A 70,170-nucleotide genomic window follows, 5' to 3' on the forward strand; every position below is an offset into this window, starting at 1 on the left:
CGATGTGGGGCTCGATCCCAGGACGCCGGGATCATGACCTGAGCCAAAGGCAGACACTTAACTGAGCCACCCAAGCATCCCTGAACCACCAATTCTTCAATAGAAAGCATCACATGATGATAGTTCTATACTTTTCAAGACTCTTAGAACCCCTGGCCTCAAAATCCTTGCTTGGCTGTGTCCACCAATCCTAAACTGTTATATCATGACTCTTACCCTATCCTAATCAACTTTTGCCTTTACCCTCACATTGAAAGATCCACCCCCTTCCCCAAACTAAACTTCAAAGTCTCAATAAATACCACTATTTTGTCCTTCTGCCTCTGAGCTACTGTTACAACTTTGCCAAGACACTGTTCTTCCTCACTAAGGTAAGAATAATCCCAGTTTTTTTTGAGGGGGGAGGGGCAGAGGGAGAGAGAGAATCCTGAAGCGGACTCCCCGCTGAGCGTGGAGCCGAACACGGGGCTGGATCCCAAGACTCTCAGATCATGACCTGAGCCGAAATCAAGAGGCAGCTGCTCAACCAACTGAGCCACCCCGGCATCCCTCAGTTTTGTCTTATCAGCAGGTTGTTTTGTTGATATTTTGGGAAGCTAAATTTGACAGCATAGAATAAAAAAAATTAATTAGTCTGATTTATTTCCAATAGGAGTGTCAAGGGAAGGCTACAGGGACAACCATTTGTAACTGGATATTGAAGGAATGCGAATTGATATTCAGACCTACAGAGAAAATCCTCCAATTTATCTTCAAGTGTTGGGAACTGTGAAAAAGACTGGGGCTGGGAGTAGTTATTCTGTGCCTGACACAGTAGGTTTTCTCATTGACTCCTTACAAGGGAAGCACTTTTATTATCCCCATTTCACAGATAAGACAATTGAGGCTTAGAAATACAAAGTTACTTGTGAAAGCTCACCGGGCTAATGTCATCAGAAGGCTTTGAACCAAGCATTCTGACTCAAGCGACTATGCTCTTAATCATGACACTCACTCGACTCTTTACGAGAGTCCAGTAATCCATAAGGGAAGACCAGTGCATAAATGAATATGGTACCACATGATAGTGGCTTTATAAGAGGAATTTACACAGTGATAAGGTAGCATGGAATTAATTTTTAGGTTTCAAAAAAAGGCAATAGAGAAAAAAATTATTCTGAAGCCTATTAAAACAGTAAGGAAAACTTTATTTGGGCCTATTGCAATAGGAATATTACAAAAGGGAAGAGAGATTGTGCTCAGTTCCAGAAACAATGGGAACAAGTGGGGATTTATAGCCGTCAAGGAGGATGAGGGAGTCAGTGGGTGGAAAATTACTAAGAGGAGACGTCAAGAATGGGGGATTCTTGCTAAGCTGATTTAATAGGATTCTTCCTGAGGCAGACTAGGGATTGATCAGATATCAAGAATAAGGATTCTCTCTAAGCTGATTTAGGATTTTTGCTGAAATTGGACTTAAAAGAGGACTTCAACTACCTCCATTTTGACCTCAGTCTGTCCTTTCTAATTAAGTTCTTTCCCACCTATCTCTTAACTCAAGGCAAAAGACCCTGCAGGTAAAGCATCCTGTGATGGGAACAGAAACTACCCCCCTCCCTAAGCAACAAGGACTGCCCGGAGCCAGCAGGACTCTGCATGACTAACCCCAAGACAATGATCAACCTGACCTTTACTGCCCACCTGTTTGTACCCACCAACCTTTGTCTCACATTTTCCCTATATAAGCCTGCACGTATTTTCAGGACCTTGGAGACGGTCTTTGAAACTGTCCACTGTCTTCCTCGTGTTGGCCTCCCCAAAATAAATTCCTTTCTTGTTTCTCTGTGACTCGTGTCTCTGCCTTTGGATTTTGTCAGTGGTGAGTGGCAGAACCTGGTCTGTTTGGGGGCCCCAGAACCAAGTGCCTTTGCACCCGTGAGCCCCAGCTACAGATTTGGCAAGGACATAGAAGCCCAAGGTTGAAGCCTAGTCAAGAAAAGGGCTCAGAGGAACCTAGCTGACTAAAGTTGGTCAAAGAGAGAGTCTTTGTCAAAGGAGACATCTGGTTTATTTGAATACCAAGCTTGGCCTGCAGAAAAAGGGATGGGAGAGAAATTTGACGTGGAGGGAGGGGGTAGTCATCTACTGTTGTGCTGTCCAGGAGAATTCTCTGTGGCGATGGAAATGCTCAGTATCTGCACTGTCTGATCTGGTAACCACTAACCACATATGGCTATAGAGCGCTTGCGCTGTGGCTATTGCAACTGGGAACTGGGTTTTTAATGGAGTTTAAGTTTATTTTACAGGAGAAAATCAGATTTAAGAGCATATGTATGTATGTATGGGGAACCCACACAGACATGAAACTCCCTATCGAACTGAAATTTATTTATTTATTTTTATTTATTTTATTTTATTTTTTAAAAAGGTTTTATTTGTCAGAGAGAGAGCGCGAGCACAAGCAGTGGGAGAGGCAGGCAGAGCAGGCAGAGGGAGAAGCAGGCCCCCTGCTGAGCAAGGAGCCCGACTGGGGACTCGATTCCAGGACCCTGGGATCATAACCTGAGCGGAAGGCAGCCGCTTAACTGACTGAGCCACCCAGGTGCCCCTATTTTTTTAAAAAAGATTTTTATTTATTTCTTTATTTGAGAGAGAGAGTGCATGAGCAGGGGGAGGGACAGAAGAAGAGGGAGGGAGGGAGTCCCAAGCAGATTCCTCCCTGAGCGTGAGCCCCACTCGGAGCTCGATCTCACAACACTGAGATCATGAACTGAGCCGAAATCAAGAGTTGGACGCTTAACCGCTTAACCAACCGAGCCACCCAGGAGCTCCTCAGACTGCAATTTAAATAGACATATGTGATCACTGTCCTCGCTGGTGCATATCTACAGCATCTGGGTGACAGGGGTGTGGACTATGGGAAGGAGAAGAGGGAGGTAGCCTACAAGGTGTCCAAGCAGCTCTGCTGCTTAGTTTCCCCTCTGCTGTCAGCTCCAGCCCTGCCCAGCTCTACCCAGTGGCAATGACTCTGGCCTTTGGACTCTCAAGTCCATTTAAAAAAGAGGGTGGAAGGAAAGTTATCCTTGAAGTTTGCTGTCTCTGTAACCGCCTGGAACTCTGCAACTGGATGCCTTACAAAGTAGAGAGAGTTTCTATGCCCAGGTTTGAGAAAGAGAAGGATTGAATAATCATTGGCAAGAAGGAGACTACTAACTAAGTTGGGATGCTGTTACGCTTTCACCATATGCAGCTCAAGTATGGTGTTTTATAAACTTGTGGAGAAATAGGAGCTAGGTATGCCTCACATTAACCCCATGTTTCTAGAATGTGTGGGCAAACCAAGTCACCTGTTAAACACTTTTAATATTTAAAAGTGGTCCCTGTAAGAATTTGGGAGGGCTATCTTTGTTTTAAAAAATTGCATTAAGTAGGGGGCACCTGGGTGGCTCAGTTGGTTAAGCGACTGCCTTTGGCTCAGGTCATGATCCTGGAGTCCCAGGATCGAGTCCCACATCGGGCTCCCTGCTCGGCAGAGAGTCTGCTTCTCCTTCTCACCCTCCTCCCTCTCATGCTCTCTGTCTCTCATTCTCTCTCTCAAATAAATAAATAAAATCTTTTTTAAAAATTGCATTAAGTAAAACAAAAAGAGAGAGACATTTCATAATCCCACCCATATTTTCAAAACTGTTGTCTGTAGAGAAAGATCTCTCTGTTGGACACCCTTCCTTGATTAGCTGATATGAATTGATTCTATGAGAATTATTTTACAACTCTGTAAATTGTAGGTAACTGATAGGCAAGGAATTCCTGTCTGGTCTGATAGAGGTTTGACTATTTTCCCTCCTTTCCTTGTGGAAAAAAAAAAAGCAGTTTTGCATCCATTTACAATTTCTTTCAGCTTTCCTTTCGTCAAATTGTGCTGCTTTTTTTGAACCAGCTGAACCATCTGACTATCTGACTGGTTCCTTCACTGAGTTACATAAAATCTTTAACATGTGTACATTTTTTAAATTAAAGATTTTATTTATTTGAGAAAGAGAGAGAAAGAGAAAGAGAGACAAGATAAAGTCAGAAGCCTGGGAGCTCCATTGCTCATGGGCAAGCAGCCCATTCCCAGGGGCTCTGTTGGCCCCGTCAGCTATATGTCAAAACGGGAGTGCTGGGCAGCAGTTTCTGTTTCTATTTCACCAGTTAACAGTAATAAGCGTGTGTGAAGGAGGGAGTAGTGGGCTCTATGAGCCTGCTGCAAGGCCTTGGTCAAGCCACTACATTTTTCTGAGCCTTGATTTCCTCTTCCAAATGCAAGGGAAATACTCGGTTATAAGAGCTTATCTGATTTAACAGGAACTCTGATTCTGTGATTGTATACAAACACTTCCACAACATTCCCTCATACCTTGTAGACTTAAAGCAAAAAAATAAAAATAAAATAAAATCTGGGGGTATGGGGAAAAAAATCTTCTAAGAATCTTTGTCTCATTTCCACTCCCTACCCCGTCATCAGTACGTATACCAAGACTTTCTTTGGCACAGACAAAAGTGAGACTCTTTTTTTCCCCCCATTAACGACTTAGAGGAAGGGTCCCAAACTGAGAAAAAGAGTCTTGTGTGTCAACTGTAGAGCAAACAACATTCTGAGAATGTTGTTATTGTCTTATTATTCAGTCAGGTAAGTGCTTTAGGAACAAAAAGACAGTGAAAACAAGTTTCATACCTACGTCCTGCAGTCCCGCTTGCACACTCTTGCCTCTTGAGCTCGGGGGAGGGGGGACACAGTCCCAATTTTCTGACCACTGGAAGGGAGACTCTAACACACTCCTTCAAACTTTCACACCCAGGCCCAGAAAAACCCTTGGTGTTTGCCTTGGGGATTTGTCTTCTTTTTCCTTTTTAAGATTTATTTATTTATTTATTTATTTATGGGGGTGGGGGTGGGGATGGGGAGAGGCAGAGGGAGAGGGAGAGGGAGAGAGAATCTCAGGCAGACTCCCTGCTGAGCACTGAGCCCCACGCTGGGGGCTCAGGACCCTGAGATCATGACCTGAGCTGAAATCAAGAGTCGGACGCTTAACCGACTGAGCCCCCCAGGTGCCCCTGGCCTCAGGGATTTTTCTGTTTCGGGTTTGCCTGGCACAAATCACTGATGCTTTCTCATTTCCTGGCTGTCGCTCTGGCCCTGGAGGGGATGCCTGATAGGGTTGGAGCCTGCTTTGCTCTCCAGTGGGGGCAGCTCTATGGTTCACCCCGGGTTTGTTCTTGTCATCACCCCTGAAAGGACAGGGGTGCCCGCCTCTGGCCTATTAACTCCCGCTGCAGCCAACCCTCTCATAAATAACCAGTTGTCGGGGATTTTAATGGAAATCCTCTGGAAGCTGTAAATCTTTGCTGCTCCCTCCCGCATCCTTTCCCTCATTTCCATCACAATATCACTCCAGAGGGACCCGAGACCAAAGCAGGAGCTTGGCAGAGCAGATTGGTAGGACACTGGGGAAAGAAAGAGGCGGGGTAGGGGGAGGGGAAGAGGCTGGGACAGTTGGTCCTAGGGAAGCATCTGCCGTGGCCAGTTGATGATGGTCACCTGGCCTCCTGGGCCCTGGAGAGGGGGCGGGGCAAGATAGCCCAGGGCCACGTGTTGGGAAGGGGAAGAGGGAAGAGGAAGAGGCTAGGATGGCAGAGAGGTTTCTGGAAGAACAGCAGACGGGACCGCTGGTTCTACCTAGGCCCTGCAGGGGGTATTTAAGCATCTTGAACTAGACTTTCATTGTCCGCTTGGGGCTAAGCCATGCCTTTGCCTCTAGGCTCCTGCCTGGGTGATCAGCAGGTTAAAAGGGCAGCGTCCTGTGCTGGCAGGAAAACTTCCTCCAACTTGGGTCCAAAAGGTAACAGTTTATTTCTATGCGTATGAGAGCACTCAGTAGTGAGTAACTGTCCAAATAGCTAGGCATAAAGGTTTATTATATATCAGTTTTATAAAGGGTGGGAGTTAGGGCTTCAAAACGGGCCTCTGATGAGACTTGTTTACACAATTTTTGGAGTGTCCCATGTGTCCAAGGACAGAGCCTGCCTGACTGGAGATCTCACCCTCCCCCCCCCCGAGTTTGGGGGGGCGGGTATAAGGGAGAGGGCCAGCTAACTGTTTTAATTGTACATTACAGTAGCATCAATTCAAGCGTCTGGAAATCTCCAGAAGGAGAGGAATGGATATGGGCAACAAGTGTCTTTGACTCAATCCGTTTCCTAAAAACACTGTGGTTCAGAAATTTTAAATCGATCCTTCGTGTTTTCACCAATCCCAAACTAATCCAGGCAGAAACAGCTCTACCGGCTGCCAATCCTTTGCAGGCAGTCTGGCACGCATTAGTCTGGGCTTAGACAGGTGGAAACGGAAGGAAAACACAATTATCTGATTCCAGTCACTATTCTGATTCCCTACCTGCCGACGACAGTCAAAATGTCGCTGTGAGAAGCCAAGACCCCAGAGCCCTGGGCGGCCCTCTCTCTCGGCCAGATCCCCCACTCTGAGATATCATGGTTTAAGAAGCCAGAGCGAGGGGCGCCTGGGTGGCTCAGTTGGTTAAGCGACTGCCTTCGGCTCAGGTCATGATCCTGGAGTCCCGGGATCGAGTCCCACATCGGGCTCCCTGCTCAGCAGGGAGTCTGCTTCTCCCTCTGACCCTCTTCCCTCTCATGCTCTCTATCTCTCATTCTCTCTCTCTCAAATAAATAAATAAAATCTTTAAAAAAAAAAAAAAAAGAAGCCAGAGCGATTCATTGTAGGTTTTCGATTAGCTACTTTACTGTTACAGAAGCTAAGCCCGGAGAGGTGATATCAACTGCCCACGATGACACGTGCCTGAGGTCTTGACTTGAGGTCTTGACTGGGGTCTCAATCCGGTGCTCTCTGCAGGGCTCCCCCGGTCCTGGTTTCAGCCCCTGGTCCTTGTTTCGGCTATTCCCCCCTCCCACCCCGCCGCGCCCCGGCCCTGAGTACAGGGCGGCCCGGCTCAGCGCTACCCACCCGCCTTCCCCTCCCGAGCAGCCGCAGCTCACGAGGCCGACGGTTTGAGTCCGCTCGGCCCCGAGGCTCCGGCTGCGCCTGCGCCTGCGCAAGACGCCCCGACGCCCACACGGCTTGGGCCGGGGAGGGCGGGGACCCGCGCTGGGCTAGCGGTAGTGGGGCCTCCGAGCGCCGGGAGCGCGGCCCAAGCGTCCTCCGCGTCTCCCGGGACAACCTCGGGCGCTGCCCTCTCAGAGAGCAGGGGCGGTTAATTGGATTCGGGAGGGAGGGAGGGGAGGGGGCACGGCAGCCTACCGCTGGGGCCAATCGAAGACCTAGAAAGCCCTATATGCAAATATATGAGGGCTGGGCGTACCCCAAGTTAGGAGGGGCGAGGGTTGGGCTTGCGGGTTGTCGGGCAGCCAATGGGAGCGTGTCTCCTTAATCTTTTTGAGGAGGGGGCCCGCAGGTGTGGTTGCGAGCGGTACCGGCAGCAGAGCAGGGGCAAGACGGGGGAGTAGGAATCGCGGGTAAGAGCCCCCCAAACCCGGTGCTGGCCTTAGATCGTGGCCACCTAGTGTCTCCCCGCTGGAAACCCGGTCCGTCATACCCCCAAAGTCCCCCTCGATGCCCAGTTCCCCAGGGCTACCCCCTCCGCCCTCCCCAATGGCGCTCTACCGCCAAAGCCACTCCCCCCCCCCCCCCCGTCCCTGCTCTTCCTTGGCGCAGTAGCTCGTCTCTTCCCAGTCCCGTACTCGCGTTCAGCTCTCCAATACCCTCGCTCCCTTTCTCGTCCTCAAAACTCCGATGCCAAGACCTTGCCCACACGCCAACTCTTCGTTTCCTAGCTCCATTTCCCCTCCTGTCCCCACTTTCGTTCACTTCCTGCCCTCCCTCGATTTTCCGAACCCGGTGCGCCCAGGGAGCTGTTCCTTAGATACCAGAGATCCCTGGGAATCGCAAAACTCTCGCTGCCTCCTTCCCCATCACTGGGTCCTTCTCCTGATCACCTTTCTTCCTTTGTCTGGAGAAATCTTCCAGAGAGACACTTCTGTTTTGGATAGCCAGCACAGCCCTCTGCAAATAGCCCTACCCTCCTCTCCAGCCCTCCTCCCCCTTCCAGTTATTATTTCTCACCTCCTGAAGGAGAATTCTTCTAGGCTTGAGGAATGTTCTCCTTTGGGATTTGAATGCTAGGAAAAATTACATTTGGGGATGAGGTGGGAAGGGAGCTAGCCTTTATTAAGCACCAGCGTGTGCCAGGCACTTCAAAAAGTTATTTAATAGGTACACGAACCCTACTGTCATATTTTCATTTTACAGTAGAGCTTTTATTTCGAACCAAGCACTGCTTTAAGAGCATTATAAATATGAACTCATTTAATCTTTAAAATAACCCCACAAGATAGATATTATTATCCTCATTTTAGTTATGAGAAGACTGAGGTACAGAGAGGCTCAGTTTCTCACCCACAGTCACCTGCTAGTAAGTAGAGCTGGGATTTGGATCCAGATCCATCAGTCTTTGCTGGTGATACACTGAGTATTGTGCGGAAAATGGCTGGACATGAGTCTGCCCCGTAAATTGCACCTTCCTCTCAGCTTTTAGCAGAATAAAAAATGTCATCGGAGTCAGCAAGATTCTTAGTGTTTCCAGAGAATGGGGCCAGTCATTCTCAGCACTTTTTACTGGCACAGCCCTTGAGCAATTGAGCGCCCACATCCCTCCCTTGTTAGTCCATGTCTTGCTAAGAACCCATTCAGTCCCTGTACTGAAATTTCAAGGGTGGCTAGAATGGAAAGCCAAAAGGCCATAAAAAGCATCTTAATTTATCCTGCCTGCATCAAAGCTCAAAGCACTTTTCTAGATGTGAAGTTTTTCTCTTCCTAGTGGTCTTTTAATCACAGAAAAGACAGGGAATGAGGGCACACCTGAAACTAATGTAACGTGCATCAACTATACTAAAAAAAAAAAAAGACAGGAAATAAGGGAGGAGATATTACTTGGCTTCTCATGACATACAAAGTCAAAGAAGCAAAGGTGGAAGCAAGATCCAGAGGTCTTAACCTCCACATCTTCTCCCCCCATCTACTTTGACCTTTTCCAAGAGCTGGATCCTGGAAGCCTTCAGAGAGATTCTTCTGGTAGGGGAATGAGGACCAAAAGATGAAAAGGCGAGGAGATGCAGGAAAACCTATTATTTGGGAGAGGAGAAGGAAGTCCACAGCAGACACAATAGGATAGCTCTTCAGTGCCATATATAGTACTACAGACTGAAAGAAAAGTTCAGGCTCTGAAGGTCAGGATGAAAAAAACTCGGTTAAAACTTTAGACATGTTCCACTTTGGTTAAAACTTTAAACATGTTCCACTCTCTGTTCTTAATCAATCACCAAATGATTCTTTCCTCCAGTTTCTTGACACCTGTATTTGAATTCAGCTTTGCAAAAGAAAGCCCTAAATATTTTCCATGCTCTGCAGCACCTCCAGGGGTAAGAAGAGTAGTTTACCTGTAGAGCCCTTCAGAAGTGGAAATGAAATATGGTCCCTTCTTTGAGATTTTCCAAGTAACCTGCAATGTGTTTGCACAAAGCCATCCCAGGGCTCATTCCCTCCCCCTGGTGGCCAATGAAGTGCATTTTCATGCTGTCTAACCAGGGTTTGGTTGGCTTTGGCTGGATGGGAAGATCCAAGATCAAACCCCACACTAAAATGACAGGAAACTTCAGCTGCCTCTTAGCAAGTGATTTCTTAGCAAGTCACATCTCTGGGGGTGCCTGGGTGGCCCATCCGGTTAAGCATCTGATTCTCTCTCTCTCTCTCTTTTTTTTTAAGTAGGCTCTACGCCCAGTGTGGGGCCCAATGCAGAGCTTTAACTCATGACCCTGAGGTCAAGACCTGAGCTGAGATCAAAGAATCAGATGCTTCGCCTGGGTGGCTCAGTCAGTTGGGCATCCGACTCTTGATCTCAGCTCAGGTCTTGATTGCAGGGCCGTGAGTTCAGGCCTTACGCTGGGCTCCACACTGGGCATGGAACCTACTTAAAAAATAAATAAACAAACAAACAAACAAATAAATAAATAAAAGTCATTTCTCTGACTGCAGAGGCCCTTACACCAGGGTGTATGTATGGCTCAGGATGCTGGCAGCACTCTTCACTCTTTTGTATTCTCCTTAGGCTTTGTCCTTAGAATTTAATGCCTCTCCTCCTTTGATTCCTCAAGGCTGCAAGATTACTTTTGACAATGAAATTGTTGGGCAGGAGAGTAGGTGGGGACCCCCAGGTTAGCAGGGAGTGGCTGCTGAGACTCGTAAAGAGAAGGCTGATAGTGTTTAATAAGACTTGAGAGGTCCTGGGGGGAAGGAGCTTTTTTTTTTTTTTTTAAGATTTTATTTATTTATTCATGGGAGAAAGAGAGAGAGAGAGAGAAGCAGAGGGAGGAGCAGGCTCCCAAGGAGCAGGGAGCCCGATGCGGGACTTGATCCCAGGACCCTGGGATCATGACCTGAGCCGAAGGCAGACGCTTAAACATCTGAGCCACCCAGGCGCCCCCGGAAGCAGCTTTTGTTCTAACTCATTGCTGCTTGGGGGCCAGGGATGTGCTAAAGGAGGATGGCTCAATCCAGATGTCCATGAGACTGGGCCTCTGGCCTGAAGGAGACAAATGACCTGGTCATACAAAAATGTTCCCTCTCTCTTAATGCTACTGTAAGGAAAATAATAGCACCAGGGCACCTGTGGCTTGGCTCCTGTATCAGGGACACTGTGAAGACGGGACTGGGGCCGACTGAAAAATACCTAAGAGGGAGCCACGACTTGGCTCTATTGGATAGCTGGCGTGAAGTAATGGGGCCCGACTTTCCCAAAAGAAATGGAAATTCTGGATTTTTATGAGAAATCTACATTGTCTGGTTATTGGCAACTACTTCTATTTAAAACTATCCCAAGGACACACGGTGGTGGGCCAGGTAACATGTCAGCGGGCTAGGTTCGGCATGCAACACATGCACCCCCCACCCCAGCAAACTCGGAGCAAGATACTCTCTGTCAGGAGCCTTTGAGAGAATTCAGCAGGGATTTAGTGTTGAGGATGAAACAGGAAGGAGAGGACTGGGGGAAGAGAAAGCTGGGGGGGCCAAAGGCAAAGCCAAAGTAGACGCCATGTGGCATTGACTGCTCTCCACCATCTTGCCCCTGACTCGGGTACCATTCAAGTGGCTCTCACGTCATAGGTAGCCTAGAATCCAGGGGAAGGCAGCTAAGTACGCTATGGGGACCAGTTCCTTTAGAAGTACGTGGGCTCAGCTCCTTGGTCTATGTGCCTGGGGCCCTCTCGTAGTGCAAGAGTCCACAGCATTTGATCTTTTTGCCGTTGTTGTTTTTCTCTTTGACGCAGACAAGTAGCAACAGCCATGACTTGTTCTTACCACTTGGGCAAAGACTCAAAAAAGAGCAAAGACAACTCGCAACTCCAGAGGCCAAATTCAGGGTCAGTTTTCTCTCCTCAAGTTAACATTAACCTTTAGGTAAACGGAGGCTACTCCTCCAGGGCCTGGTAAACAGAAGCTGGTTGTGGAGGGCTAGGCGAGTGGAAGTGGCTGTTTACCTGGAACCAAGGGAGCAACTCAAGGTCAAGAGTTCATGCACCTTAGTCCTTTTGAACAAGAATGTGCCTGTTCACTGGGAAAAGGGACTCACAAGGCCCAGGTGTCATTGGTTCATTGTGCCATGTACAACGCTTTCTCCCCCTGCTCAGGTGTCGCCATAAAGGGGCTTGGCTATAAGTGGCAGTCCTCTTGAGCAAGAGAGAAACCCAAGGTGATCCCCGGCTGACTTAATACTGCTGCCCTTCCTCTTGGCGATGGTTGTGAGCATTCAGTGCGATGGTGTATGGGATAACTCTTTGAAAAACATAAAGAAGTACATTCATATAAGGGCTTATTATTAAGTTATTCCTAGGTAGCCTCCAAGTTAGAGCCCTCCACTCCCCAATTTTGGTTTGAGAAAGGGGCAGAGAGACATGGAAGGGTGCGGTTATGGTAAAAGCTATATAATTTTTATGTTAACCTAGTAATCCTGGTTCTGGATATATATCTTAAGAAAAATAATCCTCAAGAAGTAAAAGGCCTTCTATACACGAAAGAGCGCACTTCAGAGCTATTAATATAACAGCAAAATTGGAAGCATCTTACATAGCCAGCGATAGGGTAATGGTCAGTTAAATTCAGGCACATTCCTTCAGTGGGGTTTTATTACACAGCCATTAAACACTGGAAACAAGTAAACTTTGTCATCACCAAAAGGAAGTTTCTGATATGATATTAAGTGTGTGTGGGAGGGGGAAGCAGATAGAAAATGGTTTCTATAGTATGGTTACAATTATAGAAGAATAATTGTGCTTAGAAATTAAGAATCAAAGAGAATATACAAAGGGGGCAAAGTTGCTCTTCCAGGGTAGGAAAGCCACATGTGATTTCTCACCCTATCCTTGTCTAAACTCCCTTTAATGTTTTATTATTTCATTGTAATAAATTATCATAAAGATATTACTATCTTTTTTTAAAAGCCAAAGAGTTGATGAGGGAAGAACAGGTAGTAAGTAGCAAAGGCATCAAAGGACAGGGGTTGCCGTGGTGAGGAGGTCGGCAGGATTTGGGCGGTAAAGAGGAGGAGGAGCCCCAGAAAGTTGGCTTTATGGTCATAGAAGCCTTGGATGTGAAGGAGATGGATCCATTGATTGGATCTGGGCTCTTCTGGGTTACCCAAAGGCACATTCCTAAGGATTATTGAAACAGGGGCATTAAAAACCATTAAAGATTTTGATATTTGAAATTTCAAGCAAACAACAAAGAAGTCATCATGGGAATGGTTGGGAGGGGGGGACAAGAACTTTGCTAGACTTCCCTATTGGTATTTTTACCATTTGGTCTTGTTTTTGTGTTGAATTGAATCAGGGAGATGCTGTACCTTTTCTGTGGGTGGGGTCTCTGAAGGTCTCCGTCTGGCCCTGGGCTTGAATTGTGTTCAGTCAGCTACGTATTGACCCTGTGCTCCAAAGCTACCTTTGCATTCAGCATCAGCGGCAGGTTGGGCGTGGGGGGTTCCTTGTAGTGTTGAAACAGTTAACAGACCTCCTCAGAGCACCTCATCTGCACCCACTGGGACTAACTCCCTCAGTTGGGAAGGCTTAGGGCTTGGTTCTTGAGGGCGCCTCCAGACACTCACTCACTTTAATAAGATTGTTTACCAGGTGGTGCCATGCATAGCCTCTCAGCCTGCTCCTGAAAATCCCAGGAGGGCAAAAACCAAAGCCAGGGTTGGCTGAGTGAGTCCCCAAGGTCAGAGTCCCCGAGGGCAAAAGGTGGAATCAGCTCTCTCCCCGAGCTTGTACCAACCATGGAGGTGGGGTGGCATTTTCTAAGAGGCACTCAGCACCTGGTCTCAGAGTGGGCCTACCACCCACATGAGCAAGGGAGGGGGTCCCCCTGCAGGCAGATCCAAGTAACTGCTGCTCCCTCTGCTCTCTCCCCAGGGTGCGCAGGGATTTCCCCAGAGCCTCCTCCCAGGCTGGGGAGATGCTCCAGTGCCTGCCTTTGGACGGCGAGGAAGGGGCAGACTTGGAAGAGCGGGAGGACAGTTCCCAAGAAGATCCGAAAGAAATCATCACCCTGGCTTTTGTGAGCGAGAACACTGGGGCGCAAGAGGGGCTTCAGAATGCCCAGCAGCAAGGCAAGAAGAGGAAGAAAAAGAGGTTAGGACTGAAAGACGGGGAATGGGGATCCATGTTGTTGGGAGCAGAAGGGACCTGGAGGGGAGGGGGCCTTGGCCACTAACGAGAGGTTAAAGAGATGTTGTGTGCTGGGACCTTCAAAATCACACCTCCTTCAGTTCATTATGAGAAGAATCCACCTGATGATCTGTTTGATTGATTGATTGAAGATTTTATTTATTTATTTGACAGAGAGAGAGAGCACAAGCAGGGGGAGTGGCAGGCAGAGGGAGAGGGAGAAGCAGGCTCCCCGCTGAGCAGGGAACCCGATGCGGGACTCGATCCTGGGACCCTGGCATCATGACCTGAGCCGAAGGCAGATGCTTAACCGACTGAGCCACCCAGGTGTCCCTGATGATCGGTTTTATAGAATCAAATAATGGTGTGTGTAATCTCAAACCACACCTTGTCCTAATCTTCATTCTATTTGTGTTTAGAATGCTTTTTTTTTTTTTTTAATTGTGTGGGAAAAGACAATTTCCTCATTTTAAGGAAGTGCTTATTGTCCTGGGAACTTAGTACATTTTAAAAATAATGAAACTGACGCTGACTTCTTAGGATCTGCCTGTGGCTTCTGCGTTCTGGTTTCTACTTATTATTCCGTCACACCTTGCTCCTTTCAGGGACAACGAATCACTCCTCAGACTCACTGATGCTGGAAAGCTTGTCCACTTTCTAACTCACCCCTTCCCTTAGTGGGGGGGCAAGAGGAGGGAGACCATGAAGTAACTTGGCCCAAACATTTTTCACTTCCCTTTCCTGATGGGCCACTGGAGTAAAAGGATTGAGGAGGTGATGATGTTCATATGAAGCTGAAGCAGAAGTAGTTATAACCGCAGTACAGAATTTCTGCCTCCGTGTGGGGCATTGGTAGAGTCCGTGTCTTCCGCCACTCTGCGACCCTTGGGATCCTTGTCTTTAGTCATGGGGGGTAGTCAGACCAGGCTTAGTGTGGCAGGATGGGTTTCATGCAGCCCCGCCTGGGACCGATGCTTCTGGGTGTGGTCACCTATTCTGGCAAGTGTGTCTGTCTCTGTCTTGCTTTCCTTTTTCTCTTTCCAGATGATTGGTGATCAATCTCTCCACCTGCCGATATGAGAGCGGTGAGCACCTGCCTTCAAGGGATCCACGACGGGGACCCAGTGGATTACCCCAAAGGGTTGGGAAGGGTCATCTTGTATATTCTTGAGGATGAAAAGTGGATGTCTCCACATTCTGTTGTTTCCTTTCTCAATGAACTATTTGAGGAAGTTGGGAATCTCATTCCAAGGAAATATGGGTTTTGACCACAGTGGTGTATATTTTAGCTCTCTATAGTTCCTCTATAGGGTTCTTTGGGAATCTGATTGTAGAGAAGGCAGCTGTTTCTGCTTTTTAGAGCACGAGTTAGAGACTGGCAGTCCACAGGCTGAAGATGACCTACAGAACTATATCAAACTATAGAGCAGCATTGTCATTATATGGATTTCAAATTTGAATGTTTTACACTGGTCCTGACTCCCCTGGGTCACTATAGGTACTTCTTCCTTTCCAGGCCCTTGAAAGCGTTTGAGTTTGTGTTGGAGTCATCTCCCAGTTACTAATGCTAACAGGGACAGGGAAAGAAGGATGTGATAGCATATATGTGGTTTTGAAATGCATTGTATACTTTTTTTTCTGTCAATTTACCTTCCTAATTAGGCTTGGCTCTGGCTGATGTTAAGGATTAGTTTATATTCCCCGAACATTCTGTGCTTAGTGTTTGGAGGAAAGCCAGAAGCCTACTTCCTGGCAAGGGGAAACCAGGGCGGGTAAAACATTCTTCCCAGATAACCTTCTGTGGGGTTCACCGGGTATTGGCTGTGTGCCTCAATAGCTCTTCATGTTCCTTTCTTGGCAATGGTGTGTTCAGACCAGGCAAGATGGCTTCCAGTCCCAACAAGCTGCGGTGTCTCTCTTCAGTCCAGGGTCTGTGAGCACCTAAAAGCATAACCTCCCCACCCTGTGCTCCTCCCCCACTCCCTGCACTAACAGGCCTTTCTTTTTCCAACTCCATGGCAGTGCGTAGAGCCGCGCAGCGGTATGGCCTTCAAGAGGGAGGGGAAGCCAATGACTGGACTCTCTGCTGGACGGACTACTCAGTGTCACTGGAGAGGGTGATGGAGATGAAAAGTTACCAGGTATTGTCCGGGGCAGAGCTGGGTCTCAGTAGAAGTGTGGCATCTACCCAGTGGCCCCCCCCTTTTAGGACTGTCCCCCAAGGGGATCTCATGGGTACTCCCATGGCCCCCATTGTTCATGAATTCTGGCTTCCTTTGTAGAAAATCAATCACTTCCCTGGGATGAGTGAAATCTGCCGCAAGGACTTGCTGGCCAGGAATATGAGCCGCATGTTAAAGATGTTCCCTAAGGATTTCCACTTTTTCCCTAAGACCTGGTGTCTTCCTGCTGAGTAAGTGCCCACCTGTGTTTCCTTCTGCACTACCCACCCCTGATTTCCATTTCCCTCTTGCTCGGGATTCCCGGTGCTACTTTCCCTTCCCAAAGGATCTCCCTTCTCTCTCTCCCTTTCTGGGAAGAGAAGGGATTAAGGGTGTGTCCAAGGTTGAGAGAACACAAGGCTCTGCTATAAAAAATTAGATGACATTTAGGGGCTGGGTGCCTTGGAGCCTGTGCCTGCAGTTGGGATGAGAATTTGTTCTGACCCTGAAAGCTGTTGATTTTGAACTTGTTCCAACCTTTTAACTGCAGTTTCTGAATTTTTAAGGACCCTGAGCACTTCTGGAGGGAGTGAGATAATGGCTAGTGCCCAGATTAGGAGCCGGGAGGGACACCTGGCTTCTGTTCCATGGCAGGACCATGGATGGCAGCCAGCCTTTCCCAGTCTCCTGCCTCACTCTATCCATCTTGAAACTGGGCATCCATGCTTAGTACACAAAATGCTCTAGACCACACCAGTAAGAAACAGAGGGAGTGTGGGATGACATGAATGTGACCTGGGTACAGTCTGGTCTTTGGGATGAGGAGGAGGGGGGCAGAGGGACATTGCCATTGGAATTCTCTTCACATGGCAAGAATCCCAGTCTGTCCTCTGTGCCCAGTGCTTTTCCAAACCAAGAGCCCCAGGATTCCCAGACTTCCCTAGCTTGTCCGGAACAACTTTCAGGACTCAGTAGCAACTTAGACGGAAACATGTTTGCCTTCAGGCCAATGGGCTCCTCCAGATTTCAGTGGCCACTGAAGAACATTGCAGTGAAGGGACTTCGCAAAGGGTCACCATGCCAATGAGTTCCAATGCAAAACAAGAAGTGTAGCAAGACTGAGATTTAGAATGCCTTAAATTGGTTTCCTTCTTCTGAAGATAACTTTCTTCAGAGTGTGTTCAAGGGTAGTAGTTGCGCACTGAGACTCTGGCTGGAGTGGAGGTGTTCCCGGGGAAGAGCTGAAGCCTACAGTAGGGGAAGAGACTGGTTGATCCAAGATCACACCACCGGTCAGGGCTAGAGCCATGTGCAGAGCTCCACATCTCCTATCTGCAAACCCAGGAAGCCAAAATACTTGGATCACAGCTACCTTCACGGGGCATGCAGCACGTATCAGCACCTTGCCTGCCTTCTGTCACGTAATTAACCACCATACAAGACAGGTGATCTTATCCTCATTGTGTAGATGGTGGAATTGAGGCTTAAAGAGGTCAAGTCCTTGCACAGGGTTACAAAGCTGGTGAGTGGTGTCACCTGGGTTTAAATCCAGGCCTGAGTTCCCTCCGAAGCCCACACTCTCTCCACCATGTGTGCACGTGCATGGCTGTCTCTCTTGTTGCCAGATCTCCCAACACGTGTCTGTTGACTCTGGAGCTTTGTCACATTAGATAGCTTTAGTGTTTTTGTTGTTGTTGCCTTTTTTTTTTTTTTTTTTAAATAAAGAGCTAGCCTTCCTTTTCACTGCTCCCCCCGCTAACAGTGTATCTCATTCCCTCCCTGCTGCTCTGGTAGCTGGGGGGATTTGCAGAACTACAGTAGGTCAAGAAAAAATAAGACATACATTTGTAAGCCGGATTCAGGCTGCCAAGGGAGAGGTATATTCATCACCCGGACGGTGAAAGATATCAAGCCAGGAGAGGATATGATCTGTCAACTCTATATTTCAAAGGTACTTCTTCATTGTGATCATTTCTTTCTATCCCACAGCAACCTCAGGCTCTAGCTCCGCTGCACTATGGGAAATGAGGCAGGCAACAGGGGCAAAGCCGAGTCCTGTCTTCTGCCTTGAAAGTTGTCAGACCAGGCCTTCTGACCAGGGATGTGACAGGTGTCTGGTCCAGAGCATCCCTCACCCTTGTACCCTTGTACCTGGTGTGGCCTTACTAGGCTGGCCCGTCACCTCTAGCAGGTGACAGCTGGAGGGCACCTTTAGTCTGTGGATGTCCCACTTCATTTGGGAGAGGGCAATAGTCCTGGAGGGATCATGGTAACCGGCTTTGCTCCAGAGCCAGAGGTCAGAGGTCACAGTGGCATAGCCCACTGCAGGGAGGGAGCCCTCTGGAAGTGTGCGTGGACTGGAAAGGACTGGCCAGCATTGCAGGAAGCACTCTTGCAGAACTGCCATGTAACATAGCCCTAGATGGTGACAACATGTCCTTCATCACAGGACTTGTAATGTTTTTTAAAGATTTTTTAAAAAAGATTTTATTCATTTATTTGAGAGAAAGAGAGAGCACACAAGCAGAGGGAGCAACAGAGGGAGAGGGAGAAGCTCCCTCAGCAGGGAGCCCGAAGCGGGGCTTGATTCCAGGACCCTGGGATCATGACCTGAGCAGAAGGCAGCCTCTTTTTTTTTTTTTTTTAAAGATTTTTATTTATTTATTTGACAGAGAGAGACACAGCGAGAGAGGGAACACAAGCAGGGGGAGTGGGAGAGGGAGAAGCAGGCTTCCTGCTGAGCAGGGAGCCCGATGCGGGGCTCGATCCCAGGACCCTGGGACCATGACCTGAGTCGAAGGCAGACGCTTAACAACTGAGCCACCCAGGCGCCCCCAGAAGGCAGCCTCTTAACCGACTAAACCACCCAGGTGCCTCATCACAGGACTTTTTCATGTTACTTTGCTTGGTTGCCAGGAGATCTCTGGGAGGCAGTTACTTGTGCTGTAGGAAACTGAGGCACAAGTGGGGTTTAGTGACTCCCACAGGTCAAGTCCCCTTGTCCTCCTCCCTGGCCCCAGCCCAGCCCGCACTCTGTAGTATCAGGCAAAACCAAGATCAGGCACTAATCTTCAAGTCTGAATCTCTCCTCTGAGGCTTATGTGACTTTTCTTCCCTCCTCACAGCCCTTTATCATTGACGGATTCAAGTTCGACCTACGGATTTATGTGCTGATGACCTCCTGTGACCCTCTGAGGATTTTTGCATACAATGAAGGACTAGCACGCTTCGCCACCACCTCTTACTCCCACCCCAGCACAGACAACCTGGTGAGCTCAGGGGTTGTGCCCTGGCCCCTCCTCCTTAGGGGGATGAAAAATCCCAGTTCAGTCCACATTCTCAAGGCACTGTGGACATGGCTGTTGTTGGTTGAAGCTTACCATGTGCCAGGTTGCAGACGTCCAGACGTCCCTTCCTTTAGCCCTCTAAGGAGCCCTCAGAAATAGAGATTATCATCTCCATTTTACAAATGAGGAAATGAAAACTCAGAGTTGAAGGAACTTGTCCAAGGTCACAGAACTGGGAAGAGATGAGGCTGCGACTCGTGGCCAGATCTGCCCTACTGCAAAGTTAGTGCCCCAGATCTGTGGTGCTGGAGGAGAGGCGGCCATGGGCGAGCCCCCGTCCCTCCCCCACCCCCTTCCTGCACTCTATGATCTCCCAGGATTCCTGAAATGTCTCTCAAGCAGTGAACCACCCAATCTCAGGAGTAGCTGGACTCTCTTCTACCCCAGGCTGAAGGCTACCATTTTACTTCCTCTGTTTTACCAGTTTAAGTAAGCCCCAAGACTTTCCCTCTTTTCCATCTCTTTAAGCCACAGGGGAGGGCACAGAGAAGAAGCAGGAGGCCTGCCCTACCTCCTGACCCCACAGACTTGTGTCTCTTTCCCCAGGATGATATCTGCATGCACCTGACTAATTATTCCATTAATAAGCACAGTTCCAATTTCATTCGAGATGCTCACACTGGAAGCAAGAGGTAAGGAGGCTGCCTCACTTCTCTCTCCTTGCCCTGCCGGGCTCAGAGCTCAGACCCGGCCCGTCCCCATCAGTGTTTCCATCTTGGGTCACATGGGCTCAGCAAATATTTCTTTGCCTCCTTATTCTCTGCCCTCTGGCTGTTAATCATTAAAAGAAGTCTACATCGTAAACCCTAGGAGGTTGGGAGGAGGAGAGATAAACATCCCCAGCAGGATACACACACACACACACACACACACACACACACACACACACACACACAACACATACACACCAAACCATATGCTTCTTACACTGGGCCCTTCTGACATTTCCAAACCAGTAGATATTTATCGATTCCTAGTCTGCCAAGGGAGAAGGACATGTCAGGCCATTGTTCCTTTGGCCTGTGGTTTTCTGGGTTGCTGCTCCGACAGAGATTCTCGAATGATAGGTCATGCTGCCTGGTGTGGGCTGACTGTGGCTGACTGGCTTTGAGATTCCCCAGAAGGGGAGAAATGGGAAGATTTCATGAGTGTCTTCCCAGTTATTACATTCATGTTATTGTCTGATCCTGTCTCATTTGGGTTTTAGGAAAAAGGGGGAGCTGGAGGAAGTGAACATGGCCAGGTACGAGGGGAAGGGAAAGCAGCACCAACTAAGGCCCCCGGTGTGGTGGGGCCCGTGCCGGGGGCTCTGTGTGCATGTTTTTCCCCATTGCGTCTTTCCCTCACTATGACAGAGGCATCGTAATCTGCCCTTTGTAGGTGCAGAACTGTGAGTTAGGTGCCATCTCCATTTTACAGACAAGGAAACTGAGTCTCTGAGAGGTTAAGCTGCCCAAGGTCACACGGCCGTAAATGCTAGAGCGGGATGAGAAGGCAGGTCTGTCAGATTGCGAGGCGCATGCTCTGTCCCCCGCGCCGGGCTTCAAAGGACTGATAAACACACAGTCGGTTTGGCTTCAAAGCATCAGAGAGGCACGTGAAATTTCACAACACCCCTGGTGGCTGGCAGACTTCCAAAAAGCAAATGGAAAAGCACTGGCTAAAGCCTGCTCGAAGGGGAGGTCTCCCCTGTTTCAGAGGGCGCCAGCACCCGTCTTGCCCGAAGCTCTCCCACCTCCTGGGCTCCCCACCCAGCCCGCGGGCACTAGCTCAGCATCCTTCGCTGCTGTGGGCCGGGCCCAGAGCCGTGCTCAGTGAGGCCTGGCTTTCAGGCTCGGCCCTGCCTCTCACCAGCTGAGTCCGCATGGGCCAGTGTCTTCAGCATTCTGAGCCCCCGCCCCTTGGTGTGTAAGGTGAGGGCAGCGAGATGCCCTGCCCTGCCCTCCCCCGTCCTACGTGCCCTGCCCACCTCCCAGGGTCACTGTGAGGCTCAAATGACCCGTGATAGCCAGGGGGACACTGCCTATGGTTACTGTGATTTTTCCTCAGTCCGAAGGCATGTAACCTAAGGGCCCCTGTTTCCCTCCTCTTATGAGAAGACACCCTGACGACAGGCTTTGGGCTCTCAGGCCATGACGGAAGGGGTGTTAGGGGGTGCCAGGACTCAGGGGAGAGTGTGTAGTATTGTTTGGTCGCCCTGCACCCCCTCCTGCCTTCCTCCTCTTTTTCCTCACCTCTCTTCCCCCCAAGGTGAGGCCTTGCCCCTCTGCTCCGCTACCCTGGCCTCCACCCTGTCCCCTCTCCCTGAGCTCCAGGCTCATTCCTCCTCAGAGCACCCTGACATCTGTTGCCTCCAGCTCAGCGTTTTCTCGCTCCTTGCTCCCACCCCAGCCTTCCAAACCGGCTGCCCTGCCTGGCTTCCCCCTCTCTGCCTCCGGACCTGTAGGATTAGAGAGTTTGGTGTCATCTCTGCTGTTGAGTCCTGAATGTTCCTCCTGCAGATGTCCCTGTGTCCCTTCCTTTCCACCAGACCCAGGCCTCGCTTCAGCCTCAGACCTGATGGGTGCTCAGACACCACTTTCTACTGTTATCCTACTACACTGGTGGTCAGCATTCTATTCGTTGAGGACTTGCTAGGTGCCAGGCACTGGTCTAAGAAACAGACACACCACAGCCCATCTAATCCTCACAACAACACTCCAAAGTAAGAATTATTATTATCAGCATGATTTTGCATATTAGGAAACAGGTGTCAAAGTTAAGTAACTTGCCCAAGTTTCCACAGCTGAGAGGTAGGAGTGTCGCAACAAAAACTCCCGAGTCTCTACCCTTCACCACTAGGCCACACTGTCTGTCTGTCCGCTCCGTGGTGTTCCACCAGGACACTTGGGGGCTCACATTCCATATATAGGCTTGCTCATTTCCACTTCTCCATCTTTGCTCAGCTCTAACCGAAAATATGTGAGAACATCCTTGAAGGACCTTCTGGCTCACTAGGCTTCCATGTTGCCTTCTCTGATCTGGCTCTAGATCCTGGTCCAGCCATATGGCCACTGTGCAGCCAGCCTTTGTTTGCTCACTTAATCAGATGAGAGAATTGGGGTCCATCTCTGAGGACGAGCCTGTGGAATCTGAGTCGAACCACCCACAGGAACCTTCCCATCTCTGGACTCCCACCACCCTCTGGGCAACATCAGCCATAGCCCATAACTGCTCTTGGCTTGGTGCACACGTTCATCATGTGTTCTCAATTGTACTTAAACTCCTTGAGGGTTAGAGTGGCGCCCTGGCCTCTGGGCGCCTCCATGTGCCAGGCAGAGTCTTTCTTTCTGTCCCTTCCTTTTCCTTTCACCTTCCCTCTTCTTCCTCTTCCGCATCTTCTGAGGCGATCTGCTTCTCATGCTGACTGCCTCACCTGCTCACACTTCCCCCATCCTCAGCGTGAGGCCATCTGTGCCCCCAGTAAACCCCCCAGCAGCCGCACACTCAGCAGGAGCAGTGAAGGAGGGGAGGCAGAATGACTGGAAATCTGGCAGGGCTTAGGGGCAGAGACCAGGTCCTCTGCATCTTTCAGGGTGCCTGGCACATGGCTGATGTGTTAAATTGAATTGGCTAACCACTGGGCATTATGAAATTATACAATAATGTATATTCATTTTGATGTGCCTGAGTCATCAAGAAGAGGTTATGTTATGATTTGCAGTGTCTGTTATAAGAAGGCAGGGAAGTGTATAATCTATTTTGGGAAAATTTATTTCCCAATTAAGCAAATTAAATACATTTTTTTTGCACTTGAATGGTTTGGCTTCAAGCGATCTGGAAAATTCATTTAGGTGCTACACTTTATTCCCTGACAATGGCAGGTAGAGGTAGTGGGCCTCTGTATTGAGCGGCCTTTGCTAATCTGTCTTTATATAAATGCATCCTTGGTTGTTTCATATGTGTGTTGACTCCCCCAATGGTCTTTAGGCTTCCCATGACAGTGGGGGGCAATTTCTTAGGATTCTCTCATTTCCCGAGCTTTGCATGTACAGCAGGCTCTTAGCAAGTTTGCATTGGCTGACCACCCCTGCTTCCTCCTTTTTGGCTCCACTGGCTGGGGCCCAGTGAGCTCTTTGAACTGTCTGTGAGCCATGTCTCTTGTCTTATTTTCCTCTTCACGCCCCTGCGTCTCTTTCTTCCATATTTCCACTTCCCATTTCAGCTCTGTGCCTATGAGTGGATGTGTATGTGTCCCCACCATTGTCTTTCAGACCTGTTAGATTTGCCTCCTTTCTGTATGACCCAGCTCAGAGCTGACCAGAGCACCCCTTTATTTTTTTTATTATTATGTTGTATTAATCACCATACATTACATCATTAGTTTTTGATGTAGTGTTCCATGATTCATTGTTTGGGTATAACACCCAGTGCTCCATGCAGAACGTGCCCTCTTTAATACCCATCACCATGCCAGCCCATCTGCCCCTTCCCTCTAGAACCCCCAGTTTCTTTCTCAGAGTCCATAGTCTCTCATGGTTCATCTCCCCCTCCGATTTCACCCCCTTCATTCTTCCCCTCCTGCTATCTTCTTGTTCTTTTTTTTTTTGACATATAATGTATTATTTGTTTCAGAGGTACAGATCTGTGATTCAACAGTCTTGCACAATTCACAGCGCTTACCATAGCACATACCCTCCCCAATGTCTATCACCCAGCCACCCGATCCCTCCCGCCCCCACCACTCCAGCAACCCTCCGTTTGTTTCCTGAGATTAGGAATTCCTCATATCAGTGAGGTCATATGATACATGTCTTTCTCTGATTGACTTATTTCGCTCAGCATAACACCCTCCAGTTCCATCCACGTCGTTGCAAATGGCAAGATCTCATTCCTTTTGATGGCTGCATAATATTCCATTATCTATATCTATATATATCACTTCTTCTTTATCCATTTATCTGTTGCTGGACATCTTGGCAGAGCACCCCTTTAAGTGTTTCCTCATGAACCATAGACATCCTCTGATCTCTGTAATAGGGTGACAGGTCATCTCAGTTTGCCCGTGACTGAGGGGTTTCCCAGGATGTGAGACTTTCAGTTCTTTTTTTAAAACATTTATTATTTTTTAAAATTTTATTTGATTTGAATTCAAGTAATTAACGTAGAGTGTATCATTAGTTTCAGAGGTAGAGGTCAGTGATTCATCAGTTGCATGTGACACCCAGTGCTCATTACATCACGTGCCCTCACCATCATCACCCAGTTATGCCATCTGCCCTCCCAGCAACCTTCAGTTTCTTTCCTAGAGTTAAGACTCCCTTATGGTTTGTCTCCCTCTCTGTTTTCATCTTATTTTATTTTTCCTCCCTTCCCCTATGTTCATCTGTTTTGTTTCTTAAATTCCATGTATGAATGATATTATATGGTATTTGTCTTTCTCTGACTGACTTATTTCGCTTAGCATGATACCCTCTAGTTGCAACCACATTGTTGCAAGTGGTAAGATTTCATTTTTTTGATGGCTGAGTAATATTCCATTGTATATATCTACCACATCTTCTTTATCTAAAATCGGGACTGTCCTGGTTTGCTTGGGACAGTTGGTAACCCTATCTGTGGAAATGCCCCAGGGCTGCCTTTTCTTTGTGGATAGTCCTCAAGCAAAGTTTCTGTGTCTTTTTTTTTTTTAAAGATTTTTATTTATTTATTTGTCAGAGAGAGAGAGAGAGAGAGAGAGCACAAGCAGGGGGAGCAGTAGTGGGAGAGGGAGAAGCAGGCTCCTCACTGAGCAAGGAGCCCGATGTGGGACTCGATCCCAGGACCCTGGGACCATGACCTGAGCTGAAGGCAGACACTTAACGACTGAGCCACCCAGGCGCCCCAAGTTTCTGTGTCTTTAGCATCCCCAGAATCCTGTGCTGTGGGACCCAGGTATTGGTGTTCTTAAAAGTCTCCCTGTGTGTTTCTAATGAACACCAAAGGTTGAGAAACTATTTGCCATCAAAGCAAAGCCATGATGTAGGGTGTTTTTTTTTTTTTTAATATTTTTTATTCACCCATTAAGCTTTCCCCTTGGAATACCCAGTCCCTGCCCCAGCCTCACAGGTGTTTTCTGGATCACAGTGATAGTGCCCAAGCCAGGTCTTATGTGTCATCATCTGCACCCACTTCCAGGCTGTGGAGGCTTAAGTACTGTGGCCCTGTGGCTCCTGCAGGCCCCTCCTGAGCTGACACAGCCCTGTTGTCACCCTGGGTCCTGGGTGTCTGTCACCATTACCTCTGGGGACTTAACGTCTCCAAAAGTTTCTGGTTTCCCGCAGGAGATGGCCTTAGATGACCAGAGGTGGGCTGCCTTGCCTCACAGCCTGTGGTTTCCTTCCAGGAAGCTCTCCACCTTCAACATGTACATGGAAAACCATGGCTACAACATGGAGCAGGTCTGGAGAGATATCGAGGATGTCATCATCAAGACGATCATCTCCGCCCACCCCATCATCAAGCATAACTACCACACCTGCTTCCCCAACCACACACTCAACAGTGCTTGCTTTGAAATCCTGGGCTTTGATATTTTGCTGGACCACAAACTCAAGCCCTGGCTGCTGGAGGTAGAGGGGCTGGGGCGAGGGGTGAGAACTGACTGCTGTTCCTGGGGTGAGCCAGTGTCAAGGCTCATCCCTTCATCCCCGGCTCAGCCAGATCATTTTAATCAACTTCCTGGCCAGGCCTATTCATCCGGCGGCAGTGCTGGCTGCCTGGGGCTCCTCCCTTAGCTGAGAAGTGGCCACCAGAGGGGGGTAGATGGCCAGGAATTAGAGAGTTCCTTGTGCCTTCTTGAGGTCCACCCAGACCTGGAAACTTTGATCGCAGGCACAGAAAGACTCTAAAGACAACTTGATTTTTTTGTCACAGAATTGTCTCCCAGAAAGGGGGTGTTCTTCATCAAAGCTGGATGATGATGTTCCAGATCAGAACCAGGCCTGGCTCTCAGGGGCTTGGGCCACTCAGGTCCAAGCACCAACAGAGAGTGGCCTGGTGTGTGTGGCCAAGGGAATGGGTGGGGAGCCCCTCAGTGAGTTTCCTGACTTCCCCAGACCCATGGCAGGGTGGATAGAGGAGGACAGGGTGGCTGTCTCTCTTCCCCATTAGACCTGCACTCAGCAGCCCTCAAGGGACCCTTCAGTCCGCATTATAGGAGGTGGGGATTGGAGGAGCCAGGTGCCAAGTCGGAGTTGCTAGGGCTGGTTGGCACAGAGTCAGAGTCTTCAGAAGGCAAAGCCAGAATCCTGGGTCCCCTTCCTGGGGCCTTGCCTTTCCTCCATTCCCAGCCCTTGTTGACAGGTGTAGGTGGGAAGGAGAATATGGCTGTTTGAGCTCTTATACAAAGAGCGGAATTGGCCACCAGGCACAGGCCTTCAGAAACTGCTAGAAATCTTCAAATGTTACAGAGTGCATCTAAATGATCTGGTCTTTTCTGTGAGCAGGAATGAGGCCTCTCCCTCCTCCCACCTGCCTCCCTCTCTCGATCCTGGTGAGGGTCCAGAATGCATCACTCTGGCTTCTTCCCCACCTCCCAGCCTGGTCCTTTGGACTGCGCCCTTCTCTCTGCTTTAGGGCATGCTATGTAAGCAAGAGAGCACACCCACCAGGGGGAGGGAAAGCAAAGACAGGGCACCCCTGATGCTTCTCAAGAGGAAAGGACTGAAATCGAAGCTGGTTAAACTAGAGGAGGTTCTGCTTTCTCCTCTCTTCACCGTGACTCTGGGGCAGACTTCCTCTCCCTCTGTTCCATCTGGTAGCCAGGGCCCCATGCTGGGCTTAGGTAGCTCCCCGGAGGTGGCGTTTTGGCCTTGCTCCCTGCTTCCACGCTGGACAGCCCAGCCCCCTGCTGCCCTCACAGGTTAACCACTCTCCAAGCTTCTCCACCGACTCCTGGCTGGATAAAGAGGTGAAAGACAGTCTGCTATATGACACCTTGGTTCTGATCAACCTGGGAAACTGTGACAAAAAGAAAGTCTTGGAGGAGGAGAGACAGCAGGGGCGATTCCGGCAGCGATGTCGTTCTTGGGAGACCAGGTACGGAGGTGCCCCCGCACCCTGGGGACCCCATTCTCTATGACTTCCCTGCTCCCAGTAAGACTGGCCTGTCCTGGTCCTCGACAACGTACTAGTTATGTGGCCTTTACGTCTCTTCTTTGAGCCTCAGTGTTCCTTCTGTGAAATGGAGCCAGTGATCCATAAGGTGGAATTAAATGAGATAAGGTATAATAAAAGGTTCATCATAGTGCCTGGCACTATAGTGTGTGTTAGAGGTGGTGAAGAGTCTTTCCTGGCGGGGGCAGGCAAAATGAGTGAAGGGGGTTAAGAGGTACAAACTTCCAGTTATAAAATAAATAAGTCATGGGGAGGTAATGTAGGGCATGGGGACTGTAGTTAGTAAGGCTGTCTTGCATATTTGAAAGTTGCTAGGATCTTAAAAGTTCTCATCACAAGAAAAAACATTTTTTTAAAAGATTTTATTTGTCAGAGAGAGAGAGAGAGCTCATGAGCAGGGGGAGGGGGAGATGGAGAAGCAAGCTCCATGCTGAGCAGGGAACCCGACGCAGGGCTCGATCTCGGGACCCAGGAATCATGACCTGAGCCGAAGGCAGATGCTTAATGGACTGAGCCACCCAGGCGCCCCCCCAAAAAATTTTTGTTAACTGTGTATGGTGACAGATGTTAAGTAGACTTATTGTGGTGATCATTTCACAATACACACAAATAGCGAATCGTGTTTGCACACCTGGGAAACTAACAGAATGTTCTATGTCAATTATACTTCAACTTAAAAAAGTCATTACATTTAAAGAAAGAATCTTGCTTGGAGCTGGTGGGGAGTGGAGTCAGTTCTAACAAATGATAATCCTATTTGGAATATTAGTTTATATTTGCAGAATGTGGCAGCTTGTACAGTTTTACTGTGAGCATTTTTTTGGCACATAAAAATAGGAGATTAAGTTATAGACAGACTATATATCATGGATATGAGTTTACTAATATAGCATGAAGATTTAGGGATTACCAATCAAAAAATAAAACCGTTGCTTTATGGAGCGCTTGGGTGGCTCAGTCGGTTAAGCATCTGCCTTCGGCTCAAGTCATGATCCCGGGGTCCTGGGATCAAGCCCTGCATCGGGCTCCTTGCTCAGCGGGAAGCCTGCTTCTCCCTCTACTCCTCCCCCCCCCCCCACTCGTGATCTCTCTCTCTCTCTCACTGTGTCTCTCTCTGTCAAATAAATAAATAAAATCTTTCAAAAAACAAACCCGTTGCTTGATTTTTACAGAAAGACACACTAGTCTGACCTACCCCATGTCACTGGGTTGGTGGGGGCGAGGGTCCCCTGCTCCCTGCACGGCAGCATTTGCCTGTGAACAGGGGCCTTGGTTCTGCAGAGTGATTTTAGTGCCTGAAGACTCGGAATGCAGCCGAGGAGACGCCTGTGTTGCTTTTCAGACCCCGCGGCAGTTGCCGCACCCCCATGAGCAGAGCCTGCTGAATCTTGGGGACGGAGCTTTGGGAACTGGGGCAATAGCATCTGTGTTCGGAGGCCACTGGGTTTCTCAGAGCACTTTTGCCTGTGAACTGTCTTCCCTCTGAGGAGGGTTGGTAGCAGGGAGTATTGTATGGTCCTGTGGCTGGAGCTAAGGAGACCAGGCTTCTGGGAGGGGAACTGACTTGTGTGCAAGGTCCCCTCGCTGGGAAGTGGCAGGGCTGGGGCTGGAGCACAGCGAGTGTGCTGCTTGGGATCCCAGAATAGCTTCCCCTGTGCCAGTGTTCTCCCCACTTCTCAAGGAGGAGGCAGCATCCGCTAGGGCAGAGCTGGGGCCCTCCCCTGAATCATCCTCTTGGTCATGACTTGGCCCTGGGTAGCTCAGTGCCCTCGGTTTGCCTGCTGTAAAAGGGGCTTCTCATTCCTCCCTCCCTGACCTCCACCTCCCCGAGGGGCTGTGAGGGAGAATGAGATCATTGCAGCTCATAAAAGCACATCCGTGAAGCCCTCAAATTTAGCCAAACACAAGCTGCCGTTCTCCAGAGGAGGGTTATAGGGGCTGCGAATGGGGAGGTGGCGACAGTCTGCCTCCTCAGAACTGAGCCAAGGGGAAGGGGGTTTTTGTACGAGGAGAGAGTCTGGTGAGCTGTCAGAATGACTGTTCTGACCAGCTTTCCTTGAATCATGACATTGGCTGTCCCAAGAGGGCTAGAATCTCCTTTCAGCAAATACGGGCGGGCCACTGTTGTGCGCAAGGCCTTGGCCTGGCCCCAGGGGACATCCAGCTTGGCACGTCCCTTCCAGGCTCTGTCCCAAGAAAATCCACGGCAGCCCTGTGTTCTGTTCCCCCCCAGGATGGAGGAGGTCAAGGGTTTCCAGGCCGTGCAGTTGGAGAAAACTGAGAAGTACGAGAAGGAGAACCGTGGGGGGTTCCGCCTGATTTATCCTACTCTGAATTTGGAGAAGTATGACAAGTTTTTCCAGGACAACAACTCCCTCTTCCAGAATACTGTTACCTCCAGGGCTCGGGAGGTGTATGCCCGGTAGGAAGGCTCCGGGCGGGGTGGGTGGATGTTGGGACGGGTTGGGTCGTGCTTGAACTTCTGGGGGACCGGCCTGGGATGGTGAGGAGGGTCTTTGAGCTTCAGTCCCCAACCCAGAAGTTGCCAGGGGGAACATTTGCTTTAGTCTCACGAGAACCAGGAATCATGATTCCTTGGTGTGGGGTGTTCAGTAGATATGTAGCTGTTCCTAGAAACTCCCTCCCAAGACAGGCACCTTCACCCTTCTCCAGAATTCCCAGGGAGCTCCCTCCTGGATTCACACAGGCATGAAATCTAAGAGCTGGAAGGGACCCATCCTTTCCAGTCCAATCCCTACCTATCACCTCATTTTTTTTTAATGATTTAATTTATTTGACAGAGAGAGACACAGCGAGAGAGGGAACACAAGCAGGGGGAGTGGGGGAGAGGGAGAAGCAGGCTTCCCGCCGAGCAGGGAGCCCGACGTGGGGCTCGATCCCAGGACGCTGGGATCATGACCTGAGCTGAAGGCAGACGCTTAATGACTGAGCCACCCAGGTGCCCCCATCACCTCATTTTATGGACGGGGAAGTCAGAGCACAGAAGGGGTCATATAGTAGGTGATGACAAAAGAGGAATTGGAACATAACAATAAAAAAATTAAAAAAAAAAAAGAGGAATTGGGATCCCTGTCTCCTGACCCATGTGACTGCGTTATTCCCACTACATCATTGGCCAGAGAGGCCCAGGATATAAAGTGGTCCAATGTGGGGGCCCCTTGTTTGACCACCCACCCAGACCCTCTTCCCAGCACCTGCCATGTGTGGGATTTGGCCTCGGTAGAGCGGCTGACTTTGCATCACTCCTTGGATGCTATTCCCCAGACTGGGAATGGTGTGGTGGGAAGCATGGCTGTCCCCTCCACCTCCTGCTCTGGGCCCTGCAATCATTTGTGCAGGCTGGACACGCGGAGGGAGGACACTGCACTCTTTGGCAAGCATCATCCACCCCTCAGGGAGGGTGCCCACATTTGTAGCCCATCCCTAACCTCCACGACCCTCCCTGTTCCTCCTGGACAGGCAGCTGATCCAGGACCTAAGGCTGAAACAGGAGAAAAAATCCTTCCAAACGAAGGAGAAGGTGGAGATGCAGGGGGAGTCAGCAGGCGAGCAAGCGAGGGGCAAGAGCATGAAGAGCTGCCGACAGAAACCACAGCAGAAACACCAGGCCGCCACCCTCACCTTCAAACAAGTAAACCCTGCTGGGAGGGGAGCGTGTGTGCCTGGCACCCTTCCCTGGCTGGGGCCGCCCCGTGGGGGGGTGCTCAGGAGACCGCTACTCAGATCCCTGACGCACTGAACGAATGGGGCTGACAAAGGGCTGGGCCACAGGAGGGGGAGCCTGGAAGTCGCAAGGAGCCTGGCATCCTTCAGAAGACTCTCACTGGTCTGTCCTTCTTACCTCGTCCGGCGGGAGGAAAAGCAGCCGGGGAGGCTGAGCACGATCCCCACGTAGGGAGCGGGCGCCAGGATTACTTAATACTCATGGGTCCCAACCCCAGTTTGGGTTGGAATGTTCCCCTCTAGCAGGCCAGGGGTACAGCTGAGAGAGGGGGCCGCAGAGAAGGGCTGCAGGGAGGCAGGACCCTCACCATTATGTGGGGTGATGGACCGCAGCTGGGTCCTTCCAACCTGCTCTCTGCTCAAAGTGTGGACCAGCCCTGGACGGGGGGCCCGCAGTCCCGTTGTCCTACAGTCCGAGTCTTTGGATTGCCCCTCTCTGCTTCACTGTCTCTTCTGGCTCAGTGGAAAGACTCAGTTGGCTTTTTGGTCCATCTCCTTTTTCTTGAACCCTCACCTAAAGGAACAGGATGAGAGCAGGATATTTTTGGGTTTTTTTTGTATTTTGTAACTTTGCTAGGGTCATAGGCCTTTTGAGAAACTGATAAAAACTATGATACTCTCTTGCCATAAAGTATACAAAGATACAGTTTTAAAACTGCAGTTTTAAGTGGCCCAAAGACCCCGTGAAACCGTCCATGAACCCTCTAGGAGTCCCTGCACCCCAGGATCAGAACCTCGGATTAGAGAGACTTTGATACCATTTGCTTTCCTTCTCCTCCTCCTCCCCTTGGCACCTCCCCTTGGTGCAGATGAATCTGGAAGTGGACAGAGCTGGGTTCCCACAGGCTGTGTTTGGTTTCCTCCTTCCCAGCGTCTCCAGCCAATGGCATTGGTATCCTGCACACCTGACTTGCTCTTGAGTGTCAGAGATGCAAAGACAAATGAGACAGACAGCATCCTCGACCAGGAGACCCCCACGAAAGGGGCCAGCCCTCCTCCCTGCAAGCCTATAGCTGCAAGACGATACACCTCTGTACCTGACCTGAGGCACTCAAGCCTTCTCAGCTGCCCGGGGCTGGGGCTCAGTCAACCCATCTCCAGAATCGAGGAGGTCAAGTCTGCCTCTGCAGTGAACATATTCACCAGCACTGGGGTGAGTAGAGCGGTCTACCTCCCCAGAGGGCTCAGCTCAGGGGCCAGTGGTAGGAGTCTTGCTTTCTGGTCCCTTCTATCCTCCTGACTTGCTGTCTCCCTTTGAGTAAGCCACTTAAGACTCGATATCCCCACCTGTGAAGCCCAAGTTATGCAAGAGCATACGTGCTAGGAGAATGGACCTATACTTTGAGGGCTTTTCCAATGGCTGTCTTCTGCACCCCAACTTTTTTTTTAAAGATTTTATTTATTTATTTGAGAGATAGAGAGCACGAGAGGGAAGAGGGTCAGAGGGAGAAGCAGACTCCCTGCCGAGCAGGGAGCCCGATGTGAGACTCGATCCCAGGACTCCAGGATCATGACCTGAGCCGAAGGCAGTCGCTTAACCAACTGAGCCACCCAGGCGCCCACTGCACCCCATCTTTAAGCATGTTCCCACCTGCTGTGTTAGCTTCCTGTGGCTGCTGGAGCAAATCACCATGGACTTGGGGGCTTAAAACACAAATTTATTCTTTCACAGTTCTGGGGGCTAGAAGTCTGAAAACAAGGTGTTGGCAGGGCCGTGCTCCATCTGAAGGCTCTAGAGGGAGGATCCTTCCTTGCTTCTTGCTAGATTCTGGTGGTTGCCAACAATCCTTGGAGCTCCTTGGCTTGTAGCAGTGGGACTCCAACCTCTGCCTCTGTTGGCACATGGACTCCCTCTTTGAGTTTCTCCTCTGTAGATCTTCATGTGGCCTTCATATAAGGACACCAGTCATTGGACTTAGGGCTTACACAGATCCATATGACCTCACTTTAACTTGACTCATGATATCTGCAAAGACCCTATTTACAAATAAGGTCACATTCTGAGCTTTGTGGCAGTGTTGAACCCAGTACATCCCTTAAACAGTGTTTCTCAAACTCCATTCGTGTATGGACACCTGTTGAAGGAAAGAAAACTCTCTCAGATCCCCATTGTTGCCGTAAATAACTTTTATAGATATATACAAACATAAAACCAGATATATAAAATCTTTATAACTCTTATACAACTATGAAATCAAAACAAACATCACCAATGAAATTCACATCAAAAATATTAATTGAATGTGACAGCTGATTTTTTATTTTTGCAGACACTAAGATGCCACATGAATGTGGTACTGACAGTTCTAGAACGGGTTTTTTGTGTGTTTACTGTAGTCAGGCCCACCAAAGGCTATGTGATGACTGTATTGTAAGTACTGGAAAACCTTCAGCATTGTTGGGCCTTTGCCAAGTCCAAATGCAGTATGGAAGAGTGTAATGCCTTTCAAGTTCCTAACCATAGCCCACAGTAGAAATCTGTTTTATTTTATCCATCCATACACACACTGGAAAAAAGTTTCTAAAACAATGATGAGCCATACAACATATGGTAATTCCTTTGATATTTTTTATTCTCTTCTGTTTTGTTCTTTCAAAAATACCAGTTCCTGGAGCACCTGGGTGGCTCAGTTGGCTAAGCATCTGCCTTCAGCTCAGGTCATGATCCCAGGGTGCTGGGATCGAGCCCCACATTGGGCTCCCAGCTCCGTGGGGAGTCTGCTTCTCCCTCTCCCCCTACTTATGTTCTCTCTGTCTCTGTCTCTCTCTCAAATGAATAAATAAAATCTTAAAAAATAAATAAATAAAAATACCGGTTACAATCCACTAAATTAATTTCATGATTTATTAATAGGTTTACAGCCACAGTTCGATAAACACCTTTAAAAGAATAGGCTTTGGGGGGGCGCCTGGGTGGCTCAGTCATTAGGCGTCTGCCTTCGGTTCAGGTCATGATCCCAGGGTCCTGGGACTGAGCCCCACATGGGGCTCCCTGCTCCGCGGGAAGCCTGTTTCTCCCTCTCCCACTCCCCCTGCTTGTGTTCCTGCTCTTGCTATCTCTCTCTGTCAAATAAATAAATAAAATCTAAAAAAAAAAAAGTAGGCTTTGGAACTTCATGACATTGGATTTCACAGATATGACACCAAAAGCAGGGCCGCCTGGCTGCCTCAGTCGGAAAAGTGTGTGGCTCTTTATCTCAGGGTGGTGAGTTCAAGCCCCATGTTGCATGTAGAGATTACTTAAACAAACAAACAAATAAACTTTAAAAAAAAGAGCAAGGGCGCTTGGGTGGCTCAGTTAGTTAGGCGACTGCCTTCAGCTCAGGTCATGATCCTGGAGTCCCGGGATCGAGTCCCACATCGGGCTCCCTGCTCAGCAGGGAGTCTGCTTCTCCCTCTAACCCTCCCCGCCCTTGTGCTCTCTCTCTCTCTCATCCTCTCTTTCAAATAAATAAATAAAATCTTAAAAAAAAAAGCAAAAATAGGTAAGTGAGACTATATCAAACTTGAACAATCAACAGAGTGAAAAGGCAACCTGTGAAATGGGAGAAAATATTTTCAAACTATGTATCTGATAAGGGGTTCATATCTAGAATATATAAAGGACTCTTATAACTCACACCAAAGATAAACTGATTTTAAAATGGGCAAAGGATTTATGGATGGCCCAGTTGGTTGAGTGCCTGACTCTTGGTTTTGGCTCAGGCTGTGATCTTGGGGTCATAGGGTCAAGCCCCCCATTGGGCTCTGTGCTCAATGTGGAGTCTGAGATTCTTTCCCCCTCTTCCTCTGCCCGTCCCCCTGCTCTTTCTTAAATCAATCAATCAATCAATCAATCAATCAATCAATCAAACAATCTTGAAAAAAAATGGGCACCTGGGTGGCTCAGTTGGTTAAGCGTCCAACTGTTGGTTTCAGCTCAGGTCATGATCTCATGGGTGTGGGATTGAGCCCCATGTCAGGCTCCCTACTAAGCGGGGAGTCTTCTTGGAGGTCTGTGGCACAGCAATGGGCATATTGTTAACACTATTTACTCTATACTTAAAAACGGTTAAGGTAGCAAATTTTATGTGTGTGTGTGTATGTGGGGTTCCTTTTTTTCCTGCAATAAAAAAAAGAGTAAAGAGTATGCATTGGGATCTGGCTGCCTCTGTTTGGATCCTGGAGTCTCCTCTAATGACTTGCATCTAGTCACTCTTCTCTCCCTAAGCCTCAGTTTCCTCATCTAAAAAAAAAAAAAAATGGAATTTTGACACCTGGGTGGCTCAGTTGGTTAAGCGTCTGACTTCAGCGTAGGTCATGATCCCAGGATCCTGGGAACCAATCCCCTGTTGTCAGGCTTTGCACTCAGCTGGAGTCTGCTTCTCCCTCTCCCTCTGCCCCTCCTCCTGCTCTTGCACTCTCTCTCTCTGTCTCTGTCTCTTTCTCTCAAATAAATAAATAAAATCTTTTAAAAATGGAATATTACAATAGTACCTACCAGTGGATTGCTTTGAGGCTTAAGTGGAAGAATACATGAAAATGTGGAGAGTGACACCTGCCACATAGAATTCAGGAAGCTTTAGCTGCTATTTTAATATTACTGCGACTTCTTAAGACTGCCTTTGTTCTTCTCTCATTAATCTAAGATGTAAAGTAGTACTACTTAACTCCAAAGAGATTTTTAAAAATAAGGCAGTAACATTTTATTGTTTTTTTTCTTTTCTGGATTTCATGTGCAGAGGGTTAATTTAATAAAAAGCCCTGGTTCATTCAAAGCCTTTGCATCTTTCATTTATTTATTTTTCCCTTTTATCTCTATGCTCACCTCCCATTCTCCTATCCACCATCTTTTGTTAGTATGTTTCCTGGCAAAGTAGGGATTTTTTTTTTAATATATGCATTTAAACTTTATTTAAATGTGATTGGGTCATTTATCTCATTCTATGACCTATTCTTTTTCTTGTTGAGCCTGTTTTCCTTTTTTTTCTTTTATTTATTTTCTTTTATTATTTTTTTTAAGATTTTATTTATTTATTTGACAGAGAGAGACACAGCGAGAGAGGGAACACAAGCAGGGGGAGTAGGAGAGGGAGAAGCAGGCTTCCTGAGGAGCAGGGAGCCTGATGTGGGGCTCGATCCCAGGACCCTAGGATTATGACCCAAGCGGAAGGCAGACGCTTGACTGAGCCACCCAGGCGCCACCCCCTTCTTCTTCTTCTTCTTTTTTTTTTTTTGCTGTGTCTCGCTCTGTCAAATAAATAAATAAATAAAATCTTTACCAAAAAAAATAGATTTATTTATTTTAGAAAGAGAGAGCATGTGCACACACACATTGGGGGTGGGGCTGAAGGACAGAGAGAGAGAGAGAGAGAGAGAGAGAAAAGAGAGAATCTCAGGCAGACTCCCTGCTGAGCGAGGAGCCTGAATGGGGGCTGGATCTCAAAACCCTGAGATCACGAGCTGAAATCAAGAGTTGGACGCTTAACCGACCGTGCCTCCCTCTTTTCAAAAGTTTATTTAAGTAAATCTCTACACCCAACATGGGGCTCGAACTCACAAACACAAGATCCAGAGTCACATGCTCTTCTGACTGAGCCAGCCAGGTGCCCCATAATGCTTGGATCTTAACTGAACAATTCTGACAAAAGAAATACACCCATGTATCCTATATCTCTATTGAAGTATAGAAATTTCTAACCTCTCTGGAAAGTTCCCTCCTGTCCTTTCCCAGGCAATTACCCCCCAGTCCTGTGCGTCTCTCTTCAAGGAATCCACTGTCCTGACTCTGACTTTTTTGACCTTGGACTATTTTGCCTATTCTAGAATTTTCTATAAATAGAATGATATAGTACATATTCTTTTGTGTTTGGTTTCTTTACCTCAATATTATATCTGTGAGATCCAGTCACGTTGTTGGGTTTATCAATAGTTTGTTCTTTATTGCTGAATTATATTCTGTTGTACAAATATACTGTAGTTTGTTTATCATTCTCCTGTTGATGGACATTTGGGTTATTCCCAGTTTTTATTTTTTATTGCTATTGTGATTAAAGTTCCTGTGAACATTCCTGTATTTGTGGACATATGTTTTCATTTCCCTTGAATAACTACCTAAGAGAGGGTTGCTAGGTCAAAGGGTAGATCTATGCATAACTTGTAAGAAACTCCAAAATCTTTATTTATTTATTTATTTATTTATTTATTTATTTATTTATTTATTTATTTTTTAAGATTTTATTTATTTATTTTGAGAGAGAGAATGAGATAGAGAGAGAGAGCACGAGAGGGAAGAGGGTCAGAGGGAGAAGCAGACTCCCTGCTGAGCAGGGAGCCTGATGCGGGACTTGATCCTGGGACTCCAGGATCATGACCTGAGCCGAAGGCAGTCGCTTAACCAACTGAGCCACCCAGGCACCCCAAAATCTTTATTTAAAATGATTATATCATTGTACATTTCAGCCAACAATGAATGAGAGTTCCAGTTGCTCCATCTTTGTCAACATTTGGTGTTATCTTTTAGATTTTAACCACCCTAATAGCTATTTGTGATTTCACATTGTGGTTTTAATTTGCATTTCCCTGATGATTAAGTGTGTTGAGCACTTTGCCAGGTGCTTATTGGTCATTCATATATCTTTCTTTTTTTTTTAACAGAAATGTTGACATTCTTTTTTTTTTAAGATTTTATTTATTTATTTCACAGAGAGAGACACAGCGAGAGAGGGAACACAAGCAGAGGGAGTAGGAGAGGGAGAAGCAGGCTTCCTGAGGAGCAGGGAGTCTGATGTGGGGCTCGATCCCAGGACCCTAGGATTATGACCCAAGCGGAAGGCAGACGCTTGACTGAGCCACCCAGGCACCACCCCCCCTTTTTTTTTTTTTTAAGATTTTCTTTATTTATTTGAGAGAGAGAGCATGAGAAGGAGGGGCAGAGGGAGAGGAAGAGAGAATCTCAAGCAGACTCCTAGCTGAGAGCAAAATTGGACACAGGGCTCAATCTCACGTCCCTGAGATCATGACTTGAGCTGAAACCAAGAGTCAGACACATAACCAACTGTGCCACCCAGGCTCCCCTATTCATATGTCTTTCTTTGTGAAGAGTGTGTCAAGTTTTTGCTTCCCTCTTTTAAAAATTAGGATTATTTATTTTTTATTATTGAGTTGGAGGAATTCCTCATACATTCTGAAAACTTGCCTATTCTTTTTCTTTTTTTTAAATCTTTTTTTAAAGGTTTATTTATTTGAGAGAGAGAAAAATAGAGAAAGAGAAAGAGGCGTGAGTGAGGGGAGGGGGAGGGACAGAGAGAGAGGGAGAGAGAATCTCCAGCAGACTCCCCCCTGAGCACAGAGCCCGATGCAGGACTCAATCCCACAACAACTAGATCATGACCTGAGCCGAAACCAAGAGTCGGATGCTTAACTGACTGTGCCACCCAGGCGCCCCAAGAGAAAAGATATTTTTAAAAAATATATGTATGTATGTAACATATGTATTTGTATGTATATATATCATCTGATGTCATTTCTCTTTAGCCTGAAAAACTCTCTTTAGCATTTACTGTACTGCACACCTCTCTGCTGGTGATGAATTTTCTGTTTTTGTTTATCTGAAAATGTCTTTATTTAGCTTTCATTTTGAAGGCTATTTTTGTTGGACCTAGAATTCTGGGTTGACATTTTTTTTTCTTGCGGCACTTAACAAATGTTGTTCCATTATCTTCCAGTGTTCTTTTTCTTTTTTAGTGAGACGTCAGCTGTATTCATAACATTGTCCCCTATATGTAATGTGTTATTTTTCTCTAGCTCTTCTCTTTATCTCTGGATTTCAGCAATTTGACTATGATGTGTCTGGGTGTCATTTCTTTTTTAAGATTTTATTTTTTTTCAAGTAATCTCCATGCCCAATGTGGGGCTCGAACTCACAACCCAGAGATCAAGAGTCGTACGCTCTTCCACTGAGCCAGCCAGGTACCCCATCTGGGTGTGGTTTTATTTGTACTTATGCTATTTAGGATTCTTGAACTTGTTGGTTTTATAAATTGATGTCTTTCACCAAATTTGAGAAGTTTATGGCTATTATTTCTTAAATATTTCTTCAAATATTTTTTCTGCCTTATTCATTCCTCTCTGTTTTACTGTCTCTATGACTACTCTAGGTACCTCAGATAAGTAGAATCATACAATATTTATATTGTTGTGTCTGGCTTATTTCACTTAGCATAATGTTTCAAAGTTCACTCATGCTGTAGTATATATCAGAATGTCCTTCCTTTTTAAGGCTGACTAGTATTCCATCCATTGATCTGTTGGTGGACATGTAGGTTATACCCACCTTTTGGCTATTGTGAATAATGTTGCTGGGAACATTGGTGTACATACTTTTTAAAAAGGAGTTATCTAATAACTCATTTAGTATGTATACCTAGAAGCAGAAATGCTGGGTCACAGAGTATTTGTAATATTATTTAACTGAGTGTTTCCAGATGGTTCACCAGAATGGCTGTACCAGTCTACATTCTCATCCGCAATGCATGAGGATCCCTATAGTGCCCCATCCCACCAACAGCTTTCTAATTTTTGCCGGTCTAGTAGCTTGGAAATAATACCTATTTTTCTGATGGCCAATTTCTAGTGTTTAAAATTTCTCTTTTGTTAAAAAAAATAATAATAAAACAAAAACGAAAACCCAGAGGAAGCTCTGTGGACATACCCACCATCCTTTGCCCTAGTATTTAGCCAGTTCCTGGTTAGGAAACTATTCTAACCTAATCTTTCTTGCTGCTGATGAGCTTGGCTTACTTAGTCTGTTTGTTTAAATCAAGAAGGCATGGGAAGGAGCCCTAGGCTTCCACAATCTCATTATGGACTGTTTTCTCCTCCAGCCCTTAACCTCAATAGAAACCTGCCCAGATCCTGCCACTCAGGTCTCAGACTCCCCAGAGTTTCTGCCAAGCAGGACCGGGACTACCAGCTCTGGAAGCAGTAGCCCCAAGGTGGATACAGTGGTCTTTAAATATAAGCAGCACCCCCTCCCCCAGGACCTCATCCAGGGGAAAGTATCAAAAATTTCTCTTCCACCAAAATCCCAGAGCTTCTTAGGAAGTCTGAAGCCAAGCTGGACTGCGCCACAGAATGAGACGACGAAGCAGCCTCTGATGCCAGAGCTGTTCACCAAGGTTCCACTGAGGGAGAAGCTCGCCCTGTTCCCAGCTTACTGCAACCCAAAGCTGGGGCCAAATCACAAGTCACGTGAGTGCCAGTGGGTCCAGGCGTGTGCAAGAGCTTAGGGGACGGGGTCGCTAACAGAAGCAGTCCTCGCCTTGGAGGAGGGCCCAGTCTGGGGTGGCGGTGGGGGATGCAGCCCCCGCCCTCAGGGAGACCCCCCCGGCCTGGTGGTGGAGACATAGTCCACATCCCTAGGGAGTCTCTGGTCTTATTGAAAATACAAAAAAAAGGTAAAAACAGAACGCTTTTGACAAGCACCCTGTTCGACAATTCCTTGTTGTCGTTCAGGCGAGGTGCATTCAGCTGAACGTTCAGTGGAGGGGCAAGTGGAGGGGCAAGAAGTACGAAAACAGGGAAGAGAAGCTACTTGCAGGAGAGGACCAAAGGCGGGTTCTGGTTCAGGAATGTGAGCTGGCCTGAAGCCAGCAGACCCCGGTGGGAGGTGGCCTCGGCCAGCAATGGGCGCCTTGCCCCGCAGCACAAAGGGATGATGCCAATGACTTCGCCTTTCCAGAAACCCACTGCCTGCCCTGGGAGTGCTACTGCAGCCGAAGCTCCAGCGAGAAGAGGCAGCTGCGTCTGTCTTCCGTCCTGCTCCTGCCCGGTCCTCCCAGCCGCGACGTGTCTCCCAGTGATCTGCTGGTGGTTGCCACCCCGGCCCGACTGGATCCGAGGCCCCGCAGGAGCCACAGTGGCGCCGCGAGAGACCCGAGTCAGGAAGCGTACAGCCGCAGCCTGATCTCTGGCCCAAAAGGATATGAGAGGGACTAGGTAGGTCCACCCATGTGCTTGTTTCACCAGCTGGCACCGCGTGTGTATATTTCTGGAAAGTCGGGGAGGTAGGTGGATGGCTGGATTGATAAAAGACATACAGCTAAGTGAACAATTAAGACTGACCTCAGTCAGGGGCGCCTGGGTAGCTCAGTCGTTAAGCGTCTGCCTTCGGCTCAGGTCATGATCCTGGGGTCCTGGGATCGAGCCCCACATCAGGCTCCCTGCTCAGCGGGAAGCCTGCTTCTCCCTCTCCCACTCGCCCTGCTTGTGTTCCCTCTCTCGCTGTGTCTCTCTCTGTCAAATAAATAAATAAAATCTTAAAAAAAACAAAAAAGACTGACCTCAGTCAAAATGTGACACACACAGCTCCCCCCTTGCAATGTGTGATTCTGCTATGACCACCATGTCCCCACTGCTTTGGGGGTACTTTGCTTGTCTTCCACGATGGCTACAGTTGAGAGTCATTAACGCGGGTCCCAGAAGTAGAACCACGTCAGCTGTGAGGTTGATTTCCACATGTTTTGTTCTGTGCCAGCCTGGCCTTGGCCCAGGTCGCTTGTCCCCAAAGCTGTCTCTGTCATGACAGGCACTGAAGGGACAGAACCAACAGGACACTAGGGACTGAGAAGATCTGAAAACAAAGACCTTGGAGAAGCTTTGATGCCACCGCATGCACGGACAGAGGAGAGAACGAGGAGCCCTCTGTCAGAACACAGGGCTACTGCAGGAGGGTGGGGGGTACCGACTTAGAAGAGCTCTACAGCGTAGTGCCATGTGGGGTAGAGGGACTCGTATTGCTTGGCTGCCTAGAGAAGAAGACTATGCATTTTTTAAAAAAGATTTTATTTACTTGTTTGAGAGAGAGCATGCATGAGCAGGAGGAAGTGCAGAGGGAATGGGAGAGGGAGAAGCAGGCTTCCCGCTGAGCGGGAAGCCCACCACAGGGCTTGATCCCAGAACCCTGAGATCACGTCCTGAGCCGAAGGCAGATGCCCAACTGACTGAGCCACCCAGGCACCCCAAGGCTACGCATTCTAATCATCTCCCTCACTCCTGCCACTAAAGCGGCCTGTGACCACCAGTTTGGCCCAGCCCCCTTGTGACCAGTAGCTCACGCTGCAGGAGGGCGGACGAGTAAACATCAGCCCACAGACATCACTTTGGGTGCTCGTAAAAATCCATATCCCAGGGCCTGCTTCCAGAAATTCTGATTCAGTAGGTCCTGGGGGCGGGGGCCAGGAATCTGCATTTGAGAAGGTCTTCTCCATGATTCTGATGCCCTTCTCACCACCCTCAGAGAAAAACTAGGCCTAGTGTTTCCCAAACTTCCCTGACAATATGAATCATGGGGGGGGGGGGCCCTTGTTAAGCCTACGACCCGTTTTCTGGGTCACACCCCTGAAACTTCTGACACAAGAGGCTTGGGATGAAACCCTGGGAATCTGTCTCTTGAATAAGTATCTCAGCTGTGGTAGTGAGGACTGTCCCACATCTAGACCTAGGCCTGGGCAGAGGAATCTGTGACAGGCAAGCCTGAGCAATGGGCCTGTTATTGGAACAAAACTCCCCGACCCTTATGGAGCTCGAACCCACCCCTACTCTATTCAGTTTGTAATTTTCCAGTACTAAAATTAAAAAAAAGTTTTTTAAAGATTTATTTATTTATTTTAGTGAGAAAGAGAGAGAATTGAAACCAAGAGTTGGAGGCTTAACCGACTGTGCCACCCAGGCGTCCCCGTACTGGTACTTATGTGCCTGATAACTCAACATCAGGTTTGGGTTATCGTGAGCTAGAAACAGGGAGATCTTTTTGCTTAGTTGAATCTCTGACATCAGGCGCCCCTCTTTGTGTCATTTTTTTTTCTTTTTAACTTATTTTATTTAAATTAAATTAGTTAACATATAGCGTATTATTAGTTTCAGATGTAGAGTTCAGTTACTCCTCTGGTGCATGTTAACACCCAGTGCTCATTACATCATCTTTGTGTCATTCTTTAGCAAAGTCCAGCTTGGGTTCAGACTCCCTGAGAAGCTCAGGGATGTTGTTGGCAGAAAAGTTTTTGGTATTTTCTCCTCAGTGAGTGAAAATAAGTTCAAAAGTAAAGATAAATAGGTAGCTAGTTCTTTAGGAGAGACTTGTTTCCCTGGCTCTAATTTCTAAGAGCAGTTTGTCATACGGAGTCTTCTGTTACAGACTTTTACTATTATAGTGGACAGTGGCTGAAGACACTGACTTTTTAATGAATATTAATGATGGTAATAGTTACCCCTTTTTTGGTAGCCTACCATAGAGATGCCAGAACACCTCTACATATATTTTTTTATCTAATTTCATTCCAATCACAATTGTGCCCTTTAGAAAAGAAAAAACATTGAGGCTCAAAAAGCAGAAGGCCTAACCTTTGGGAGGTCCCATAGCTTTTAAGTGGCAGAGCGAGGATTTGAGTCAGATGGTTCTGATTCCCAAACCATACTATCCTTCTTTCCAATGGCATTTTTAGTAGTCTTCAGTTTGAGCTAAGGGCATAGTAAATAGCTCTGCAGGTAGCAGAGGTAGTCAAGACCAGGCAGGGCCTCTTAGCATGCTGTGTGGGGTCCCCAGATCTCAGAGCTGGCTCTCTGCTCTTATGTCAAGTGATGGCTTCTAAAAATCCCCAATTAATCAGTCTGCAAAGGACTGACACATACAAGGCAAACTCATAAAATCTAGTTATATACAGGGCAATGCCCCACAATCGATGCATTGATTTACAAATGGAGGATGATGTGGCTTAAGAATAGGGCTTCTGCGTAATAAATAATGGTTGAATGAAAAAAGGAAAGAGTAGAGCAGAGGTCCAAATTATGGATCAGGGGCTCTCCTGGTTGGTGTAATACCTTCCACACATCAAGTAGAGGTGCCATGTCTCATGTAATCCTCAGGTCAATGCTGTGAGTTTGGCAAGAAGACATCATTATTTATCCTCAATTTGTAGATGAAGAGAATTAAGGTTTGGGGACAGTAAATGACTTGCCCAACCTCACATAAGTGATGGCTTCTGGACAAATAGCACAATGTTTCTTCCATCTTGCCCCATGTGAGGAAGGGAGCCCTGACAAATTCCTCCATGTTTCTACTTAAATCACTACAATCTCATCATCCTTCCTCTGGATCCGCTTTCACAGTGGGTCGGTCAATGAGCCTCGGGTTTCAGATCTGTCAACAGTTGAGTTTTAAGGGATAAATAGCCCTTTCTGTAGATTTTAAGATGATTAAGAGCTTGCTAAAGTGGGGTGCCCGGCACCCTAGTGAGTACATGGTAACTGCAGTGGTGATGATGATCATGAGCATGAGGATGGTGATGATACTGTGTTGATGGTGATGAACCCAGCTGGGACTGAAGCAAGACACACTTGCTTTTGGTGTACTAAAAGCTTTGCATACATCCTCTCAATCCTCAAAGCAACTCTGTGTGGTAAGTGCCATTGTAATTCTCTTTTTTCAAAGGAGAAAGCCAAGGGCCAGAGAGGTTAAGTAACTTGCACAAGGACACTCAGAGCTCCTACGCTTGTGCACTTAACCACTACCACTTCTTGTCTCTGACCAGCCATCTTGGCTGCTCTTAAATGGTCCATATCAAGTGTCTGGGGCCGTAAGGATGCAGGAAGATGAATGGTACGTAGGTAAAATGAGTTTCTGGTGACTGGATGTGGATCACTTGGGTGCCTCCTGACCTACTAGACAGGATGGTGACGAGAGTTAATTGACTTGGATATCCTAGAGGACATTTTAAAGGAAAATCTAAGAAAAAAAATGTGTTTTTCTTTTTCTTTTCAGAATCAGACTGGATCCCTGCCATTTTCCCCCCTTTCCACCTCTTACTCCCAGGAAATGATTTATCATTTCTTAAAGTGTCTACAATGTCCGTAGAGTCAACTGAAAGTTTTATTTCCTCATCTAGATATCCTGGTCTTATAACTACCTCCCATTAACACCACTGGGCCAACAGCCTTGTCTTTTGTGCCCTCCCAGTTAGCTTACAGTGCTGTAGGACCATGACTTCTGAGACGTATTGGTGCTGCCCCAGGACACACCCCAGTTGCCCCACCAGTGGCATTCCTATGGGTCCCTCAGATGGCACTATCATCCAGAACACTCCCCCCAGAGAAAGCAATGTGAAGGGAGGAGTGTTTCAGAGAAAGACTCAAAGTTTCCAGGAATCCAAAGCCCTCAGTCTACCAACAAGTCTGTGTCAGTTGGTTTTGAACCCCAAAGAGAAAAGACAGAGAAAGGGCAAGGCATGGTGGAGGATTCTGAGCCCCGAGTAAGGGAATTGGGGCAGGTATAACTTTACCACATACAGATCAGACCTCCTCCCACCTGAGCCACCTCAGTGCCCAACACCTTCCTGCTACCTCCCCTACCAGTCCACATCCACATCAATCCTGCTGATGAAGAAGTGAGGCGAGAGTACCCAGCCTGCAGGTGTTTCTTCCACCAACCTGCAGAAATGATGCATCTTCCCCTGAAGTGTACATTAAAATAAATTGCCATGCTCAATGCCGGGATTGTGAGCCTGATCCAGAGCGAGAATGGGAAGGGGGAAGTGGGAGAGAGAGTTCTCCTGAGCACTCCTCATTAAGAAAGCTCCAAATTCACCAAAAATGCGTCAGGAGCCTTTGAAGAATTTCTTTGGATGAATGGTAAGCCCTGCCCTCCTTGCTGGGAGCCTGGTGTCTGAGGTGGTCCTTTTGGGGGCTCTGAGGCTGCCATGTATCTGCCCAGTATCAACCCTGGCTAGACTCCAGGCATAACATTTCATTTTGCCAGTTCATTTTCTACCCTCTCCAAGAATGTGATCCAAGACTTTGCCTCACTTGCTCTTTCTGAGTTAGATCCCAGGAATGAGCTTTGGAGGAGTATGGGGCAGGGGTGGAAGAAGAGTGAGGTCTGAAGTCAAGAACCCGCTTCACAATATTGATTCGGGTTTGCTTTATGAAGTCCTAATGGGATGAATTTCTGGCCTCAAGGATGTCAGGGGATTCTAGGATATTTGAAGCCTATAGTACTCCTCACTTAATTATCCAAAGTAGTGAATGGAGAAGCCATTTGTGTCCAGCTGTGAAGCACACATATACACAACACCTTCATCTCTACCTAGGCCTGGTTTTCAAGGACTCCTGGTGTAGAGTTCTTCTTAGTAAGTAAGTCAAGGCCCATCTGGATGGCAGAAGAAGGAAGCCCTGATTACATCTAGGGAGACTAGTAAAAAATTAACCCTCCTGGGGCACCTGGCTGGCTCAGTCAGTGGAGCATGTGACTCTTGATCTTGGGGTTGTGAGTTTGAGCCCCACATCGGGCGTAGAGAAAACTTAAAAAAAATTAACCCTCCCTCTGCCAGCCCTTTCCCAATGCCATTTAGAAGCCTCCAAACGGACTGATTGAAGGCCAATATTTCCATTGTCATTATCAGGTTGCCATAGATTATAGCCTGGACTACATGAAAGCTGTAAGAATTGCTGAAATGGGGCTTTCTAGAACCTCTACATCTCTCCCCTTTTCTCCCTAGTCACCAGCCCCAGCGAGTCAAGGTTCCTAAGCTGATAAAAAGGAAGTCTTTTAATAAGGTGAAGTCAGAATTATTTGTCTTTCTAGGGGACAATTTGGTGCCAGCACCTTTGATCCTAGAGATAGGCTCAGCTTCATGGGCATGCCATCTGTGTAGTCTCACATGGCTCCACACTTAGAAGGGCCCTGCACTTGGTTAAATGCTCTGTTGTCACCCTCTTGAAATTCTGAGCAGTTTTTGAACAAGGAGCCCCGCATTTTCATTTTGTACCCACCACATTATGTAGCCAGTCCTGCTTAGAGACTTCAACAGGTCTGGGTTAGCCAACGAGAAGGCAAAATGGCAGGCCCCACCCACCTCCTGCTTGTTCACCCATAGGGCTATGCAGAGCAACTGTCTGCTGAATGCTTGTGGGGGACAAAAAATGCTTGTGGCAGACCTTACCCTCATGGAGTGTGCAGTGGAGTAAGATAGGTCCACAGACAGCTGGCCTGAGTTAAGTGCCACTATCAAAGAGTGTCATTAGTTGAGAAGGAAATGCCTTCACACCAGCTGAGAGGATCAAGTCCCCTTCTTCAGAGGAGGTGACATTTGAGGTAACAGGAAAAGATAAATATGATCTTAAACTGTTTTAAAAAGATTTATTTTAGAGGTGGAGAGAGGGGCAGAAGGAGAGGGAGAAGAGAATCTCAAGCAGACTCCCCACCGAGTGTGGAGCCTGACGTGGGGCTCGATCCCACAACCCTGAGATCATAACCTGAGCTGAAACCAAGAGTCAGGTACCTCACTGAGCCACCCCGTCTCCCCACAATATGATTTTAAAAAGTGGATATGAGGTGTGGTATGAGGCATACTGGTCTGGAAGAAAACAAAACAACCCCGAACATGGTCGAGAAGTAAAGTTTAGTCCAATCTGGCTGGATCTGAAAGGAAAATTGGGAGGTGACAATGGGAAGATAGTGTGTGAGACCATACTGGAGACCACGGTGCCCTCGTTTATTTCATCCTTGTGATGGTGAACTTGTTTACGTGGCTGTGTCTCTGAGGGGCTGTACCATGTCTTTAAATCTTTATATCCCCTGCTTTTAGCCTAGTGCCTAGGACATGATAAAAATTCAGTAAATATTTGCTAAATAAGTGAATATTGAGGGTCTAAAATGTTATCCTGGGAAGTGTTTACATAATTCAGTGGAAAACCACTGGAGGCTTTGAATGGGGGATTTTAGTGTTACAAAGTCAAATCTGGTAAAAGATAGTAGAATGGATGACTGGCAAGGGGAGAGACCCAGTGTGGGTGAGTGGTTAGGAGGCTCTTCTGGTGGCCCAGGTTTCAAGACTTTCAGCCCCTCTTAGGATGACGGCCCATGGGAAAGAGAAGGAGGCAGGTGAGAAAAGCACCATAGAGCTGGGACATTGCAGCTGAGTGAATGGAAGGGAGTAGAAAAAGGGAACAACAGTGACAGCTTCAAAAGAGCTGAGTCCCGTGCCTGGGTAGCGCAGTTGGTTAAGCATCTGACTCTTGATCTCAGCTCAGGTCTTGATCTCAGGGTTGTGAGTTCAAGCCCCATGTTAGGCTCCACGCTGGGCATGGAGCCTACTTAAAAAAAAAAAAAGAAAGAAAGAAAAGAAAGAAAAGAACCGAGTCCCCTCAAAAAAAAAGAAAAAGAAAGAAAGAAAGAAACATTGGGAGAGGGAGCTTTGGGGGCAGGGAAATCAGAGCATCCGTTTCGTAAAGCAGATGGATGAGTTCCTGTCCCCAGATATATTTAAAAGAGCAGCACTGAAGGAAAACCCTCCAAGTACAAAAATGATTTTCCTGAAGACCAGCTGGTTAAAAATAGCCATCTTGGACTGGGCAGGTTCTCCAGGCTCAGAACTACCTGCGCAGCTGAAAAGACAAGTGAGCTCCCACCCCCTGAAAACCAGAATAGTCAGTCTGGGGTAGGGTGTTGACCTGGATTAGAAAGCTCCCCCGGAGTGTTCTGATGCATAGCCATGTTTGGGAACCACTTATCTGGCTCACCCCACACTGGACAACCCCTAGCCCACCTCGCACAGGCCGGGGAAACTCTCCCTAGCCTTCAAAGGGCTATTATAGATTCCAGTTTTCCTTCTACTCTGATGGGGAGTGAAAGTCAGGCAGATTGGCCGCTTGTTCGAGCATCCTCCCCCACCCGTCCTGGTGATTACATGAGTCCACTGTAATCATTCACAACCCTTGTCTTTAGGGCTGGCATGTCACTTAGCTTAATTACAGCACATAGTGGCATTTCAATTCAAGGAATCTAAAAAAGCAATGAAATGGGTTTTGCAAATTGTCAGGAAGGCAATGAAGACGGTGGAACTGCAATTTACTAAGCATTGCTTTCAATTATTTTGCATTCTTCAGCCATGACTCTAAGTTATTAACCAGCAGCCTGGGAAAGCCAAGTAGGTACTGTGTCGTGTGGAGGGTATTTCATGACTCGTGAGTGCGCACTTTGTGCTGGGGGAGGTGGCTGGAGGCTCTGGGAGCGGTCTCGGGGTGGGAGGGATTGTGATTGCTCTGAGCATGTGTTCTTCCCATCAGTCCCTTGCTAATCATACGTCCTCCATGACTCCCCTGACCCATAGACTCCGACTGGTCTGGGGTGACCTTCAGCAAGGGTCTCCCGTCCTCTTTACTCCTGAACTATCTACTATCCCCCAGAAAACACGAGGAAAGAAATGTGGGAAAACAAAACAAATCCTTTAAAAAAAATCTAGAATCGGTGCCTGGTTTCTCTGGCTGTCTGTCTGATTTCTTTTCCTGGCTTATTTCCTGATTCCTCTCAATCCTTGAGAATGTACTTCTTGTGCAGCCATTTTAAAAGGGAAAGACTGTGCCATCACTCCCCCATCCTGCTTTCTCAAGCCCAGGAGTCTTAGGAATGAAAAGGGCCCCCATCGATCTGAGAAAAGGGTGGAAGCAGCAGGACATTGAGCAGGCGTGCTGAGACCGATCCCTCTTGATATGAGCAACATTGGTTGGCGGGGTAATTGGGAAGAATGCCAGCTGCCTCAGCAGTCATGCCAGGCGGGAGAGCAAACACCAAAATCCTGTTGGCAAACCCAGCAGGGCCATCACAATGTGGCCAAAGCAAACAGGGGCTGAGGCAGGCCCGCCGCAGTGGCCTCTGGCTTCCCCTTGGCTCTGGCACGGGGGGAAGACTGAGCCAGCAGAGCCACGTGTCAGGGCATCGAGTTGCCGTGGGGATGCTTATATCCATCCCTGGGTGAGGGCCCAAGCTGGACCCTTGCTTTCCTTGCCGTGGTCCCCTTTCAATTTGGAATAGGCCAGGGAAAGTCTGATACTGATAAAGCACGTTCACATGTATTGCTTTGTTTATTCTTCACAGCAGTCCTGTGAGATCAGTATTATCCCCCTCTTGCAGATGAGAACACTGAGGCTAGGGGCCATCCAAGACACAGAGCCAGGACTTAGTCTTGGAGCCTCTGACTCAGTGCCTGATGCACTTCCCATTCTCTCCCCTTCCACCTCTCCACCCTGAACTCACCGAAGTCAGTTCCCACCGTCTGAATGGGACTTGGGTTCTTTCCATTTCATAGCTGAGAAGCAGAAGCTCAAAGGAGATGTGTGTCTGGGTGTATGTTTGTTTTTATTTTTTATTTTTTAATAAAGATTTTATTTATGCATTTGAGAGAGAGAGAGAGAGAGAGAGAGAGAGAGAGAGAGCACACAAGCAGGGGGAGAGGCAGAGGGAGAGAGAGAAACAGATTCCCTGCTGAGCTGGGAGCCCCACATGGGGCTCGATCCCATAACCTGGAGATCAGGACCTGAGCCAAAGACAGACAATTAACCATCTGAGCCACCCGGGTGCCCCGGTATGTTTGTTTTTAGACCAGAAAATAGCTAGTTGAGGTCCCAGATTCTGTCTGCCACACCCACCAACCAGAGGCCCCGTGAGATGAATATATTTACGAATATTTCCAATTATTTGGCTATTTCAAAAACGTTCCCCCCCCTTTTATTTGAACATAAAAGATCTGAATCAAGACCTCTGGTTTTCATGTTCTAATTTGGTTGTATTTTGACATAGCCTGAATAGACCCTCTTATGGCCTTGTGCCCCTCAAGGGCTCAGTGTACCTATGAAAATTCATATTCCTTGCAGCCTGGTTGGGAAATTTATATTTCATGGAAAGATGCACAGTAGCTGTATTCATATCTGATGGAGGGGCTGGGTTCTTATGGGAAGAAGAAAAGCTGTTGGATTGCCTGTTCTCTTCTGGGTCTCCATCCCTCAGCAAATTTCCTGATTCTTTGAAAATTCCGGATTATTTCCAACGTGCCTGTTTGAGGGGAGGGAAAGACAGAAGAAGGAAAAGGGCATCCCTTATTAGACTCAAACCCTACAACCTGTCCTCTTTTCCTTGGCATTTTCATTTGCTCTGCCTCTGGGGACTCTGCCGGGAAATGCCATTCGCCAGAGGGGGCCTGGGAAAGTGGAGGCGGAGGGCATGACTGGAGCGTGTTCTCCTTTCCCCATATCTGGAGAGAGGCCTTAGAGGGCAGGGTGGGACTGGGGATCCGCCGGGACAGAGAGGCCTGCGCGGGGCTGGTTTGGAGGTTCCGTCGGAGAAGGTGCGCGCGGAAAAGGCGCATCCGGGCGATACACGGAGAAGAAAACCTCGCTGCCCACGACCCAGGCCCGCGTTGATGCTCCATGCGACCGGAGGAGTTCGGCTGATTCGGGGCGCTGAGCTCCGCGCTCCTGGGCGGGGAAAAATCTCGGGTGGACCGCTGCTCCCTGCCTGCCTCCCCGACGCCGCGCTCCAAGCGCTGCCCAGCCCGGCGCATCCCGCCTCAGGCGCCGGACCAGGGTCCCGGCTCAGCGGCGAGGGCAGCGCAGGTCCCCGCGGCTCCCGCAGAGAAGCGGGCCTTCGCCCCAGCGGGGTCCCAGGAGGATCCGCTCGGGGCTGGACGAAGTATGACGGAGGCTGGAGGAGAGGCGCCAGAGCTCCCAGTAGCAATGCTCGGGGCAGGGCCGACAGCCAGTTACCAAGCGCCTCCCTCTCGCCGCTCTCCCGGCTGCGCCCCAGCGGCTCCTGCTCAGATACCCCAAAGCAGCAGAGGTAAAGTCTCCCGCAGGGGACATTGCAATCAGTTGCCTCCGGTATCTATTTAGGAATACGCGTCCCTGCTGTTTATTTAGCGCGTATTATGTGCCAGGTACTGGAGCCAAAAGCTTTAGGAGATTTATTGCTCCCCAAACCACCTGACGGGGGGGCGGGGTTCAATCCCCATTTACAAATGAGAAAACTGGGCCCTAAGAGGCGGAGTCATGTTAGAGGCAATATGTGTGGGAGGCAAGACTGAACTCGGGCATGACTCCAAGACCTCGCAAAACCTCAGTGCGACCCTTCCAGGCCCACAGTTGCTTGAACTAGAACTGCGTGCTCACGATTAGTTTCTAGCGTGGAGATCGGTGTAATACCATGCAGGGGACAGAGCATTCCAGTGTCGTCACCGCCATTCTGTCACTGTTCCCATAAGGGCCCCGCCCCCCCCACAGGGTGGGAATGGCGGTTACCCCAGTTTTACAGACTAGGAACAGGTGCAGCCACATCTGGAGCAGATAGTCCAGAGGCCAGCTCGAAGAAAGGTCTTCTGATGTCCTAAACCCAGGAAGGGTTTTCAGCCAGGCCCTCTCCTGAATTATTTTCATTTTTAAAGTAAACGGGGTGCTGAATGGAATACCTGGGTGGCTCACTTGGTTAAACGTCTGCCTTCTGCTCAGGTCATGATCCTGGGGTCCTGGGATCGAGCCCTGCATCGGGCTCCCTGCTCGGCAGGAAGCCTGCTTCTCCCTCTGCCTGCCGCTCCCCCTGCTTGTGCTCTCTCTCTCTCTGACAAATAAATAAATAAAATCTTTAAAAAAAAGAACAACAGGATGTTGAAAACACAGGCTTGTGGAGTGTCTCTGGACCACAGTAGCTAAGATCTACTCACATCTACCTCCTCTCAGAGCCACTGGACCTCTTGGTGTGGAGGGATATCAGCTGGGTGCCAGAGCCAAGGAAACTGAGCTCCCTGACTCCCTCCCTTGCCCAGGGGCTGTGGAGAAGAGCCAAGCAATACTTTTCCTTTGATCCACTTCTCGGTGCCTCTGGTCATTTGGCTGGGACTAAGCAGAGGGCAAGTGGCCAAGGGTTTCTCTGGGACACCTGCAGTGGGGCTTGGCAAGGTCCAAAAGGATGCTGAGGCTGGCAGAACATCCCTGCGGTCACTAAGAGCTGGGCTATGCTGTGCTGGGCGTGTCACTCCGTTGGTTGACTTCATTCCAGCATCAACTCTGTAGCTGTTAGTATCAGCTCTCTTTTATAGGAAAGGAGACTGTGCTCAGGGTGACAAAATCACTTGCTGGGACCTGAAGCTGGTGGGCACTGGGATCCAGATCTATGCTGGATCTGTTTGACTTGACAGCTTCTCTCTACCAGCGTAAGAATGGCTTTGAATTGGGAGTCAAAACAGGCTCTTTTCTTCCACACCATCTTCAAAATTAAAAAAAAAAAAAATGATAGCCATAGTAACCATGTTCTTAAATTTAGTGACCAAGTCCTTCCTTTCCTAAGGAGTGAGGATTTCCACTCTTAACCTGCCTCTATCCTTAACCCCTCACACATGCCCAGTTTCCCTTCAGAGGGATGTCCTTCAGGTGATCCTGGGGGAATGGGAACAGGGCCGGCACCTCTCAGCCCTTTCCTGCTCTGCACCACCCCCCAACGCCTCCCCAAGCCTGGGACCTTTTCCAAAGACACATTTCCTAGATTTGAGCAACAAATTTTTTATCCAGCAGGAGAAAGACAGCACCCCATGGGATGCTCCTTCTTTGGCCTCCAGTAGGCTGCACAGCTGTCCCCAAGGAAGGCCACCACTGGATTCCTGGCAGGAGACAGACAGGATTTCAGAATCTCCCCCTCTTTTCAGCCTCTCTCTTACCGCCCCCCCTCACCTCACCACCCCTTCACATTTCTGGTCTCACCAGTTTCCAGAGCGCAGAAGATGTTTACCCTCCGGAGTGAGGCTGACTTGGGGCTGAGGTCAGAAGCCTGATTCACTGTAGGGAGGCACCCGAGCCGGCCCCCGGCCCAGCGCCCTGAGTGAGCGTGAGCAAGGAGATGGAGGCTGGGAAACGCCACCCCACCTGGCCAGTAAACGCCTGCGACTCCCCAGCCCTGAGGGCATCCCTCCCGCCACTCTTTCTCCACACCCTCCTAGGACCCATGTTCCCACTTCAGAACCCAGAAGGGGTTAATATTTCACCAGCGACCCCCTTCTTTTCCATCTGGAGGCTGGGAAAGGGCAGGTCCCGGGAGCCCAGCCACCACGCGGTCCCAGGTGGGGTCAGTGGGAAGGCCTGGGCCCCGGGGAAGCCCCTCCTCACCTGTGCAACCCCCACCCCGGCTGCGTCTGCCCTAGCACGTCGCCTCATCGCCTCATCGCCTCGACCCCAGCCTGACCCCGACACACTGATAAACCCCCAGACAGCCAAACATCGTTAACTTCTTTGCCTTTCTAGACTCCTGCCTGTCCTTTCTCTGACCTGGGTTGAAGGGTTGCCTGGTGTGTGCCTGTAGCTCCCCCAGGAACCAGACTCCTATACACCACACATTTGAACTTCGTCGCACATCCCCTTCGCCATCCTCCCGCTTCTGGACCAGGAGCCAACTTTCTGCCACATTCCGTTGGTCTAAAATAGTGTTCCCACTCATCTCTCCGGTGTGAACCTTTTCTTAGAAGACTTCCAGGAAACAGTAAAAACCAAGAGAGAGAAAGAGGAAGTTGATGTCGGAGAATGTCAACAACGGTTTCAGAAATTGAAACTTAAAATCCCTCTCAGCTCAACCCTGAGCATGAGGGGAAGGGAGAAGGGTTGGATTGTGCACTGGGACTGCACAACCGAATAGTGTTCTCGGTTTCTCATTTCCCCTTGCCTTCTAAAACTTCACTCACACACAAAAAAGGAGGAATCAGACAGATAGGAGACAATGTCTACACCAAAACAGTTCCTGGGAAGTATGGGGATGGTGGTTTTCCCGGGGTATGGTGGAGCGTGGACAAAGTGTGGGTCATGGTCCCACGTTTGCAGACCAGACCATCTGTCCAGGGCGGAGGGAGCCACTGTTCAAAAGCTCATCATTCTTGGGGCTCCTGGGTGGCGCAGTTGGTTAAGCCTCTGACTCTTGGTTTCAACTCAGGTCATGATCTCAGAGTTGTGAGATTGAGCCCCATGTCGGGCTGGGCACTGAGCATCAAGTCTGCTTGAGACTTACTCTCCCTCTGCCCCCCCCACCACTTGCTCTCTCTCTCTCTCTCTCTCTCTCTCTCTCTCTCTCTCTCCTTAAAATAAATGAATAAATAAAAACTTTAAAAAGGAAGGAAGGAAGCAAGCTGGTCATTCCTGTTGCAGCTGCTTGCTCCAGGCGCCCCCCCCCCCCACTGCCACCAATGGCATGGACTCTGCCCTCAAATCCTTTCTTAGCTCTCTTCTCCCCACCCCTTCTCCAAAGAAAGAGAAGGCTCCTAGAAAAGACCCCTGGAAGTCAGGCTCTGGCCAAAGAGGCAGGGTGGGGATGTGGGGCCGTGGCATCCACAGGAGAGGGCAGATGGGGTGTGGATTGGAGCTGCTCCAGGAAGGAAGAGCTGAATTATTTTCATTTTTAAAGGACAGGAGCTGAGGTCTTAAGTCCAAGTGTGCAGTTTCTACCAATTCTAACAATTATTTGAATAAATCAGAATATTTTCTAACTTAAAATAATGCAGTAAAAAGACCAAAAAGCTAAATGTCGTTTGATCGGAAATTAGGTAATAAAGCCCTTAGACTTCTCCTGAGAGAGAGGTCTTTTTTTTTTTTTTTAAGAGATTTTATTTATTTATTTGTCGGAGAGAGACAGCGAGAGGGGGAACACAAGCAGGGGGAGTGGGAGAGGGAGAGGCAGGCTTCCCGCTGAGCAGGGAGCCCGATGTGGGGCTCCATCCCAAGACCCTGGGATCATGACCTGAGCTGAAGGCAGACGCTTAATGACTGAGCCACCCGGGCGCCGAGAGAGAGAGAGAGAGAGAGAGAGAGAGAGAGAGAGAGAGAGAGAGAGAGAGAGAGAGAGAGGTCTTTTGACAAAAAGAAATAGATATTAAGTCATTACTTGAATACTTAAAAAGCAAAACCTTTAAAATTTGATTTACCCAATCTATATGTCACTTCCAACAATTCTGAAGAGATCAAACTTAATAACAAAACCTGGGGGGGGAGTATATTTCATTTTCAAACCTTCCACAGGGCCTTGAGGCATTTAACCAGAAGGGAGACCCCCGCAGCCCCGAAGTTGTTAGCAAGTTCCTGCCTCGCAGTAAGTGCTCAGTAAATATTCGGGACATCCTCTCCGCTGCGGTGGGCCTGGCTCCCATCGATGGAACTCTGCAGGGCCCGAATTCTCTCTTGACCTTCCCTCTAAAGATCTGCTTAGGGTTTTTGCCCAGTTTCTCGGCTGGTATCTCAGGTGCATAAATGGACGAAAACTATTCTGTCTTCCAAAGAACGCGCCGGGAGTGCGGGGCTGAACAGTAACCCCCCACCAAAGCGCTGGCCACGGCTCCAAAGGGCGCTGGAGAAAAATCCGGTTCAGCCGCAAGGGGCTGCGTTTGCGACCTAGCCTGAGACAGCGGAGCCCCTGCCTGGAATTTTGTGCTGTGGGATGGTGGGGGGCGGGCGGTCGGCTCACTGCAGGGATCCCGTGGAGGAAAGAACCGTCTGGGCCGCCCCTCGGATCCCTCTGACTCCTCGCTTGCCTCCCTCACCCCCCAACTCCAGCCCCACCGACGCTCCTACCCACCCCCCCGCCGCCAATCTGTGCTGTCCCACGTGTCCTCTGGGGACATAATAAGCGCATGGCGATCTCTAGGTGGTGGGAGGGAGCCACCAGGGGCACTGGCTGTTTTCTCTCAGTTCCCCAGAAAACTGGAGGCCTAGAAGACAGACCATCACCCTTCGTGAAAGGGTAGAATTTCCAAAGCCCACCTACCAGATGCCTGGAGGAGCGCATCTTGGACACCACCTCAATTTTTAGTGTTTTTTTTTAAAGATTTTATTTATTTATTTATTTGTGAGAGAGAGAATGAGAGATAGAGAGCACGAGAGGGAAGAGGGTCGGAGGGAGAAGCAGACTCCCTGCTGAGCAGGGAACCCGATGTGGGACTGGATCCTGGGACTCCAGGATCATGACCTGAGCCGAAGGCAGTCGCTTAACCAACTGAGCCACCCAGGCGCCCTCAGTTTTTAGTGTTTTGTAAGCCGGTGGGTGTGAGTCGGGTGAGCTGGGGTGGGGAGGGCGTTGCCCTGGGCTGAGGATCAAAGGGAGAGAGGATGTGCGGCAGGCACTGGGCCTGAAGTCTCCGTTCTGCAGCTCTGAAGTTTCCATCACAGTCCGACGTGGAACTTTTGTCTTCTAATCTTTTTTTTTTTTTTTTTTTTTTTTTAGGTAACCTCTAAGCTTGAACTCACAACCCAAGATGAAGAGTCGCATGCTCTACGGACTGAGCCAGCCAGGTGCCCCTGTGTCCTCTAATCTTTTTTTTAAAGACTTTATTTATTTATTTGACAGAGAGAGACACAGTGAGAGAGGGAACACAAGCAGGGGGAATGTGAGAGGGAGAAGCAGGCTTCCCGCGGAGCAGGGAGCCCAATGCGGGGCTCGATCCCAGGACCTGGGATCATCATGACTTGAGCCGAAGGCAGATGCTTAACCGACTGAGCCACCCAGGCGCCCCTGTCCTCTAATCTTAAGGAGAGTGGAGAAGACGAGATGATTAAGGAAAAAAAAAAAAACTCCCTGCATTTTTCAATACAGATGGAATTCTGCAAGAGAAAATCCAAGTGGGCCATAGTTCAAAATCTACACCCCATTTCCTCCATTCTGTTCTCCATCTCCCGGAAAAAAATTGTTGGGAAAACTCCAATACCTACAGATGGATAAACTTTAAATCCTCTGTCACATGTTTAACCTTATCTTACATTTTAATAAAGTATCATAAAAACAAATGAGTAAGAATCTAGATCAACAAAAAACATAGAAAACGGGAGGACACGAAAAGACAGTTCTCTAAAAATGGACACACAAATTGTTTAAAGTAACACTATGAAAATAAGTTTAAACTCAGTGAACATTAAAAATGCACAAGGCTTTTGATATGACCCATTTCTAAAAATATATCATACAGATACACTTGCATAGATACACAGAGATGTGAATATTGTGTATAGTAGCAGAAAAAAAGGAGGAAAAAATTGGAAACAATTTAAATGGCTATCAGTAGTTGCCTGGTTAAATATGTTATGGCACATCCATACAATAAAATGGAGCCACTAAAAAGGAGGCATTAGTAAAGATACAGAACGATTATCAACATGATTTTTAAAATAAAAGACAAAATATAAAGCTTTCTGTATAGTATGCTGCCATTTGTGGTAAAAGCTATATTTGTAAGGGTACAGAAACTCGGCGCAGTGGTTGCTTCTGCGAAGGACTGAGGTAAGAAGCGGGCTTTTCTTTTCAACGTATGTCCTTTGGAAACTTTTGAATTTTTCCTTTAGCATACATTATCTGTTTTTTTAGATAGACTAAAATCAGGGAATTATTATTTTAATAGTGTTCATTTTTAGTTATATAGGCAATAGAAGTTTATTATGAAAAAAATTGAAAACAGAAAAATTAAAAACGAATTACATTTCTGTTTGTAAGTTCTCCTCCACACAATCTGAATAATAACTTAAGTGTGGACTTTTCTCAGATAATTAGAACTAATAAAAATCACATCGTTGACTTAATTCATCTAAAAAAATAAAAAACAAAAGTTTGTTTGTTTTTCAGAAGCAAGTTTGCCGAGTTTAATCCAACGAGAAAGCCAAAGCAGGTACTTAGCTGGTAGTTCGGGGGAAGAGATGTAGTCGGTGGGGGTGGAGGGTGTATAAGAACTCACTCTTTTAGCTCCCAGACCAGGTCTGCACAGCTGAGACCTCCGAATGCAGAATGAAAAAGGGAAACAGTTGGCACCATTCAGACTAAAAATGAAGCCAAAGTCTGACCGTAAAAACATAGGCACTGTGTGTGTCTATGGGGGGCTCTGTAGATGTCCGGCCCTTTTGGCCCCGGGCCTCGGAGACGCTGCGGCGGCGGCCACTGGGCCACTGGGTCGCGGAGGCCGGGGGCCCAGGGCATCTGGGAACGGAGACCCGGCAGAAAGAGCGTGCACCGTACCCCCGAGGGAAAGAAATGCTTCTCCAGGGAAATGCGCCCCCTCCGCGCCCCTCGGTGCCCTCTCCCGACCCCCAGGGGACAGGTGAGGGCCCCGACCCGGAGCCCTTCACTCCCCGACCCGCCCCTGCCGCTGGGGCCCCGCTTCGGGGCAATCTCACCAGGTTGGGCCGGTTCCCGCGCCTCATTCAAGAGGAGGTCGACCCCGGGTGCCGGTCGTCCGATGATTTGGTGGGGAAGCCTGCGGGCCTGAGGTTCTCACGCTGCCTGCACTGAGCTGGCTCCCCCCGCCCTCCCCCCCGGGAATACGTGGGGCGAGAGCCGGGTGCCTATGGGTCCGCCGCGCCCACCCGTTTCGGTTGGGGCGACTCTGGGCGCTTGCTCTCCGTGTCCCTGGAGCGACCAGCGACCGACTCCGACCCGTGCGGGAGAAACCTGGGCCTCGGTCAAACCCCCTCCCCACAGCTTTGCCCAAATCCTCTTTCCTGCCTAGACCGAGGCCTGGGCTGTCTTCTGGGTGTCCCTCGCTAAAAATAGAGGGAAACGGAGGCACAGAAGATTAAAGAGATTTGCTGGAATTGGATGAGGAGGTCTTGGGGATGGTTTCTTAGTCAGCAGGATCCTTGGCAAGGCTGGAAGATGCAACGTGTGAAGATGAAACAGGTAAGGGTGGCCCAAGGTGGGGGTGAGGAATATCTGGGCCAGGAGAGGGGGTGCTGGAGGACAAGGAGATCCCACCCCCAGGAGCCCCAGAAGGAGCCCTGGGGAGGAGGGCTCTGACTTGAGAGCCAGCAAGCCAGCCTCCCCAGCTTCTGGTGTCTTCTCAAAAAGCAGCCTGTCAGGGGCGCCTGGGTGGCTCAGTCGTTAAGCGTCCGCCTTTGGCTCAGGTCATGATCCCAGGGTCCTGGAGTCGGGCCCCCGCATCGGGCTCGCTGCTTGGCCAGGAGCCTGCCTCTCCCTCTCCCACTCCCCCTGCTTGTGTCCCCTCTCTCGCTGTGTCTCTGTCTGTCAAATAAATAAATAAAATCTTTAAAAAAAGCAGCCTCTCAGATGCTAAAATGATCCAAACATCACAGGAATTATAAACTGACTGGCTTTACCCCTCCAAACCAGCAATTTCCTCTCTTTTCTCCTTCCTCTCCCTTCCTGGGGGTTCTGCTGTGCCTTGTCAGCGTTGTCAGTTCCAAAGAAACTGCTAAATGAAGGATGGTTAGAGTCAGCTGAGCAGGGTCCTTGGAATCTTATTCCTTGGTCACCCCCTTCCCCTACCCCCCCATTTGACTAGTGTGGCTAAAACTGGGGGAGGCTTGGAACCTGAATGCTCCAGCTTTCTTTGTGTAAATGTGACTGTGGCTCTGTCACACCAAAGAGGAGATGACCAAGAATATGACTAACGCTAAAAATAAAAACAAGGGGCGTCTGGGTGGCTCAGTCATTAAGCATCTGCCTTCAGCTCAGGTCATGATCCCAGGGTCCTGGGATCGAGCCCCGCATGGGTTCCTGGCTCAGCCAGGAGTCTGTTTCTCCCTCTCCCTCTGCCTCTCCCCTCTACTCATGCTCTCTCTCTCTCTCTGTCTCAAATGAATAAATAAAATCTTAAACAAATAAAAACAAAACCTCATTGACTTTGGAGGACTTTAAAATTGTGGGTGGGTCTCTGGTCTTGCTTCTGGACATGAGATTAGAGTTGATAAAACTTCAGGATCACTCTAGATTGTTTTGTTTATAAGCAACAAACCAGACCACTTTCTCTCCGATATTCAGTCAGTGGAGGTGAGAGATTTTCCCCCATGGGGGTGGGTCTCTTCCTGGATAAGGGCAAAGGGGGCCTGACAGACTGACTCCCTACAGGAGTTAACAGCTCAGGTAAAGTGAAGATTCTATCCAATCAAATAGTGTTTGGTCAAAGAAAAGCCAAACAATGGCTCTGGCTGATTTCTCCCATAATTGGCTGAGTCGGCTGGTTCTTTTGGCATCTTAGAAAGCCAGCCTCGGGGGTGGTGGGGTGGTGGGGTGCTGAGCTGGGTGATCTGTATCTGTGCCGACATGGGTCCTGGGTGATCCCAGCTCCTGTCCAGCTTGCTAGGACTTCCTTTTGCTCTGTGTGCTGAAATCCCCTACGTTCTTTAACTTCAATTTTCATCCTGTCCCCCTCTACATATGCTCCTATCTGTTTCTCTGTCTGTCACCGACTGCATCCATTTCTCGGGGGGGGGGGGTCGGGGGTTCCTCTGGGTCCAGTCCCCACAGGTCTGGCGATGGAATTAACTGGTTACCGCTTAATTGCCTCATTCAAATGCTCGGTCAGAGCATCTGTATGTGAGGCCGCAGCTGCTGTCTGGTTCCGTCAGTCTGTCTTTTCACAGGTGGGTGCTTGCGGGTCAAGTTTGCCTTCATGGGGAGGGTGACCCACCACCGCCTGAGTTTATTAAATTCCCACATACTTTGAAATGGCATCAAAATTCCTTTTCTCCTGAAACGGAAAATTCGAGGAAGTCAGAGACGAAGAAGATTTTATTTTCTTCACTTTGTAGTCTTGTTGGCCTGGCCGTGAAAGGAAAAAAAAAAAAATTTCCAGGCCAAGACTCCAGCTGAGATGCAGACTTCACCCACCATTTGGATGGACGTGGGGAAATGTACCGACTGGCTAGGACAGAGTTCTGGGGTCCAGAGGGAGGTAAGGGAGTGTTTAGAATCCAGCCTCCCTTTTACTAAAAAATAAATAAGTTCTGGCATCCAAATCAAGGAAGGAAATTAAAGGACACAAAAAGGAAGGGAAGACCAGGAAGAAAAAAAGCTGCGGGAGGCCTTTCTTAGGTCAGAACTGCCTCAGTTCTGGCAGAGCCTTCCACACCCAACTCAGGGGCCAAAGACTAAGAGAAAACAAGCCATCCTGCTTTCTTCCTTAAGTCTCCCTTTCTTTTCCCCCCTCAAAGATCCATACTCTTCTCTGGGGCAGGAACCCCGGACACAGTGCCAGAATCTTCCACCCCTTCTCTGGTTGAACTCTGTGTGGCTGGCTCAAAGTCAGTCTCGAATCCTTGCCCCCTCCTACCTTCCCCACCCCACCCCACTCTGCCTTGGTCAGGGGGCAGGAGCCTGACATACAGGTGTCCCTGCCCAGAGTCCCCAGACTGCCCCCCCACATAGTACTTCCAGATTTTCTTTAAATAAACGGTGTCAGCTTTCCAATCCCAGCAAATAACAAAAAAAAGTTTTAAAAATGTAGATTTGCTGGTGCCAGGAACCAGCCCTGTAATGCTAATGGCTCTGTAGGGATCCAGCACTCAATAGGGAAGGAGCCCGCTTTGTAGATGGGGGAGGGGCTGGAGTAAAGGGCTTTTAAGTTAGATGGAGGGGCGTCTGGGTGGCTCAGTCATTAAGAGTCTGCCTTCGGCTCAGGTCATGATCCCAGGGTCCTGGGATCGAGCCCCGCATTGAGCTCCCTGCTCTGCGGGAAGCCTGCTTCTCCCTCTCCCACTCCCCCTGCTTATGTTCCCTGTCTCGTTGTCTCTCTCTCTGTAAAATAAATAAATAAAATCTTTAAAAAAATAAGTCAGATGGAAAGGAGTTTAAATCCCAAGCGGAGACTCCATGCTGCACAGCAGAGACGTCGTGACGTAAGGCAAGCATGAATCTTGGGTGATAAAGACCCAGGGGCTCCAGGAGTAAGAGAAGCTGCCCTTCCCAGGTCAGCGGAAGCAAAATTCAGCATAAATTTCTTTTCTGCAGTGAGATGGCGTCACATGTCCCTTGCAGATATTGCAAAACAAATGAATAAGGTGTATAAATGTGTGTGTGTGTGTGTGTGTGTGTGTGTGTGTAACACCAGATTTTCTAAGAAAGAAATCCTATCAAACCAGCAGTTGAGAAAACCAGATTCAATCTCTTTAATATCCCTAGCATAGCCGGCTGAGTAAGCTCGCTCTCCCCACCTCTCTCTCTCTCTCTCTTTCTCTCTTTCTCGGAGACCCTCCTGCTGGAATGAATAAGCTCGCTCTACAGTAAAGTCACACTTATATTTCACTCCAAGACTTTCAAAGGATAAATTCAAGTTTTGTGTATGTCTCAGAAAGGACCGCAAGCAGCCCTGTTACTCAGGATGGATTATGTGAGGTTCAGTTTATGAGGGCAAATTGTGTTTCACACATGAGTCACCTTGAATAACCCAATAATTAATTAAAACCATGTCCTGCAGGGGAGAATTTATTACACTCGCCAGCTTTTTATGAGCTAGGTGTAGTTTGGAAATGAAAAATGTGAGTACTCTTCAATTAATGAGGTCTGCACTGCATTCTGCACTGGTTCCTGGAGACTCCTCACCAGGTCCCAGAAAGCAAAATCTCCCGGTGGCGGGAGGGACTTGAGCTTGGAAGGGTAGAGCAGACCAGCTGGTTGCACCCCTCCCCCCCACTTCAGCTTCTATATCCAGGGCCCCCGCCAGCGTTTTCTGGAGATCTTCCTGGAAACAAGTTGGGGCGTTGGGGGTGGTTGTCACAGCAAAGCTGGGGGCCTTGGAAAGAGGGAAGGGGTGTGGGCTGTAGAGAGGGAGTTCAGGGATGAGACAAACTCCTGGCTCCAGGCTTCTTGGCAGTCCATGGGAAAAGGAACAGACATCCTGATACTCTTCTCCAAGCCTAGAGGTCACAGCTCCTGCTCCGGCTGGACGCCACCAAGTTCAGGTCTCTTTCCAGTTTGGAAGGTCCTGTTCTGTGGGTGTGGGGGCTGCGCTTCTCCATAGGCATGAGGCCAGAACAAGGTTGCAGGCTGGCTCCTCTTCTCCCAGTATAAATCCTCACTTTCTCCTCGGATACCACCAACTAGGAAAGAAACAACCCGATATTTACATATGGATAGTACACTTGACAGTCTTCACTTCCCTGCTCTTTGTCTCCCTAGCAGCCCCGTGTGGAAGGTTGGGCAGAGAAAATCACTTCCATTTTACAGATGCCGAGACTGAGGGTCAGAGAGAGGAGATGGCTAGCCCAAGGGCACACAGCTGGCAACACAGGACAGAGCAGGGATAGAAGGTCAAGCTCCCCCTTCAATGATGCCCTAGGGGCAGAACGGAATAAGAGATGGCAAAGCTAGTCTGGCTACTCCGCCTCAGAAACCAAGGGTGCTCTGGTTCCCTTGGGGAGCACGGACGTCTCTGGAGGCATCCCCAAGGAAGGAATTGGACGGTTCTGGTCCAATGGCAGCAATTTTGCTGCTAGGTCCGGGACTATATATTCAATCCTTGACACTCGGAGAGCTGGATAACCCAAAGACCCGTCAGAGGATCTTATTCTTGGCTGTCTGGGAGTGGGAGAGGGAGGAAGGTTTCCCATTCCAAGATCAATAAGGGAACCAAAGCGAGTCCGAAGTGGTGATGGTGGGGAGGGGTCCTGCCTGACCCAGCTCCACTCTCTCTGGGAGGGAGCAGGGAACCCGGGGTAGCTCTCCTGACCACAGCCAGCTGAAGTAAACAATGAGGCGGGAGCCTGTAAGAATAAGTCCTTTGGCACAACATAGAGCAGTCATCTTTTTTGAGGACGACCAATACCTTTGAGAATTGGGTTGACCCAATAAATGAATAAATGGCATGAGAAAAAGGAGAGGAGGAAACTGGTATAGGTTACAAGCAAGTTAAGAGATGTAGCAACCAAATGTAAGGTGTGGATTTTGTTTAGGTCATGCTTTGAAAAACTAATCTTAAAAAGAATCTTGAGACAGCTGAGGAAATTGAAACATGGAGAGTATTAAGGGATTATTGTTAATTTTGTTATGCAGAATAATCACATGGAGGATTTGTTAAAAGAAAACAGAAAGAAAGAAGAAGTCCTTATCTGTTAAACACTCTAACCAAAGTAATTTTGGGTAAAATGTTGTCTAGGATTTGCTTTAACATGCTCCAGAAAAAAAACCCTGAAATAAGACTGGCTGTGAGTGATCACTGTTGAGGCTGAATGATAAGTATAAGGAAAGGGTTATTATCCTCTTCTGCATATGTGAATTTTACCTTTTTTTACTGTTTCTTTTTTTGTATATGTGAAATTTGCCACTAGAAAACAAATCAATAAAGTTATGGATCCATCTCCCAGAAGACCACACACATGCACCAACTTTCACCCTCAATTTCAAGGAGTGAGCCCATGGAATCAAGTACAGAATCTTCAGGCTCACCAAACACCCTTTTCCTCCAGGACAGGACAGATTTGGAAAGTGATTTAGGTGCTGTGGGTGTGGACAGCCCAGCGGACAGACGCTAAGGAGTTTGGGCTTCAGTCATTCAGCTCTAGGTGAAAATTTCCCAGGATAGCTCCCTTGTTGCTCATATAGACTCAGCTCCGAAGTGAAATGGTGGTGAGAGTGGGGTGGAGGCAAAGGAGTTGAATTTAGTCCCCACCTTTATAGTTTTAAAAACTGGAGGGGGGGGTCACTGGTCTAAAATTACTGTGTTTAAAGAGTTCCTTTATTTTGGAGTCAATATTTTATTTTTCTCAAACCCCTTTATTCTTCCCTTTTCCCTTTGATGACTTCTCAAATATCTTAGGTCTATCTTCAATATCAGTTTGTACTTTTTAATGAGATTTATTTCCATTTCAAAAATTGGAAACAGCTTAGCGTTTGAACGAGGAAGAGAAAGTGAAATGGTCAGAGCCAGGATTTGGTGCCATAAAGACACGTGCTGGGAGTCCAGCCTTCATCATTCATTAGCTTCTAGAAGTTGGACAAATTAGTCTCCTCAACTTGAGTTTTCTTGTCTACAAAGCCGGTAGTAACAATTGCCCCCTACCCAGTTCTCTCATTGCGGGGATTAAATGAAAGTTACACATAGGACACTTATAGTCCCCAGCACAGGACACACACTGGATTAGGATCACAAGAATTCTGAAGCGGCAGCCCAGGGAATCCTGAGGGGCAGCAGGACTGGGATGTAGGGGTCTGCGTGTGGGGGTGGGTGCTGGCCGAAGTGGCGTGCAGGTAACACCGTCCGAAGCCCTGTACTGCAGGCTGCAGCACACAGCTCTCAGACGAACAAAGCAGGTTTTGGTCCGGTGGAAACTTCCGCCTGGATGTAGAGCCTCTGCTTCGGGGTGAGGGCTCCCAGGAAGGAGGGTGCACCTCCTGGCACAGAGGTCTCTGGGTGGGTGGAAGGATGGTCTAGGAGGAGGTTCCCACACTCTCCAGTGGCTCCATCTGAGGTTTTTTTTTTTTTTTAAGATTTTATTTATTTATTTGAGAGAGAGAGAATGAGAGATAGAGAGCACAAGAGGGAAGAGAGTCAGAGGGAGAAGCAGACTCCCCGCCGAGCAGGGTCCATCTGAATTTAGAGCCACCCAACCGCGGGGCCATCCAGAGCTGCTGGCTAAGCCTGGCAGGGTGTGGCGTGCTCAGCTGCATTACTGAAACATCTGCCCCACCACTACCACGTGTTTACACGCCCAGAAGTAAGGGAAGTAAGGTTCTTGGACTAAAGGGGAAAAGTCTTTAGGTCGCCCCTCCTCTTGATGGAGAGTTGTTCATAGGGCCCTTTGGTTCCTATGACATCTCCTTTCTGGAGGGAGCCGCCTAGCTGCCTAGCACAGATCTCAGGCCACAAAGCACCCAGGGATGAGGAGCTGGTCCACCGTCCATCTGTGGCTGCCCTGGTCCAAGCCTTATCCAGCACCCCTGGGACAGGTGATTCCTGAGGCTAGAGACACCAGGCAGAAGGGGCAAGTAAGGGACAAAGGAGGCAGAACCTGAAGGTAGGCTGGTGTGGGAGATTCTGTTCCAGGGCTGGAGGGCAAGCACCCCCAACCCCTGTCGGCATCATCCCCCAAACACACAAACATGGAGCTGGAGATCTGGGCTGAGCTTTGCTAGATCCCAGGGCTTATTAAGGAATTGGGGGGGGGATGGAGAGATGGGGGTCTGCTTACCATGGCTCTTGTCCAGGCCTCCATCTGGGTCTCTGCAGCTGAGCCCCGTTCTTAGGGAAAATTTCCAGGCTAACCTTAGGAATAAGAAACTGAGAATTCTGGTCTTGCTCAATGGGGCCGAAACAGCCAGATCAGCAGTCCCTCAGCCTGGGAGGAGGTGCCTTTGAGGCCAGGCTTTGGCCCCCTAGAGCCTGGAAGACATGGAACAAAGCTTGTAGAGCTTCTACATGCTCATGCCCCAGCCAGCCTGGTTTTTGGGATTCCCCCAGGGCAGGCATGAAGAGGGACAGTCAGGGCATCACTGCAAGTTCCAACACTGCATCTAGCCACCGGAGCCATCTACCTTCTGTGTTCTTCATCTGTCCTCCTGCTCCCACTATGGCAGCTCAGAGCTGCCGGGAACCAAGGAACTGGCCACTCATTTTGAGGTCAATTCATTCTAACTTGGGCAAGACAGCTTCTTTCCCTAAGTATCTGCCCCCCCAACCACTTGAACACATCACTGGCTAAAACGGACTAGTTCGAGTCACTACAGAATTTGGGACTTCCTATTCTTCAAGGGGAGAAGAGAGAAAGGGGAGCCCCACATATTCCCCAATCAGAGATAGTTATGATTAATGACTTCATAGGAGAAAGCTTTTCTATCCTCTTCAGCTCCTAGATACTTAGCCCCTGGTGTGAGTTTCTACACGGCAGCCTCCAAGATCAGAGTCTTCTCCCAAGCTCTACCCCAGCCATAGAAACAACTTGAGGGGGAGCAATGTTCTTCATGTCTTTGGGGGAAGATTTCTGGCATCCAGGGCCAATAACAGCTACAGTTTCCTCTAATTGTGGACAAAGCTATAGACTCTGTGGAAACCAAATACAAAAAAATTTTGGGTGGGTGATTTTCCACTTTAAAGTAAGGGACATTTCATCTCCCCTCTCAGAGCTCTTAGAAAACCCCTGAAGGAGGCTGGAAGGGAAGAAGTACTAGTTTAAGCCCAAGTACTAGTTTAATCCCAAATCTCAAGTTAATGGAGGGGTTCCCTGTATATGGCCCAATATTGGCTCTGGACATTTAGGGTCGGTGTAGGCAGGCGGCCAGATTTCTCCAGACTCTTAACATGTTGGGGTCTGAGATAAAGGGCTGGCCCAGAACCTTGGTGGCCTGCCTAAGATGGACTTTTCTCCAGGTCAGAGTACTTAGGCAGTAACCAGGAACTATCCGATGTTCCTCTCAGGCTGGGGCTGAGGTTCAGAAAAGCACATGGGGTGTGTGTGTATGTGTGTGTGTGTGTGTGTGTGTGTGTGTGTGTGTACAGCCAGACACTCTTGGATGCACTAGGGTTATTGGTTATTGTCAAGACTTTATTGAGTCCTAAGGAGGTTGTCCTTTGTGGTACTTTTTCCTGCCATCTTCGTTATGCTTCTTCTAAGAGAGGAACCCATGAGTCCCATGCACAGGACAGCTCTTAGTAGGCATGGATTTTGGGCCATTTTTCTTAGCTCCATCCTGTGTGTGTGTGTGTGTGTGTGTGTGTGTGTGTGTGTGTGTGTGTGTGTGTGTGTGTAATGCCTACCTTTCTCCTCTCCCAACTTTGTTTCTTGGAACAGATAACTTAATGAAAAGCAAAGGGGAACTCTTTTTCTATAGAGGTGGAGGAGAGATAGAGAAAAAGGAGGTGGGCCACAAGATGGTCAGGTTCTGGACTATTGGAAAAGTCTCAGGCCTCTCTGCAAGGGAAATGGGGGAATCAGAGCAAGAAATTAAATCTTCCCCTAAGCCTCTCCCCTAAGCCTCAAACCTACAGCTCTACTTTAGGACATTTAGGTGGGTTTGGACTCGAGGGGCCAGGGCCTTGGTGCTGACATTTCACTTGATTGTCTTTGTCTCTGGCAGGGTCTATACACCAGGAGCCCCAACAGTAGCCAGCATTTACCCTGACATTTATCATCTATAGCCATCTCCCCCGATGGAAAAAATAACATGGAGATGGGGGTGGGGAGGTTGTAAGCGACTCAGATTACTTTCCGGAATTTGCAGGTAGGTTTTTGGATATATTCCCCATTCCTGAGTCCCATCCAGGATCGCAGGGGCTAGAATAAAGGAAGCCGAGTCTCTCGAGATCCAAGAAGCTGCTGCAAACCCCAAAGACGTTGGTTGTGAGTCTCCATTTGAGAATCCCACCTCTGCTACTCCACTTGCACCCCTGTATGATCAGGGAGGCTAGAGGGCTCCTCAGGGCATTACAGGCTGAGGGTGGAGGAGGTGATCTCCCACACCAATCTGGTCCTATTTAATGGGCCACTGTGGAGTTTACACCCTGGGGCCGACCATCCCAACTGAGTTAGTCCATGAAGGTTGACCCACGGAGCCAGGTCTCAGGGCAGGGCTCCCTCAGGACCTAATAAGTGTGCCCCACCCTAGATTCTTGCAGAATAATCAGTGGTCAGCCCAGGGGCCTATTTGTGGCTCTCTCTGCAGTTTTCCTCCCCCACTAAGGCCCTCAACTTCCAGGAATGCTCCCTTCTCTTCTGCCTGTTGCTCTCTTCTGCCTGAAGGGAGCACTGAGGAGGACTTAGCTGGCCCAGCCCTCCTGTCCTTACAGAGGCAGCTGGGAAAGCAGAGGCTCACAGAGTGGAAATGACTGCCCAACAAAACCTGGCTTAAGACTTGTGCTCTGCAGGGGCGCCTGGGTGGCTCAGTCGTTAAGCGTCTGCCTTCGGCTCAGGTCATGAACCCAGAACCCAGGGTCCTGGGATCGAGCCCCGCATCGAGCCCCGCATCGAGCCCCGCATCGAGCCCCGCATCGAGCCCCGCATCGAGCCCCGCATCGGGCTCCCTGCTCGGCAGGAAGCCTGCTTCTCCCTCTCCCACTCCCCCTGCTTGTGTTCCCTCTCTCGCTGTGTCTCGCTCTGTCAAATAAATAAATAAAATCTAAAAAGAAAAAAAAAAAAAGACTCGTGCTCTGCAGTGCTGCCCTCTAGGCCCCAAATCCCTAGTGGTTTGGGCCAGATCCGCGCTGGGCTTTTCTGGCTTGAGTGCCAGGGGTGGATGACTGAAGTCTCTCCCCAGCAAAGAAGAGGGCGCTGGAGACTTCAGCCCCAGTGGGCTTTCCAAGTCGGCGCACGTGGCAGGCGGAGAGCAGCCTGCTGGCCCGCCCACAGCTGCTGGACCAAAGGACTGGAGGCTCTTGGTGTCTGTTCAGCAACCCTCAGTTTTGCCCCCCCTTCCCTCCACTCCGGACCCCACTCACAGTTCTGGGGCTTGGCTTAGCGCTTCCTCTGGTTTCCAGGCACCATCAGGG

At 48.7% G+C, this 70,170-nt stretch overlaps 1 protein-coding gene and 1 long non-coding RNA gene across 6 annotated transcripts in view; one reads left to right on the forward strand and one right to left on the reverse strand.

The window, feature by feature from the left end:
• Positions 1-7,273: 7,273 nt before the first annotated feature.
• Positions 7,274-45,674, forward strand: TTLL6 (tubulin tyrosine ligase like 6). Of its 5 annotated transcripts, XM_027626202.1 has the most exons (17): positions 7,274-7,506; positions 11,374-11,466; positions 13,510-13,728; positions 14,812-14,849; positions 15,787-15,905; positions 16,047-16,177; positions 17,721-17,877; positions 19,052-19,195; positions 19,820-19,905; positions 25,638-25,863; positions 27,156-27,331; positions 29,643-29,831; positions 30,890-31,061; positions 32,025-32,306; positions 40,018-40,384; positions 40,875-41,131; positions 44,952-45,674. In XM_027626202.1, the coding sequence occupies exons 2-16, from the start codon at positions 11,390-11,392 to the stop codon at positions 41,129-41,131; spliced, it is 2,640 nt and encodes an 879-aa protein (XP_027482003.1). In that variant the 5' UTR covers positions 7,274-7,506; positions 11,374-11,389; the 3' UTR covers positions 44,952-45,674. The 5 variants fall into 5 exon arrangements, with proteins under 5 accessions (XP_027482003.1, XP_027482007.1, XP_027482006.1 ...); XM_027626206.1 differs by lacking the exon at positions 11,374-11,466 and having other exon boundaries at positions 14,809-14,849; XM_027626205.1 differs by lacking the exons at positions 11,374-11,466; positions 14,812-14,849.
• A 24,455-nt stretch (positions 45,675-70,129) lies between these two features.
• Positions 70,130-70,170, reverse strand: part of LOC113908000 — a 5,747-nt gene continuing 5,706 nt past the window's right edge. Inside the window, exon 3 of the long non-coding RNA XR_003515334.1 lies at positions 70,130-70,170. This exon is cut by the window's right edge and continues 197 nt beyond it. This is a non-coding gene — a long non-coding RNA (uncharacterized LOC113908000).

This window comes from Zalophus californianus, chromosome 16 (genome assembly GCF_009762305.2).
Source record: "Zalophus californianus isolate mZalCal1 chromosome 16, mZalCal1.pri.v2, whole genome shotgun sequence".
Classification (NCBI taxonomy): Eukaryota; Metazoa; Chordata; class Mammalia; order Carnivora; family Otariidae; genus Zalophus; species Zalophus californianus.

Excerpts from the sequence above, each read along its gene's own strand:
- TTLL6 (XM_027626202.1), top strand. The coding sequence starts at position 11,390 with ATGACTTGTTCTTACCACTTGGGCAAAGACTCAAAAAAGAGCAAAGAC. Across the intron at positions 27,332-29,642 it reads TGTCGTTCTTGGGAGACCAG|GATGGAGGAGGTCAAGGGTT; the intron begins GTACGGAGGTGC and ends GTTCCCCCCCAG. Across the intron at positions 32,307-40,017 it reads ACATATTCACCAGCACTGGG|CCCTTAACCTCAATAGAAAC; the intron begins GTGAGTAGAGCG and ends TTTCTCCTCCAG.